General features: G+C 44.5%; 1 gene segment (V, D, J or C); it reads left to right on the top strand.

Annotated features, from left to right (window-relative positions):
* Window positions 1-50,980: 50,980 nt before the first annotated feature.
* LOC125908810 (T-cell receptor alpha chain C region-like) lies at window positions 50,981-70,088 on the top strand. The segment is given in 5 exon segments: window positions 50,981-52,744; window positions 65,879-66,133; window positions 67,931-67,975; window positions 68,758-68,865; window positions 69,550-70,088. Coding segments are annotated over 4 exon segments (420 nt in total).
* The last annotated feature ends 1,370 nt before the right edge of the window (window positions 70,089-71,458 follow it).

Genomic DNA, 71,458 nt, shown 5'->3' with positions numbered 1-71,458 from the left:
GGCAGGTGGGGGGTGGGGGGGGGGGGGGGGGGGGGGGGGGGGCTCCGTGCAGTTTGTGTAAAGCCATTTGCTGTGGTGTGACATGGGGAGTAGCGGCCAAAAGGTGGTATTCGGGCAGGGAACCAGGCTGACCATCCACCCCGGTGAGTATGAAAGATGAGGCTACATGGGGCCCTCTCCTTCCTAGGCCACAGCTCATGAGCTCTCCTGGACAGGGGAGCCCCACACACTTGGCTTAGCCCATCATTGGGAATCAGACCAGGAATGACCAAAAAGCCCTGAAATATCTACCTTTGAACATGTCCCCATAAAAACTCCCTGACTCTCCTTCCCTTTGGCAATTAGTTTCTAGTAAACCAGAATCTAATGAGTCGATGTGAGCAATTGCAATAAAAAGCAGAGAAACAGCCCCAAAGTGCAATAAAGTAGAAACTATGTGAGTGTACCAGCCAGGGGGTAGACAATGAAGGAAGAAGGAAAGGAAATGGATTATCCAAACTAAGGCGGTGGCTTGGACAGAAAAAGAAAAGCAATAAAAAAAATTTAAAAATAAGCGATGCATATATTTATCGGGCCTCGTTGCCCTGTGGAAGCCTGGCTTCCGCCTGCAGCAGCCAACTTCTGGGCTTATAGTCAGTGCAGGGTTGAAGGATCAAGACCATATTGAGCCCCAGGGCCCTTCTGCAAAAGAGCTGTTCCTGTTTTTGTAAAGCCTCCCCTGACTGTGAGAAGGTAGCAGCAGCTACAAACTCATATTTGGAAAAGGAACTCTCTTAACTGTGAATCTAAGTAAGTTTGAAGGGACTGGTAGAGCAAGGAGGTGCGGTGGGGAGTTCAAAATACTTCCTTGTTCTGATTTAAATTACTTGTCCCCAACCACTCCCCTCCCCCACCAAAACATTCCAGATTAGCTTCCACATCTCATGTTGTGTTGGGAAGATAGAGTCCCCATCAGAGAGATTAGAACTCCATTGTACAAAGACTAAATTACCTTCAGCCAAAAAACATTCCTATCATCCATCTTAAACGAAACTATCGGTACAGGGAGAAAAATTGAATACAGGATCCTGAGGGATTCCGCTAAAGCCAGGAAATGTTTGCCAAAAAAACAGAGAGGAAATTGGCATATTGAGACTATGCAAATTCAGTAGACCAAATATAAATCTTCCTGACGTAGATACTAAAACCCTGAAATTTATCTCCTGAAATAATGGGACCCTGAGATTTTATTAACAAATGCAGGAAATTCTACAGACAGATTTCTTTTCTTCTTTTACCTCTACTTTACCTCTCTTAAAGGAGCTGTTCTCAATCCCCAGTCCAGTAAGTGAGGTCTTGGTGGGTAGAACTGTCTGGTTAACTCAGAGCATTTAACCCCACTTTTCCCTCCATTACCACTATCACTGATTAAGCTGCCACTTTACTTGGTTCAGCTGAGGAGAAGGGAAAAAATTCATTTGTCCTCTGAGTCATGAGAATAGAGCAATACGTTCGCTCCCTCAAATACACACCCAGCTTTCCATAATGGTAGTAATGTGTGTGAGAGTACTTGGAAAAGTTTGAAATCCTATATACAAAAGTAAGGAACTGTCACTTCTTGAAAATCTATGTTTCTGGTAGGCTTCTGAGAGGAGTGATCCTTATGCCCTTACTGCTGGGAAAACTGACTTATTATAAAAATGGGGCAAAATGGAAATGGGGGAAGCCTGTTGAAGGGCCCCAGTCTCCTTCTGACATAAGCTAAATGTCCTGATTACTGAGTTTCATTTATTCAGATCTGCTTTCTGGGATTAGGAGAGGATACAGCGCTGGAAAAGGCATGTTGCCAAACCCAGCCTAGTCAAAGCTCTTGAGAAGACTGGTTCAGGGGCATGTAAATAATTAAGTGATACAGTGTGTGCAGCCTGGAAGGAGTTAATGCAGCCCCGGTAGCAGACAGCATGGGATGTTCTGGGATAGGCCTTGCCTAACGAACACGCAGTGTGGTTAGCCATGAAGTTGTCAGGCGCACAAGTGCCTTGCTCAGCAGGGACGAACCCAGCACATGTCTGCCACAACAGAAACAATGAATAATACATGATATTGTTAAATCCTACGCCTTCAGTAGTCTCTGGGGTCCTACCTAATTAAGGCTTCCAGGGGATTCATATGAACATCCTGGGAGGCTCGAGGACATCCCTTTTCAGAGGGTGGGCAGCCGAACCTGGAGACCAAACAGGAGGTTTTACCTTCTGTGTCTGGCTTTTTACATGCGGGGGCTGCAGAGTAGCAGAGCTGGATTCCAAAGACTCAGGATTACATTCTGTCTTCCTTCGATCAGCAGAGCACTAAGATTGCTGCCACAGCAACACTTTGGCGCCTTCTGAGGACTCAGCTGAGGGCAGCCATCTGTTTCGCTTATGTCTTGCTGTTAAGGCAGCGCAAGTAAAGTGTGGGGGACTCTGGAAAATGTGAGGCTGTGAAGTGGGGGAGAGACAGGAAGGATCATTGGAATTCCTGCCTCCTTTGTCCATAAAGCAGGTGGACACTTCTTAGCTAAATAGTAGAGTTTTCTCTCCTTGCTTCCATGTTGGTAAGCAAGCTAAAGCTTTGTCCCTTTGCTAATAAGTAGTTGCTGGAAGCGATGGCTGACTAGACAGACACAACAAATTCAGTCAAAAAGGCCAAAGAGCTTAAAAGTTGAATGCAGTTACGGAGCTAAAATATTTGTTGTCCATCTTCTTCGGGGACAGGGTTTGGTCACCACTGTGCCAAATAATGCCCCACCTCGGTTCCTTACTTACACTGTCTGTGGCATCCACCAGACACAGCCACGGGGAAGCTGTGTTTGGTCAAAGGAGGACATTTATAACAACTCCAGGTAAATATTCAAGAGCCTGGCTCTGACAGAGGGCTCACTTAACTCTCCTACTGGGGCTCACTGGGCTGCTGCATGAGGTCGGGACACTGCGGGTTAGACCGTAGGGTGACCAGCTTTCCCGTTTGACTCGGATTGAGGACCTTCCCGGGACAAAGGTCTTCTTTGCTAACCCCAGAATAGCCCCCAGGATAGTCAGACACCGTAACAAAGCTCAATGTAAACTTTCTGTGAGATACCACTAGCATTTCACCAGGTTCGAGACGGACAGAAAAGCCACACGTGTGAAGAAAGATTCAGATGTGCCTGTCGTTTTCATTTCTGAGGCTGGGGCAAGAAGGGAAGCTTGGGAGATAGAGTTTCATGAAGCCAGAGACTAAACCTCATCTAATTCTAGTCAGCCTCCAAAACGCTGAATGCTCTCCTCCTGTCTCCCTATAATCAATTCATTGTCATCAGAAATGTGTGACACCTCGAAGGGAGGAGAGGACATGTCTTGAAAACTGATCAGAGAAATTGTCCCGAAAATGATGCCGTAAAATGGAAATGAGACCTTTAGAAAGAGAGATGCTGAACATGAGAAATCAGTAAGCCTCCGGATGGCAACCAGAGGAAGGGGAGAGAGATGAGAGTCAGACCCTCAGGGGACCCGGCAGGTCAGTGTCCCAGAACCAAACATGGAAATGTTCCCCTGGCCCTCAGTGGGATCCAGGCCCCTGTAGGTGAGTCTCTTCTCCCCAGAGTGAAAGAGGAAGATGTCTGTGAGCCTCAGAGGTCTCCCTGGGGTTTTTGTAAAGGCCTCCACTGCAGTGCTGATACTGGTAGCTCTGGCTACGGAAAGCTGACATTTGGACAAGGGACCATCTTGACCGTCCATCCAAGTAAGTGTAACAGGACACAGCTGCACACTGGGAATTCTGGAATTTCACCCCAGGTATCAGGCTTGACAGCAATGTATGTTGCCTGGGAACCAGATCTTGCCTGAAGTCAACAGGACCCCCAAGGTCCTGTCCCTTCTTTAATCTCAATGTTAACAGGTTCTCTTTTGGACCCTAAGCCACCAGGTCTGTCTGATCCCTGCTGTTGAGTGAAGGTGACCTTGACCCCACAAAGATAGAAAAGAATCTTTCTTTGCTGCTTTCAGAACCTTCTTTAGAGATGCTGCCCAACTTTGGGGGTTGGGAAGGTCACCCTTTCCAGTCAACCCCCATCACTCCACCAAGTAACCCAGTCTAACATTTAGTACCATTTCCTATCAGGAACTTCTTCCTTGTATGAATCTTAAATTCTTCTTAGTGCAGCGGAAGCCATTCCCACCGGTATCTTCTGCAGTGGAGAGGGATAATTGAGAGCAGAGTTTGAATAGGTATGTGGCGTTCAGTTCAGAATGGCTTTTAAATGAAAGCAGAGAGGGGAAAAAATGAAAACTGAATGGGAATCTGAGGTCTTATTTCAAATCCCTCTATGTTCTCTGAATGTCTCCCACTGCTTCTGTAGATGCAAAACTACAAAGAGAGAGAGAGAGAGAGAGAGAGAACAGAATGGAAAGAATTACATAGCCACTGTGTCCATTCCTATCGCTGAAACCACCAGGCAAGGGATTACAATTAATTCCAAAGACTTTCAGATACAAGGCTTAATACCTTTTTCCTCACGGTGACTTGTATCCTTGCTGATAATTAGAGCAGATAGAAAGATTTGGCTTCCGTGTGTTTGTTGCTGCACCCCGCTGGGAAGAGAGGAAAAACTCTGCCTGGTTGTTTTGTTGTTGTTGTTGTTGGTTTGGTTTTTTTTTTTTTTTTTTTTTTAAGATTCATAAAGTTCCTTCTGTCAGTCGTTGTAAAACTCCCTGCTGCAGGGAGAAGCGTGACAGCTCCAAGAAGCCGATACTTAGAAGGGGGGTGCGACTAACCATGAAGCCAAGCAAGCTGGAAAGACCCACGCTCAGTGTCCCCCGTGCACTTTTTTGCATTTTAGACCTTTTGGCTTTCTTGCAGGGATTCTAATGGAGTCAAATAGAAATGGATCGAGGAGATTCTGGAGCCCCGTGGGCGCTCAGAAATAGGAAATGAACAACCAGGTAGAAATATATCTTTCGAGGTGGCTTGGTAAGAAGACTAGGATGAGGAGATGTGGGTAGGAGAGCAGGATGTCACTCCGATTGCTATTTCCAGGCACTCTGTTTTCTCAGGCTCTCCCTCCAGGGCAGAGTCACCTGTGCCAAAGGAACGAGAGTGGAGGCCATGTATTTCGGTGCAGGCACAGTCTATCAGGTGGAGTCCCTGCTCTGTGTGTGCTGGGGAGGTCGTCTGACATCCCAGTTATCTCTCCACTGAGTGGCAGCATCAGTTTACGTCAGGTGGGGATGGAGCTAGAATGTGTCAGGGCTGCTACAAGGCAGAATGTCGGGTTGTTGCGACCATCTTGAATGTGCCAGATGCCTCCAAGGGAAACCTGGTTCTAATGAGCAGGGGGCACTCGGACCAATTGCCCAGTTTTTGGTTGAGCTTCTCCAAGCCCAGTCGGATGGATGGGGGCCAAAGCTGAGAGGTTGACATTTCAGCCTGGGAGCCTTCTGACCAAACAATGCCAGCCGGGTCTGAAGAGCCAAAATTGCCTTCAGGGCTCTGCTTTGGTTGTCAGCCCCCTGGTCCTTGTCATTTCAGCAAAACGCATCCACTTAGAAAGGTCAGCTCTTCATTAGCCAGACAAATGAGAACAACATATTGACCAGAGATAAGGAGCCCAGATCTCAGCCTCTGAGAGCCTGGCATTTCCAGTCTTTTAATCACAGCGTGCTGGGGAACATATGCTGTCTCAGGGAAGGCCGATCAATGGTGCCTGAGGACCTGGTGTCACCAAGCTAGAGCTTGGAGATGGAAATGAGATGCAGATTGGGATGTTTTGTGGATGGGGGAATAACAAAGAAGTGAGGAGGAGAGGAGAGCTCACTGATACTTTGTCAAACCTGCAGCATGTCAAAAATTGGAATCCAAGGTGGAGAAGACATTTGCAGCAAGTTTCCTATCATTCCCTATAGAATATGGCCTGACTGTGGCCCCACACTCACAGAAACCATGGGTACCTGAGATGCCTTTTGAAGTGGCATAGAGAGGTCGAGGTCTAAGATCTGTAAGAGTCACCTGTCAGTTTTTGCAAAGGGTTGAGTGGCTGTGTGGCAACCTCCTCCAACAAGTTGACATTTGGGCAGGGGACAAGCATATCAGTCATTCCAAGTAAGTCTCCCCGTGACTTTGCCTGTGGGGTGTGGTGGGGCTGTCACATGCATGGGCCTCAAAGGGCTGTGCAAGTGGCATGGTGGTTGAGGATACCAAGCTGAGAAAATCAAGGATTATTAACTCTAGCCAGAAAAAAAAAAAAAGGTCAAAGAGTAGCAAATGTAGTTTTCAACCTTAAAAGTTAGCATACAGAGCTCAGGACTTGAAAATGGCAATTTGGAAAACAACCTGTGTCACCAACCTGTGTCCTCCCCACATGATGTCCCTGCATATGGGGGACAAGGTGGGGCAGGGGTGAAGATGAACAATGGACAGTGCAACGGACAGGGTGTTCAGGGAATGAGCAGGTTGGAAAGGAGCAAGGTGATCAGAGCCTCATACTGAGTTAATCTGGAGACGATGGATTGTTCCAGAAATCTCGCAAAGAAAATCCTTCCCAGACTCAAAAGATATAATAAAGAGACCTAATTAAAATGCACTTGAAAATCATATGATCATCAGGAGAGAAATTACGTCTTAAAAGAAAAAGAATTTTTTAAATGGCCAGGCATAAAACAAATGGGCCTATGCCTTTAATTAGGCAGGGAGCAGCCCAAGGTGCCCATTAGCCTTCCCTTTAATCCCCTCTCAGGAGGGCTCCGTCCCTCCAGCAGTGCATGGTCACAGCTGCTCTCAGCCCTGCAGCTCCTTTTCCGCTATCGCTCTGTTCCCTCGCCTGCCCAGGGAGAGACAAGGCCTGCCTGCCTGCATGCCTGCTCTCCAGCCAGCAGGCTGGGTGGGGTCCCAGGTGTAAGTGCTGGCTCTCTCCTCTGCCTGGTTTTTGTTGGGCTCCCTATCACAGTGGAACACCGGTAACCAGAACTTCTATTTTGGGCGAGGGACAAGTTTGACTGTCATCCCAAGTAAGTCAAAGAAAATTTTCCATCGCGCGCGCCGTTGTGTCAAGCAAGGCCTTTAAACTCCAGCAAGAATTGTCAAAAGTCTGCTACTCGGTTTCTCTGCTTCTGGGGATAACTTTTGCTGGAACATAGCTAAGAGCCCCTCCCCTCCACACCAAGAATGATTTATGCCTTGACTGGTCTTTATTGCCCTGCCTGAAAATCCCTGAGGGAAGGAGGAAGGCTGTCCCCTAGCTCACCCCTCACTTCTGCACTGACCAGAGACACCTGGCCCTTTGTGGCACAGGTCGTGGGAGCAGCAAATAGGGGCACAAGTATCAACTGAGAGGAAGTGGGCCAGAAGGCTAGAAAAGGGAAATGAGATAATTTGGGAGAAAACCAAAATATGAGGCCGCGTAGAAGGATGAACAGGATGGCAGGGGTGTCCAGGCTCGTCACTGTGTTGGACCCGAGGGATCACTGACGGCACGTGGAGAGAGAAAGAGGGTTTCTGTTCTCTCCAAAGGAAAATTTGGCAGAAGAATTCAAACAGACCTCACATGTCAAGCCTCTCCTAATTACAGTCTCGCATCTCAGTTTCTCTCAGTTTCTCTGGCAGGAAATAGGACGAAAGAGTCACTGGTGGCTTTGAGGTTGTAGAAGCATTGCGAGGAGGGGCTGCTGCACGAGAAATGGGTGGGGGGCTGCAGTGCAGTTTAAAGAGTTTGGAGCAATGGTTTTTGTAATGACTTAGAACACTGTGTGTCTAACTACGGAGGCAGCAAATTAACCTTCGGGACAGGAACTAGAGTCACTATTACACCCAGTAAGTACTTCATCCTTGGTCAGGGACTCAGTTATTCTTTAATTTCTAGGTCACCTGTGTAAGATGCTGGGGGGGTCCTACTAGACCATGCAGGCTCAGACATGGGAATTTCTATCTGTCCTTTCTCATAACTGGTAGAGATGGGTGTCAACCAAATATCTGAGCTTTCTGGGGCACTTGAATATTTAATTCAAAATGAGAAAATATGATTCACAATTCTCTATTTGCTGCTGCCATCATATGCTAATGTGACATGTGAAGAAAATTCAGACAGAATAACTTCATCTTCACTTTTATCTTGTATGATAATTTTCACTCCGAGTAGTGCACATGTTTGGAAGAAATGGTAGAAACACAGGCTATCAAAGAGACAAGCAACAAGGAGACCCAGAAAGGCAGGCAGACAGAATGCCAGGCAGTATAATTTTACAAAATTAGTCCAGCCACTGCAAAGTGGCTCTCTTTGCAGATGGCATAGGTACTTGGAAAGGTGCTAAGAGCTGATGTTCTAGGTGGGACAGGCTTACTCAGTGGCAAGACTAAGCACTCATTCCAAGGAGAAAGCTTATTATTTATTTTCTTAAGTTTCTTTCTTTATTTTTGAGAGGGAGCACAAGCAGGGGAGGGGCACGGAGAGAGAGGGAGAGAGAGAGAAACCCAAGCAGGTTCGGCATTGTCAGTGCAGAGCCCAACTCAGGGCTCGAACCTACGAATCGTGAGATCATGACCTGAGCCAGACGCTTAACTGACTGCGCCACTCAGGCGCCCCTCCAAGGGAAAAGTTTACACTTGGAAAACCCAAAGATTTTGTTTTGTTTTGTTTTGTTCCAGTAGTTTATTAGTATGGCAGCACATCTACATTTAGTAAATTATAGTTTAGGCAAGGCACATAATTAACTGTTAAAATCAACTATGTCTAGATCTATGACAGAGAGGAAGAGAGAAAAAGAGAGAGGGATACTGGATATATATACACACAGTAATGTGAAAAACATAGGGCGCATACATTTCTTGCACCTGAAATTAAAAGCTGTGGAAAATCTGAATATGTTCACTTTGTAACCAAAGACAACTTCACAAAATGGAAAGAAAAGCATACTGAAAAAGCGAGAACTGAAGGTATGGAACCTTTCCAAGTCTGCATTTTCCAACTGTCTTAACGACTCAGTTACCTAGAGGAATCTTTTTTTTTTTTTTCTTTTTTCTGCATTAGAAATTACAGGCACGAGTACTGAGGATTTGGATGGCTCAGACTCTTACAGTGAAAATTACGTGATAAAGCACCTCCCAGCCAGGCTGGATGGAGCATCTTTAGACATCCAAGGTTTTTCTTCTCCTCTGTCCAGATACGATAGGAAAGTGGTGGTCTCCTTTCTCTGTATCCAAGGACAGGGAGTTCAGAGAGTGTCCCAGAGTTATAAAGCGAGACCTGAGCAGTGGGATCTGGGGACCCAGCAATGGTCAGTCGGCTTAGTAGCCAGAAACTTTCGGGGAAATTGTCCAGGGTCAAAACATAACAAACCAGGGAAAATGCCAAACTTCCCCGCATCACTAAGAGCAGCTCGATGTAAGAATGCTATACCCAGCAGGGGACAGTCAGAGTGGCTGTAAATCAACGCAGAGCCCCAAATATTTGAAAACTGTATGTGGAGGCCAGCTATAATGAGTTTGTTTCCAAGCAGTGCTTCCAAAAATTGTTAGTGGTTGGTAGTTGCTATGGGTTTTGAAATTAGAGGACATCACAGCACAGTAGAATGTTTTGGAACAGGGGGAGCATGATTAGGATTAATGAGATGAAAGAAAATTCTGGCTAGAGGGCTAGAAAAGTCCTGAAAGAAAAGATACACTAGGCCTTTGGAGTGTTCCTTCAAGGGAAGAGTTGCAACATTTATCTAGGCCAAGAAGCAAAAAGCAAACACAGGCCAATTCCATACACAATCGACCTGGTCACATTTAAAAGTTTCTGCAATTATTCCAATGGCCTTGGCTTGGCTTCTTGGCCAAATCCCAGCAGTTCCTAAAAGCAAAGTGGAACAGTCCTCTGTTTCCAGAGCCAAGCCACTGGCCCCCACCCCACCCGGTGCACACCCCTGCCCACGTGGTTTTTGTAGAGGAGTCTGATGCTGTGGGAAACAACCCAATCTTTGGCTCCGGAACCATTTTGAGAGTCAAGCCTTGTGAGTATAAAACACATTCTGGGACTCCCTAGTCTCACCCCGAGTTTCATTCCGTGCTGAGGAAACTTTCTGGTTTAGACATATTTGATTCCAAAGAAAGAAAGTGAAATTTCAGGGGCACCATAAGAACTTCACCAGTGTCACTCACTTAAGAATCGCCAAGCGTTGCCTCTGAGAGAGCCAATCACACCAATTAACTAGAGTGACCCACAGCTTTAAAACAGAATTTAAAAAAAAATTTTTTTTTATGTCAGCATCTCTATGGACCACACTGCTTGCTGTTTGGTGTCTTGACTCCAAAATGGAAAACTTAGTGTGCAGTCTCAAGCTTAGCCACTTCTCCCAAGCCTGCGACTTAGGGAGGTGTGGGAGCTCAAAGGGCATCTCTGGGTGGTGTCAGGGGGAAGCTGGGCAGACCGGCTGGCGAGACGACACTTGCGACAGGCATCTGCCCTGTTTCTGTAAAGCTGCTGACAACAGTGAGAAGACTGGCAGCAGGGAAAGGCTGATTTTGGGGACCAGGACTCCTTTAACTGTCAGGCTAACTTACGTCTGAGGGCAAGTGAGGTCTTCATGTCTTTTCCTATTATGTGTTCTAGACTGACCATTGAGTTGTCCTGTTTTAGATTCCAGATAGACAAACCATGGCGTTGTTTTGTGCCCCTTTAAATATCCGTGACGGAGGGTCTCCGTCTTAGCCATCCTCTCCGACATGATGGGGGAGAAGTTTGTGGCCACAGCCACTCTGGTAAAACAGGTTAGTGGCTGTGTAGTGGCACTCCCAGTCCTCATCCTTGGGCCCCTTCCCTCGATCGTGTATTTTTTGAGCTTTTATGACAGCAACAAGGGAGGGGGAGAGATAACCAACAGCACCAGCCGGGCCGGTGTCTGGGGGCTTCTGAGCAGCTGTAGAGGTTCTGAGGGTTTCAGGGCGTGGGTCTCTGGCAGGGAGATTTATGTAAAGGGTTGACCCACGGTGTCAATGTAGGAGGAAGTACTAACAGACTCACCTTTGGGAAGGGGACCCAGCTCATCATCCAGCCCTGTAAGTGTTTCTGCTCAGGACATCAGGATCCAAATGCAGGCCCCCTGGGAACATTTCCCAACCCTGCTCATGAGCCTCTGCTACCCCTGCCACCAATGGCACCTTCCTACACACAGAGGGGATTTTGAGCTGTGTAGATGAGGGAGGTGATACAGTCTGTGATTCGGAGGACTCCTGTGTGCTTTTGCGATTGTATTTGATTACGAGGCCATTGTTGGGAATTCTAGGCTCCAACAGACAAAAGGTACCACTTAGGATTGGGGCACAAACATCTGTGGGCTGCTTTCTTAGCAGCACTGTGCAATGACTTTCACAGGAATTGTGGAAATGGCTGTGCATGTGGAGGTTTGATTGTTTCTCTTTTTCTGCCTTCATGCCCTCTTCTCTGCCTGACTTAGAGACCTTACGTTAGAACAGTGATTAATCATTTGATTTCTGAGCCCCATCACTCATCAAGTCTGGCAAGAGGGATCCATTAACATAAAACCCAGAAAGGAAAAGGACAAAGAGTTCACTTCCCAGAGTCTCCAGGGTTGAACTTGACAAGTCTTTGGCCTTAATCAACTAGCCAGCACCCTACGATCAGTTGAGGCTAAAGAGGGCCACAGGCTGATAGTGTTAGCCAAGCAGGTATCTGCCTGGACCCCCCCTGCCCTCACAGGGGCTAAGAGTGCAGTGTTTGGAAAATGGACATGGGTCCCTGAGGGCCCACCCGGCTGTACATCTGGGAGGAGGTCATGGAGAGAGCTCTGAGTAAGCCAGTGGAGGGTGGTGACCAGATGGAAACTTGAGCAAGTTTCTGTTATGGAGCATCTCACAGTGTGACCACTGGCAGTGCCAGGAAATTAGTCTTTGGGACTGGAACGAGACTTCAGGTCACCCCGGGTAGGTGATAGGAGCCATGAGGTAATTTAACTGTGTGTTGCTTTAAAACAGGGGGTACTACAGAGGGGACGTCCTGGCTGGATGTAGTCCTTCCTCCCTTCCAGTGGAGGTGATCTCACAGAAGATATCTGCATTCAGTCAGAATTTGTGTTATTTTTATTTCCATTACTGAATCTTTCCTTTCCACCTGGGCAAACAGACTTCTCCCTGCTCCACGCTTCTTCAGTCTTCATATCCTATGTGTTTCCATTGGAACAGTGGGTCTGGGAATTAATTTGTCACTCCAGGCAGCAGAACGAAAAGGGTTCTCAAATGGAGACTAGAGAGTGCCACTTATTCTGGTAACTTTTCAGCGGCGATACGTGCAAATGGGAGGAAGTGGGCTAGGTGAACTTCTAATGACTGTTTTAGAGAGACTGTAAGGAAACTTGCTTAACGTCCTACACACTCAGCTTCTGAGAGGAGTCATTTGGTCAGACACTCAGTGCACTAAAAGCAAAACCTCGACCCTCTGAACACATAGTCAATCACTAACCCTCTCCCCCAAAGCTCTGCTGTGTTTCATTATTTGCCAATTACAAGATGACTACATGATAATTAACATGAAATTATATAGATGAGTAGTTTGAGTATTTTGAACCCATAATTAAGATGCAAATTATAGAAGTTCTGGAGCATGCCACGAGCCAGTATCTCATACATAGTGGTCCCTGAAGACAAACAGTGTGTTCGGGCACGATTTGTTTGTGGCATGGGTTGATACACAGTTCAGGAACCTGTTTGCAAGCTGATTAGATGTCTCCAAGTGCCAATTTGGGGTCTAGATGAGCTGTGCTCAGTGAGCTGAGAAGTGCCCGCTTTTACAGCCTAGAAGCATGACAAGGTGGCTGGGTTCCTATAGTAAATGGAGAATAGGACTATTGCGTTGTGTGGTACTGGTGGATGCCTCTCCCCTTCATCCCGGCCACGCTGGGAGCCTGGCTGCAAGTCTTCCCCAGGAGGTTTTTGTTAAAGGGTGTGTCACTGTGGCAATAACAACAATGACCTACGCTTTGGAGCAGGGACCAGACTGACGGTAAAGCCATGTGAGTGAGGGAAGTGGGTCAATCTCAAAAGCTGATCAGGGCGAGTAGTGGTGTTCTTCTGTGCAGTTTTAGTGGGATTAAGACACTGCCCCTCCCAACCGAACCAATGCACCCAGTTTCTTTGTGCCTGAGCTGGTTGGAAGTCTGTCAGTTAATGAATTCAGGCAATCCTAAGGACAGATCATAGAGAAGTAGAAGTTTTCACTGGCTTCTTCATTGGCTCTGGATATAAAGAAATGCTAAGGATAACAGGCAAACCCACATTCTGTGATAAGATGAAGACCTAACAACTCAGAAATTGGGGTTCCCTCCATACGGACCCCTCTAATCCAAAAGGAGTGCAAGCAGCTCTCTTAATGTGGTTTTTGGCTTTTGTTGGTTTTGTTGTTGTTTTTACTAATATTCTTTATATGAACTACGGCGCTGAAAGTGGCATGGTGCTCCTGCCCCCGGTGTTAACCACCTGTGTTAGGTGGCTTGTCTCTGCCTGACCTTGTAAGTTGTCCTATGTGTCTCAGGCATGAGCAGGCCATCAAAACCCAGTGTTCTGGAAGCAAAATGGATGGTTTAAGAGCAAGCTCAGATCTCTCTGCACAGCTGGCTGTTACTTTTAGAGGTATGTCCTAACCCTGCCGAGGAGCTGGGAGCTGAGGCTGCGGGGCGGTGAGTCTTCTGCCAGAGCGGAAAGTGGCCTCACTCTTCCAGTCTCCCCCTCAGTCCTTCCTTCCTCCTGATTATTGTAAGGCCTCGTATGACTGTGTGAATTATGGAGGTAGCCAAAGCAGGCTCTACTTTGGAAAAGGCACTAAACTCTCTGTTAAACCAAGTAAGTTGGGGGGGTGGTCTCAGAAACTAAATCGGTGAGCAGGACTCAAGGATGACCCAGAGTGAAGGAGGCGAAATTCACCAGCCTCTTTCTCTGTGGTGTCTTTCCACCCTTCACCCATGACCCTCAAAACTGCCCCTGGTCTATGCCCCTGGCTGTCCTCAGTCCAGACGGGCACTTCCCTCTGCTGGACGGCAGAAAACTCTGGGCTTCATAACAGGAAACAAAGTTCTCCCCAGGATGGCATTTCTCAGGAGTGATCACCCGCCTCACTGTGGTGAGTGGGCAACCTTCTCAACAGTGGTGTCGTAGATGAGCCATGGTCTGTGTGGCTGCTGTGTGGTTGGTTTTCAGACACTAGAGTTAATGGAGCACCACATGAGGGGGCAGCAGAGTGGTTACTGCGAGGGGCTTTTTATTTAGGGAAAACGCACTGCGGAACTCAGACGGCGGGTATGTAGTCAACTTTGGCAAAGGCACCTCACTGCTGGTCACACCCGGTGAGTTCTTGTGGTTAACTAATTATTCTTTCTGGAAAGAAACCCAGTGGGGCCTGTTGAAACACAGCTGAATTTAATTGCTTCGTTTAGCGTGCAGGCATTAACTGTGTCAGATGTGTGAGCCAGATATGAATACATGTTTCCCCAGAGGCTGGATTTGGTTATCAGGTCTATGGGCAGTTTGATAAATTGTATTAATACCACAGGCGGTGTTTCTCAAAAATCCACATAGCATGTTGAGGCTTTGGGAAAGAGGCAGAGATAAGAGAAAGAAAGGCTCTGTGTTAGAGACAGAAACAAACCAGTGGAAAGGGAGGTGACCAAAGCAGGAGTGTGTAGCCAAGGAAGTGTGTCCTTAACAGACAAGTGACGGGGACCCAGTTGAGTTTATGCCCGTGTCACCGGGTAGAGGTGAAAAATCTGGCAAGTGGACTGGGGACTCGGATGAGGGTTGAGCAGCAGGAGTTAAAAGCTTCTCATGGCTTTCTGGACAGCCCCCTTTTCTCCGAGAGGACCCACTTCACCCATTCACCTGACTGAGCTGTCCCTGTGGGAGGAGCAGAGAATCCCAACACCCTGAAAAGCTCCCCACCTCCACCGGATTATCTGTGATAAAGCAGAATGTTTATCCAAACTGTGAAGCTGTCAGGGACAGGGTAATAGAGATGGATTATAGAAAGCAGTATCGAAGAGTTACGGGCCATCCCCGCACCTTGCAGAATTCAGTGTTTTTTGGTTGTGCTTTTGTTGTTGTTTTTTTGCTTTCCCATTAGAGTCACAGCAACTGGGTGCTTTCCATGCCGACATACTCTTTGTAGCAATGCCTGCCACTTTACATTTTGTGGTATTTCTCGTCGACAACCCTCTGTGCCTGAAGCAGGTGTGACAATAATGTAATGGGGCTGATTTGTCAACAAATGGAGTTGATACATTTAAATGAGTGGCCCAGCCAAACCACTCAGCTTCAAGTGGCACACAGGTTATTCCAACACTGCCCATGGCACCCCTTCGCTTTTGAATCCACCCTCAAAGGTCAAGGCACATCCTTTTTTTTTTTTAAGACACATTCTTTTTGTACCATCCATGATGCCTCTGTCTTTGAAGGTGGATTTCATTTTTGTTAATAATCACAAGCCTTTCAGAGCCATGATTTATAAAATAAAGGAGGGACTCAAACTCGTTACTGGTACTATTTTGGTTCCAAAATGAGGTATGAATATAAAATAGTATCATTGGTGTGTTTGTGTGGCTCATAAACTGATTCTCATTGAGAGTCCTAAAGGGACTACTTCAAAGGGGTCAAAAATCATTTAGATGTTCAAATCCTGAGATGTTTTGAGCCTCTTTTAGCTATTTTATCCTCTTTACTTAATAAACACACTTAAGATAAACATAGCATGAAATTGAGGAAGTTGTGCAAACTCAGACCTCATCAAACCAATGAAGACTTTAAGTATGAACTGAGATAATTATCCCAAATAAATTCCTTTTGGAAAAACATGAGGGCAGTAGCTTCCAATGGGAAGTGCATATGATGTCCTACTAATTGATAACAAACCTATTCCACGAAATGGTAACTTTATGTCGGTTTGTGTAGAGCCACATAACACTGTGACAACTCAGGAAACTACAAATACATCTTTGGAGAAGGCACCAGGCTGACGGTTTTACCAAGTGAGTATTACAGACAAGACAAGACTTTATTTTTAAAGCTGTTGGTGTTCAAGGATCAAGAGAAGGTAAAATAAGAGAGATATTCATTATAAACTACAGAAGCAAAAATTACTGCTCCCTAAAGTGGTAATTCTGGGTCTCTCTACTCCAGACAGGAGAGGTAAAGGAGACTTCTGAGGACCACCATGATGGATTTACCACCATTTTCATTTGAATTGTATTAATCCTTAGAAAAATATTAGCTAAAAAGCTTGAGAGACCCCTCTAAACACTGTAGGAATTCCTTGGTCCATATTCTCTTCTTTTAAAACTGTATTCTCATTCCATACTTTTCACTTGCTTTTCCCACCCTTCTTTTGGCCTCCCTCCTTTGTCCAACTCAACATTTCATCTGGGCATTCATATTTTGAGAAACCATTATGTCCACTTCTTAGCCTGTCACTTAAGACTCTAAAACCTGGCCATTTTGGTTCTCTAAATGTATTCCTACTTGTTCCCTTCCACAAATGCTCTGCTCGAGGCAAATGAGGCACCTACTTCCCCTGAATGCCTGCACTTGCCCAAACCAATACCTGGTGTTCATAAATCAGTCACCATGGACCCGCAACTGTAAACAGACTAGCACACATGAAACACATTGAGTTTCACAGGTGACACCGCACTGAATTTCATAGGGAGAGCTTGAGAAATCATATCCCTTTTTAAAAATTAAAGAGGCTTGGGTAAGAGAGATCCAGCAAGCAAATAGCAAAGTAGGAAGGAAAGAAATGCTTCTGTAGTGGATGTGGGAAGGAGGGATTTATCCACAGGAAGATTTTCTCCAGAGGAGAAAAAACACTGACTAAATCCAAGAAGGAAATGTATTGGCTGCCATATTACCTGTGTGTTCCTTGTTTCCCCCCTGGTATGGTATGTTCCTGATTGTTTCTTGTTAAGCCCCTGGTCCTCCAAGCAGCCAGAGGTGAGGAAAAGGGAGGACACCATGCTATACACTCAGCAGGGGTATCCATGGACTTTTCTTCTCAGATTTTCCTTCAAGTTACCCTCAAAGTTAAGAGAGATTCAAAAGATTCACCTAGACAGAATAGGAGAAGCTACCTATAAGAGAAACATTTCAGGTTAGCTCTCAACATGTGTTACCTGAGGAAAGGGACAGTAAGAATGGAAAAGTGTCCACTAGGACAAAGATCTATGTCTTGTCCTGGTGACCATCTGAGCAGGGAGTAGAAAGGGCTGGAGTTGGAGTTGGTGAATTCAGGGCTGGCCAGTGCCTGCAACTGTCTTTAGTTCTATGGAATGAGAAAAGGTGAGAATCCCCTCTGCTGTTCCACAAGCTGGACGTCGGTCAGAGGTGTCTGGCTCCAGCACCCTGAGGGATGGACCGACATGCTGACCCCCACCCCTGCCAGGGGAGCCCTGGCAGCCACCCTCAGTCTCTCCCACGGTGACGACAATATCTCTGACTGCTTTGGCGTGGTGCCATGGACACGAACTATTCCTCCTTTGTCCAAACGAGGAATATGATCTTCAGAACCCCTGGAGAATTATTATCTAAAACACCAGAGGATACACTAGGATTTTGGCAGTCAGCATTCTAGGCTTGTACAGGAAAACTCCCTCTTTAGAATATTTAGAAAGAATATCCTTCATTTATCCAACGTGGAAACAGTCCTGAAATCCAAGCTGGTGCTAAGATTCTGTGCCAGGTTATTACTGTGACAATTACTTAATATTCTCTGTGCTCATGGTATCGCTCCTTCCAGAAGATCTTTAGGGAAAACTTAGTTCAGTTTCTAGGAGGTTTTTGCTGAGCTGAAGATCACTGTGTGAATAATAATGCAGGCAGCAAGCTCACATTTGGAGGGGGAACAAGGTTAATGGTCAAATCCTGTGAGTATCTCTGCTGAATCCATAATGAGTGCTCTAATTTCTAAAGGAAGCCGTAGCACTGAGCTTCATTTGGGGGCTGTTTTCTCCACCCAATTTTATTTTTTATGTTAATTCTGATTATGAATCCTCATGATTATACTGTGCCATAGGTACATAATTATACATATGCCATAGGTACATGTGAAAATGGGCACATGTGTGATGGCCGGGCACAGGAACAGATGGATTGGAGAGTAACAGGCTCCTTGTGCTTTTTGTCTTAACCGTCGGGTGAGAAAGTCCTGACTGTTGGGTGCAGGGCTGGGTGAGCACTGGAGTCAGGAGAGTCCTTCTCCAGTGGCTTTGTCAGGATTGCCCAACTCCTTCCTGGTCAGGGAGTGGGTTGGTCTAGAGGGAGGGATGCACTGTTTAATCCGAGAAGAGCCTTTCCGTCCCAACCACGCTATGAATTGACCACAATAATACGTAGTCCCCTCCACTGCCTCTTTGGCTGGGGTCCCAGCTGGAGGAGCACGCTGCCTGGATTGGGGGATTGAAAGGGAGTTCCTGGTACACGTTGGCCTGGTCGGTTTCTGTAAGGCTTTCTATGACTGTGTAATATTGGCAACAACCGTAAGCTGATTTGGGGATTGGGGACAAGTCTGGCAGTAAATCCAAGTGAGTCTTCAAATTAACTCTCTCAAACCTGTCTGGGCAGTTTGCAATATCTCAGAAACCATCTCTCCCTTTTGAGCCCTAATGTTTAAAATGTGCAGTTGCGGGTGGTGTTTTTCTCCCTCCACCCAAGCTGAGCCCTTGCATCTCCTTCAGTCAAAATGACAAGATAGAGGGATCCAGGAATGCAGGGTAGGAAGGCAGTTGGAGTACCTGACTGTTTTCTTATAGAGCAAACAGGTGGGCCCATTCCAAAAAAGGGCTGTTAGGGAGCATTGAAAGTTGGAGAAGGTGGGAATATGCATCATGTTTCATGGCCTCCTCCATGCATACTGTGCCAACTTCGCATGGGCCATTGTAAATACTGTTCCCCTGAGGCAAAGATAAGTCAAGCACTGCCGGGAACTCCCAGGACTCAGGGCCATCCCTGTGACCTCCTTGGAGAGCACCTCCCCACCAAGGACAACCCAGGATGACTCAGATTTGCCATATAATTACTCCTTCTCTCAGCCTTCCTTGGCTTACAGCCTTACAGTGGATTTGTTAGAAGTAACGGGAAAGGAATTGGTTTCATCCTAATTCTGGCCTCCCCCAAGAAGTTCTTCTCTCCAAGAATCTCCAAGAGCATCTTAGAGACCACCTACCCTGTTTGGAATTGTGCTTTGTATAACCAGGCTGTGTTTGTTCCCAGTAGTGTTTGCTGTGGCTTTGGCTGGGGCTAGCTCCCAGGACAGTTCCAGGCTTGGCAACGCTCAGGGAGAAGAAGGGGAGTTCACAGTGGAGCCAAGGGGCTTCAGGAAAGACATCTTTGATATAGGGGTTAATGAATTTCTAAACAAGCTTCTGTGTGTTAACCTGATAAGACTCTCCAGGGAGAAGGTCACCTTACCTTTGCAGCTCTAAATGTAAGACATGCGTTGCAAGAAAAAAAAATGGGAAATGTCAATTGTGGTGCCAAAATGAAGAGACTGGGTATAAATACTGAATCAGTTTTAATGTTCAGTTTGTGAAATGTAAGCCTTTCAGCAGAACCAGCTCAGGGTACATTTATTAGGGTCAGTGAGCTAACTGTTTTGTCAATGTTACTGGCATACACACTTCAAAGGAGAACCCAAAATAGAAAAAATGGCTAAGAGCATAGTGGTTAAGAACATGAATTTTGGAATCAAACTGCCTGGGCAAACCTTAACTCTGCTATTTACTGGACATGTGACCTTCGGCAGGTTACCTAATCTCTTTATGCCTCCTTTTTCTCATCTGTAAAATGGGGATAATAATACTACCTACCTCACTGAATTATCAGATTAAAAGAGTTAACACCTATAAAGGGCTTTGCCTAGTGGCTGGCACATAGTAAGTCTTCAACAAATATCAGTTATTATTACTAGATCAGGTTGCTGGCAGGAAGGAAAAGGAAAAAATCCTATCCTAAAGTTTTTGTAAAGCGCAGCAGTGGAGTGTGGCTCTGGCAGCAGAGGAAAGTTCATCTTTGGGCAGGGGACAAGTTTACAAGTAAAACCAGGTGGGTCTGAATGTTCCTGACTGAGGCACAAGTGCCCACTACATTCCTTTTGAGGGTCATCTTATCCACCTTCTCAATTTCTAACCAAGGACTTTGATTGTTAGGTTTTATTTTCCTTTTATACAAGCTAGTAGGATGTGTGTAAAGCCCGGCTAATAGGGTCTTCTCTAACCCATTTGGTTTCAGCTAGAGGCAAAAAGGGCAGAAAGACTGGAGGTGATCTGGGTCTGGAAATTCTAGGCTAAGACTGAGAGAATATAAATTTGGCTGACCTTGGAGAAATAAAAACATCCAATGTGAGAGGCTCACAGAAAGTAAAAGTGATTTTCCTAATAGTACACTAGAGTAGAAACCGCCCCTATGGCTACTAGAATTCTCCAAGAACTGTCATTCAGGGAGAAAACTGTCTTTCAAGCATGGAAATAGCAAGCTTTTATTTGAAATGCAGAAAAAATGGGGAGGAAAGAAGAGAAACTGTTGGTGACTTGGATTTTTTTTTTTTTTTTTGTCAAGAAACATGGAAGACAGCATTTTACATAGGATGGGGTTTTGGTTTTTAAAGTTTATTTATCTTGAGAAAGAGAGAGGGAGAATGGGTGGGTGAGAGGCAGAGAGAGGGAGAGAGAGAATCCCAGGCAGGCTCTGTGCTGTCAGTGCAGAGCCCGACGCGGGACTCAATCCCACAACCCGTGGGATCTTGACCTGAGCCGAAACCAAGAGTCGGACGCTTAACCGACTGAGCCGCCCAGGAGCCCCTCCACAGGATGATTTTTAAGAGGCTATCACCAAATAGGAGTCGAAATGTGTGCAGCATACCCCTGGTGAGTGTTATAGAGGAAGAAGACGAAGGAAATTTAGCAGAGTATAGTCTTTTTGTACTGGGCAAAAACACTGTGCTGATTCTGGAACAAACAAGCTTGTCTTTGGGACTGGAACAAGACTCACCGTTATTCCCTGTAAGTCCTTTACCACTTGAGAGAAAGCCCTTAATCTATAATGACCAGCTCTCACATCCCAGACTCCTAATGAATTTCTAAATGAGCTTCCGTGTGTTAACTTGATAAGACTCTCCAGGGAGAAGGTCACCCTTACTTTCCTGGCTCTAAATGTAAGACATGTTTTGAAAGAAAAAAATTAGGAAATGTCAATTGCAGTGCCAAAATGAAGACGGTGGATATAAATATTGGACCAGTTTTAATGTTAAGTTTATAAAATGTAACCCTTTCAGAAGAACCGTTTCAGGGCACATTTATTAGTTTGTGTCTACACAGCACAATTGTCCAGTTAATTTGATTAATGTCAACAGCTGATCCAGATATTTAGGCACTTCCTTGTGAAAACTTCTTTGCGCTCAAAATTGCTTGAATTGACTGTCACATTACCTAAATAATTGCCAGATCTGTTTTACTTTGTGCTGTATAGACTCAGCCTAATAAAAACAAATGCTGTTTTGTTTTTCCCCCAGTCTGTCTCCTCTCCACACAGAAAGTTTTCCTTCTATTCACACAAAGGAAAGATACCCAGCAAGCCATTTGACTGATTGCTGCTGCTAGTTTGCATTTATATGACTCCTTTCCTTGGAAGAGATTAAGACACTTCATACGACTTATTAGCTAAACAGATTGACAGCCTAATTAGAAGGAGAGACGCAGATTCTGAGTATCTTTTTGTGGCTGCTGTTCCTGCCCTTTCGTGTAGAACATTTGGTCAGATTGCTCTGTGATACAGAAATGAGAAAAGGAGGCGATCTTCGTTTGTAGTGTGGGTCTTCTCTGCCGTACGTGAGAGGTGGTTACAGGAGGTAGAACAGTACTAAATAGGTCAGGGCAACTGACGGAGCCAGGAGCATTTCTTTCCCCTAGAACTCTTGTGTTCCCACAAAGCAGGGCACGACAGATTTCAACATCAGCTGTTGGTGTGTGTCTACTCCTTCTTACTTTGGTTTTCAGACCCTTCCACTCCAGGTCTGTCCCTTCCATCACTGGCTCCTTTCTCTCTCCTTTGATTCCTGGCAACCATGTCCACCCCAGCACCAACCCCACCACACACTGCTGCCTGCCTCTTTAGCCCATCCGTTGTATTTCGGAGAAGTTTCTTGGCTCCTTCGGTGATCCTCAATGGCTCAGGCACCTGAGGAAATCCTCCCTGAAGGCAGATCCCAGCAGAGTCCCCATGGAGGTGGAGGTGGCCACCATGGGCTACCGAACGCCTACATCAAGGCTGGCACAGGGGGCCCTGGATGAGGAACACCCCCTGGAGGAAGATCTGCGTGGAGTAAGGAACACCATGGTTTTCATGGTACATGAGTCTGAATCCTCTCCTATCTGGGAAACTGTAGCTTCCACCTTGGGACCCGAGACACATTGTCTCTGAAGAGACGTTTCACAGCAGGCTTTTTGTAGTAGCGTCAGCCACTGTGGACTGACAGGCTTTGGGGATATGCTGCATTTTGGGTCCGGCACTCAAGTGATGGTCATACCGCGTAAGTGTCTTTTTTCCTCTCTGTGCATGAGTATGTCTGTAAATCATATCGAGGGCTTCTGTTTTATCCCCCATTTCCCAGGGAGTACTGAGCGTATACAGTTTCCGGATCTAGCTACACTGCCAGTTTGACCATTAAGATGGTGAAATTCGTTTTAAAAATAACTTTGACTGATTTCATTTAATGCCACCGACAGCAAAGGGAAATTGGCATGTCATGGCAAGCTAATCGATGCTCATTCACCACTGGGGGGGGGGGGGGACAGGGTGAGGGGAGGTGGGGACTGTCATTTCTTCTTATCCCTCCCCCTCTCCCCCCGGCAGTGAGGCCTCAGAATTCAGCTGACCTTTTCCACGCCTTTCCCTTCTGGCACATTAAGTGGTCGTGTTTGCTAACTTTCTTGTGAAAAAACACACGAGACAGATCTATTCTCCCTCAGTTTTTACTAAGAAAGCTTTTCGTTAGTGATTTTGACAATAAACTTCGGCTAACATATTCCCCCCACCCCACCCCACCCCCGTTCCTGTTAGTAATATCTTGGCTTGAACAAGCCCATTTCCCCCACATTATTCAAAATGCGTTTCTCTGGCGTGAACCCACTGCTCTACTCCCAGCCCTTTTATCTTCTCAACATGCTCTAATAAGATAAACAGGGTCACACATCATCAGACATATTTCACAGACAGAAAAGCCAAAGCACAGACAAGTTAAATAATTTAAGTCAAACCAAAAAAAACCAGAACTGAGATTAGAGCTTGAGACGCCCTGTTTTCTTAGGGTGAATTATTTTGAGCTGTCATCTTTGTGAATTGAAAACAATAGGCACAGGCCATGGGAATGTGCAGGGGTTGAAATTTAACCAAAACAAAAATGGACTGTGTCACTGCACTGTGTTTTAAATGGATCTCCAAGTTTTTGTAGCTGGTAGTTATCAGTTGCATCCTGGGCTCGGGGGTTTTTGTAGGCCTCGGTATCACAGTGTTCACCAACAGTGGCAAATTCTTCTTTGGGGCTGGAACCAGATTACAAGTGTTTCCAAGTAAGTGCTGGAAACCAAGCAGCGATTTTGAAAAGGTGTTTTGTATTAAATGGCCAACTTGCTTTGGTACCTCCTCACGGTACCGCAGGCCGCCTAACAGTGTGCTCTGTAGGGTCCTCGGCGCCTCCACCTGCCTGGGTCCCTAGGGACTCCGGTCTCACAGGTAGAACTCTCTGTAAACCAAATCGGCTTAACCTATGTGTGAATGCCACGGTTCTGACTAGAATCTTATCAGCAGTGAAAATAAGACGCTAGAGAATCAGATGCATTACGACTCCAGACAAATGATCTGTTCCTCTCTTTTGCATTTTTATTTAAAATATTGGGGAAGGCGAAGCAAGTTCAACTTTGCCGATCTGAAAACTTTATGAATTATGCTTCTCTTATATGCAGAGAGACCTAGATTGACTTTGGATGTTTAGTCATTCAATTTTACCATCTGTGTGTGGAATCTGTAATGGGCAAGGGAATCAAATATAATTAAATGAGCAAATAATCTTCAGTAGTCAATATTCCTACATTGTTTTATGTGCTTTGCTCTGGACTTTTTATCTGGGATTTATCTCTAATAGGGTCCCCGGAAGGACAGTGAAGGTTTTTGTTAAGGTTTTTGTGTCTGTGTGGATAGCAACTATCGGTTGATCTGGGGCTCTGGGACCAAGCTAATTATAAAGCCAGGTAAGTCTCAGGTGCCTGTAAGGGAGAGGAGACATGAGTTGAATAATACAGGAAGCATAGCACGCAAATTATATTTTTAAGAACAATCTGGCTTGCTGGAGACAATGCACTCAACCCAAATGGGGTTTTCACTCCCAGTGAGAGGAAATGTCAGCCACCAGCTCTCTTGTTTGGTCTAGTTGCTTCCAGAATGAATAATACTTAACTAGCCCTGTACGAGAGCAGAGCTGACTTGTTGGGGAGTATCTAATTCCCCCTGATACAGTTAGACTTCTTTCCCAAGGATAGAACCGGCTTCATTCCACTGGAAAAGCAAATTCAAAGAAAAGAGAAAGGTCCACAGTCAAAGACCAATGGGTGAAAAGTAGTGTGTCTGCAGCTTTCCCCACATCATTGCCTCTGGCTCCTGTCTTGGGTGTCTGCAGCTTTCCCCACATCACTGCCTCTGGCTCCCGTCTTTGGATGCCTGCAAAACTTCCAGTCACTTGCTGGTGCATCACCTCGGGTTCTGGACCTTAGTGCAAGTCCCACAAGGATGGAACTTAACAGGCAGTATCGGGGCAGGTCAAGGAAATATGGAGGCTGAAGGGATACCTGGCAAGTTGGCCTTTGCAGTGGTGGGACAGAGACGTGCTTAGCCTAGAAAGACTAGGCCCATCCTCACCCCATCCCACCATGCCCCTTCCTGCGGGTTATTGTAAGGCTCTGAAGGGCTGTGTGAATTATGGGGGTGCTGGAAACAAGCTCATCTTTGGCACCGGAACTGCACTTTCTGTGAAGCCAAGTGCGTGAGTAGTGGGGTTCTGTGTCCATGACAAGTGGCCAGTAATGGCCACTCTGGTGAGAAGGAGGGCCGGGGCTGCCCTGGTACCCCCACGGTCATCCCTTTCCTACCATGCTACAGCCGAGAAGGGGAAAGAGTACGAAGGTTGAGATAAATCCTAGGAAGAAAAACTTCTGTGGCAATGTTGTTCCTATCTAAATGCTGCAGGCTTTCTGCTCCGTGAATTCAATTTCCAGGCCACACATCTGCTCTGGTCGTACCTTTACCTGGGGAGAGACAGCCTCTGCTAACCTGTTTGTACAATTGTGTGTCAGCTGGTCCAAGCACCTTCTCCTACCAGCCATCTCTTCTTTGTCTTGTTCTTCCAAACAAGACTGCAGAGCTACAGGGGGGAGATTGCTAAGAAGTCGGGCGGAACTGACCCAGAGCTGGAGGAGGACAGAGAGGAGGCTTAGAGTAGGTTAACTCAGTTTTAAAACTGTGACCCTTGTAGCACCTTCCTGTCTTTCCTACGTTTGTCTCCCCTTTCATTTTCCCCTACAATGAGTCCTTTTGGTTCATTCTGGACACCTACTGCTCCCAGGCTGAGGGGTCAAAAATTCAGGTTTGAATTCTTTCTCTCCAAATCTGAAGAATCAGCAAGTCACAGTCATGTCAGAGATGAGATCGAGTCTCCTCTCTCAGAGTGTACAATTCTGACACTCAGGCTCTACTTTTAACCAAGACCTGGTACCACTGTCTTAGAGGCTCACCCTATGTCTTTTCTTCAATACCTGATGTATATTACCACCCAACCAATGCACAGCTTTGTGATAAAGGGGCTCTTGTGAGTTCTTATGCCTGCCTTTAGGATACAACCATTCTTATAACAAAAATGTTCACTTCTTCCATTTGTTTCAGGACTTGACTTTCTAAATGTGCAGGAGATGGTGCATCCTAACTCCCTGCCCTTGTCTGTCTAAGATATCATGAGTTCACGGTGGAACTTCTTTGGGAAATGATAGGACTGTTTACATTTTATTACTCCTCCCTGGTGAAATATTTTCTTTGGCTACCACATAGACACTATTACACAGGAAGAAAGCTGTGAAATAACTTGACCAATGAATAGGGGACAGGACTGCAGAGTTTGGGGGGAGTCTGGATGTGAGTTTAGATGTCTCTGTTGCTGGGAAACATCCCTGTAGAATAGGACTGCATCATCCCTGCAGACCTGTGCGTCTAAGGCTGAGCTCACACATTTGAGAGCAAGAGTTGACAAATTATCTGATTCAGCTTTGGCAGAGTTAAACTTACAAATGCAAAAAGTTCTGAAAAGCTCATAAGTTTGGTCTTTTAAAATAAAAATGTTTTGCTTTATGTAGCACAACCAATTTTTTTCTCCCTACCCTAAAAGGCCAATTTCCAGAGACACAGGAAAAAAAAAAAATCACAGGGAGTCCAACTGCCCCCTCACCACCACACCATGTGTCTGGTGGGGTTTTACTAGGGGATTCAGTAAAGGGAGGAAATGCTGTGGGAATAACAATGACAGACTCTTCTTTGGAGCCGGAACCCAGCTGGTGGTAAAGCCCAGTAAGTGGCCATGTTCTATTTATATTTGACCAAACAAATAAATCCTGTGAAGTTAGTGAAGATTTAATTTAATATGTAGACAAATGTACCTTTTGAAAGATGACTTTTGCAAATGCATGAAACATTCATGATTGTTGAGAATAGAGCAATAACGACAAATAGATGCAAAATGAGACCTCCCCAAATTGCCTTTAATGTGGTAGCTTAGCTCTCCTTCTTCCGAAGAGAAATTGGGGCCCTGAGTTATTTACAGCCACAGTGGTTCTTAAACTACGTTCTGCAATGATTTGTGTGTTTGCTGTGATCTTGCCCACCAAACAAACTTGTCTTTCGTTCTATTAAAAATGAGAATCCATCTCATTTTAAATTCTACTAATATGTATAAGGTACCTTCTTTGTCTCTCATGCCTGCATATGTATTTATTTTAATAGATCCAGTACGAAACCCACACAGTTTCCTGTTTTGACAAATGTCCACATCTAGTCCCATACGTGTCAAATTTCACTAAAAACATAGCTCTACTATTCAAATGCAATGGGGGATTAAAACAATTCAGAGATAAATTGATGGTCCCAGATGGCTTTATAAACACCTGAAAGGAAATTCAGACTAAAATAAAATGGCAGGTGTGATGGCTAGATTTTTGTTTAACAATCAATTCCTCCGTAGGGAGTAAAAACTTTACACATACCCCACTGGGAAGGATGGAAATAAGGAATTCAGGAGGCTAGCATTCCTGGGGGTTGCACCCAAGGTGTTAGTTCCTCCACAGCACCATTTTGGAGACAACAGGGCCTGTCCAAATGTCAGTCGAAAAGTTCATATTAAGAGGCATGTATTGTCAAGTTGACTGACTGGGTTATAATTGAGACTATGAAATGACCAACCTAAGGAGCTTTAAAATAGGATAGCCTATTTGTGAATGGTTTAGCTGTGGGAAATGCCAAAAGACCAGGAAACAAGCTACATTGCTCCATAAGTTTGTTTAAATCTAGTAAACATGACCAACCCATGTTAATCTTTTTAAATGACTGCAATAAACAGCATTTGGGGGTCAGGTAGACAATGAGGAGGAGACAGTGGGGCTTGGTTCTTTATGAGTCAAACAAGGACCCCATCAGGGCTGGTGGTAATGGCACTAGGTGTCCATCTCTTAGTGCTGAGAGACTGTATCTGTGGACAGTGAAAGGAGAACACTTCCCAAGAGATTAGGATCCCTCTGGGCCAAAATGAATGATCCCCACTACTTCCGGCTGGCTCAGGGCTCTAGTGAGTGCAGCAAACCTGTGCTTGACCTAAGGTGACGTATCTTCAGGGTTTTGTGACATGGCCACTCTAACAGCCAAGGGTGAGGGGAGGGCTCTGTAATGCAGTTCTATCCTCAGGTGGAAAATCAGATGTGTGGCTGACATGGCCCCGACCTGCCCCCATCTTTCTTTGGGCTCTGAAAGGTGAATTTCTAGCCCCATGGCTGTTGCCCAGCCATTTTTTTGACTGCCATAATAGAATTGTGTTTGATATCGCAAAGGACTCTGCTGAATTGGTTGCTTTGGTAATTTGCCCTCAGTGTTAAATGAGGTCATCCAATTTCCTCTCTGCACATTTGCAATGAGCAGCATAAAATTCCGGCAAAATGACCAGGAGATACAGAGAAAGATGGCTGAAGAGATAATGAAGCCTGTTCATTACAGTAGGAGGAGATAGTGTGGGGATCTGTTAAGTCCCAGGAAGATGAAATATCCATTAAGGGGTGCTTTCCTGAAAAGTGTCACCAAGAGTTTTTGTTGTGGCCCCAATCACAGTGTGAACAAATTCTGAAAAAATCATCTTTGGAAAGGGGACTCAACTTTATGTTCTCCTCAGTAAGTGCTGCTCTTGTAATTTTCTGATATTAAATCTCACAGAGTTCAAAGTTGTTTGGTGTCAGGCACGAAAAGTTTCTCAGGCTCTAAGACATGTAGGGAGCGTCTAGGTCCTGGGCCCTTCTGCTCTCACAGAGACTCAGTCCTTGGTCCTTCCACAGCTCAGCCAAGTGCCAATTCTTTCTTCTCTAGGGCTGGGAAAGTTGCTGTCAGTGTTTTGCTGCTTACCTATCAATTATCTTTTTCATTGTTTATATATTATCAAGAATACAAAATTGTGAAACTTTGCCCAGAGTCTATCTTCAGGTCTCCCCCCAGGCTTGTCCCCAGTGGACTTTATTTGAACACACTGCTAAACCCAGTGTGATTTCTGGCTCCAACCTAAGTGGTTTTGGAAGTAACCACAGCCTACCTATGACCCTCTCCTTCCACTTGTTCATAAAAGACCGACTTTTTCCCATTTGGCCTCTGCTAAGATTCCTGGCTCTGATGCCCCATGCCTTCTCATTTCCCTTGTTCCAGGGATGGGTGGGAGATAACTTTGTAAAGACCTATTTAAATGCCAGAGGCAACAACAAAAAAAAAAATGCCAGAGGCAACAAAGATGGTATGTCAGCCAAGAGCAACATCTTGTGTCAAGCCTTCTCCCTGTGTGCCATTTTCCAAATCCTTTCCTTCATGTAGGAAAAGGAGGCACTCCTTTTGAGTTCTAGCACAGCAAAGAGTTCACTATGAGGCCAGAGATAGGAGTTTCCTTCAGAATATTTTTCACAGGCTAACAATAAAATGGAAGTTTGCAGGTGGTTCAGAAATGCATTCTTGGGCCACAGCTCCATGTACAGAAAGTCTTACAGACAGGAGACGGTCAAAGCTAGAGGCATCTTAATTACACCACATTTTGTAGAGGATCAGGGAGAAGGAGGCAAAGACAAGCAAGGGAAAACAAAAACTATTGTTAAGTGGGAAGATTTTTATCTGGGAAAAAGATTAACAAGAGGAAACATCCCGAAAAACTTGGGCCAGACATTCAGAGTTTTTGTTATAGAGGCAATCACTGTGGGGATTCAGGAAACAGGCTTATCTTTGGAAAGGGCACAAGACTTTCTGTGATTGCAAGTAAGTGTCCCTGGCTATCTCTAATTTTGATCTGCATGGCTTCTTCCCTTAATGATTTTTCAATGTTCCCAGGAATGCTTTGCCCCCAAACAAAGGTCTGTTAAGAGCTGAGAAGTTAGTTCTGAGCAGGAAGTTAAACAGGTTACAATGGCAGGATTCAAAAGCCCAGCAGACAATCATGGGCATATAGCGCAGCCCAGCCTCAGTGCCTCCGGCTTGCTCTGACCACACATCCTGGCCCAGTTCCCTCCTCTGATCCCAGGAGACCAAAACCTTAGGAAAGAAAAGTGGAGACTCCTTGGCCTGAGGCACATAGGAAGGCTTGTGTGAGATCCAAGAGCCATTTAAAATATTTAATGTTGTTATTAATTTTAAATTTGTCTAAGAAATACATGAAGATGTCTCATGGTAAAAACAATTCAAATTACAGATAAACCCAATATTCACCTTGACCCATTTCCTTCAGTATCAGTTTGCTGCCCAGAAACAACCACTGGGACTAGTGTGGTACGTCGTGATGAGTTTCTGTTTGGAGTCTGTTGACGCGAAATTTCCTTCAAGGAGGGAGGCTAGAGACACAAAGAACTCGGGCTGCAGTTTGCAGATTTCAATTAGATAAGGCACAGTTTCTTGAATGCAAAAGCTGTTGGCAAAGGAGAACCACCTTCCCAGGAGCTCTTAAAGACTGGATAGGTCTTTGGTCAGAGAACACCTTGGCAGAAGATGGGAGGATGAACTGGATGGCCTCTGAAAGCCAGCCATGTCTCTAGGACTCCAAGGGATGGTCCACCCCATGGTCAGCCTCTGTCACAGCTCTTCTGCCTGTCTTCTGGTTACTGTGACAGTCTGAGCTTCTGTCAGCACTGCTCCTTGTGCTGTGAGTGGTTTCATTTTCTCAGCATCTGCAGGGATTTTGCAAAGAAAGGAAACTCTGGGTAGACTCTAGGGTTGGGAGTTACCAACTCACATTCGGGAAAAGCACCAAGCTCATGGTCACACCAAGTAAGTTCTTCTTTCTGGCTAATTATTCTTCCCAAGAAGCCTGTCTTCCATCACACAGAAGCTGTCAAAACACAGGTGGTATTTTTTTTGCTTGGTTTGTGTTGGTGGTTCGTGATACCAGCTGGAAAACAAGGTTATTAATGCGTATATTCCCTACAGCATTGTGCTTTAGCTTTTACTATCCGTGGAGTCTCTCCCTGAGAAAATATGTGAACCTCCATGAGAAGGAAGGTCCACGGAAAGTAGGGAGAAAAAAGGCAGGAATTGGATGAAAATAGACAAAAGGCCTGCAGGAATAACAAACAAGACGGGATCCCAGGAGACTAGCAGTAGCCACTTTGAGTGAATTTCCCAAGAGGTGCTCCCGCCAAGGCCCATTCTTTCAAGGAAGATTATGGCAAATACAATCGGGCTGGGAAGTTGCGAGTTATTAGTATTCATCCCACGTTCTAACCTAATTACAAGAAGATTGTTTTGGCCATGGGCAGTCATTTTAGATTTTGTTTTCCTGCTTGCCTCCTCCACCTCCACCTGTCTTCCTAGAGGCCCCAGTCAAGGTTATTGCAATAGCACTGAACACTGTGTAACACCAACGCGGGCAAATTAACCTTTGGGGACGGGACCACGCTCACTGTGAAGCCAAGTAAGTTGTATTCTTCTTTGGCTGGGCCTTAAGGGGCAATCAATCAAATCATTAGTTTGAAAAATACTTTAATCCTGTGCATCTGCTTGGGCTCTTTATTAATGTTCTTTCCCCAGGCCAAAGAGAGTTGGTTTCCTTCTCTGCTTTAAAATGAGATGCACGCGCACACACACACACACACACACACACATATGCACACACAATCTGTTATTACAGCTCATAGTGAGGGGTTCTCAGGAGCATATACAACATTTTCAAAGAAATAGAGATATAAACAACCACTGAGCCAATGAGAATGTCAGGAAGGACTTCCAGAGGGACCCAATGCCATACCACCCCTAACTAGGCTTCCCTGTGTGCTCCCTGGCCCTCCAGGGATGGTCTAGGGCAGGAAATTCCTCAGTGCCTCTCTGTAATCAATTCTGAAATTTAGCAATGTTTGCTGTCAGAAAGTATTTTTTTGACCACCCCACCCACCACCACACCACCTGCCACTGCAGTTTAAATCTCTAAAAAGAACCATTAGAACTTTGGGCATCTCATCTGGGAACAAAATTTCTGTTGTAGAAAGTGAGACTCAGCGCTGAGTCTACTTCTGCAGCATCCCTCAGATGCCATTGTTCCCTTGGGACATTTTAAACACAAGTGTTTATGGATTAGGTGACATAGAATGAACTTTAGAGATAAAAAACCTAAATTCAAGTCCTGGCTCCAAGACTTTGCTCAGCTGTGTGACCTTGGGCAAACTACCTAACTTCTCTGAGCCTCAATTTCCCCATCCATAAAATAAGGATAAAAACAAATACCCACTCTGTTGAGTTACTATAAGGATCAGATAAAATGACACAGCTAAAGTATTTAGCATAGTGCCCAAAACATAAAAGGAGCTCATTAAACCCTAGCTATTAATAATAATGATAAACATCATCCCCAACACACAGTGGAACTTTTGTTTTGCCCCTCGGGCTCTTCTGTCAAGACTCTGTCATGCATCAGGAGAAGAGCCGGCATTGGTGGGGGGAGGGTGGAGAATGTCAGCCTGCTCTATGAAATTCTTCACCTGGGATTTGAAAGTATCTAAGCGGAAATAGAAAGAATCCTTGCTCATTTAAATACAAAATCATCCAAGTGTCAGAGGCAGGGGAGAGGTATCTGCAGAGAGCTGCATGGTTGGAGCTCCTGAGGCCACTCAGAGGGATGCACTCACAGTAGCTGAAACCTTACACAGCCTCCCACCACGCTGACCCCAGTGTGACTACCTCCAGAATGCCCCAAGACACAGGCTTCCCCTATGGAGGGACAGGGACAGAGAGAGGCTGGAAGCTTCACAGAAAAGAGCAACTTGTCCCCCAAATTGTCCTTCTGCTCCTCTGGGTGGTGAAGCTCATGGTGAAATATGGCGCCTGAAAATAGCCCCTGAGTGAAACTCTCAGACCCAGAGATTGAGGATCAGTAAAGTCTCTGTAGAGGCAAACAGGGGCAGTGCCTATGGAAGAAAAGAGGTTAAAGGGCAAGTGGAATTGCCTCCCATATGTCAGTCTGGGAACGGAGGCTCTGGACAAGAGCTGGAGGGGCTGTGTTCTCCAGCCCCATCAGGACGCAGCCCATAGGACGCAGCTAAGACTGCAAGAAGAAGGGAGCGAGCTTAGTGGTAAAACCTTCCTAATAGGTTTTTGAACAGTGAAAATGAGCTGTCAGGAGTAGTTGCCAGAGCACTTTCTCTAGAGAGTTTCTGAAAGGAGACAGACACCCTCCTATCAGGGGTGATTGAAGCACAACTCTGCCTTGAGGCAGGAGGAGAAATGAGAGAACCTCTTTAAGCCTCTTCCAGACCCTGGAGTCTCTCTCTGTGAAAAAAAAACTCTGGCTCATTAACGCAGAGCTGCACCCTTCAGGACGCCAGGGTTGTTGGGTTAGGTTTTGTCCCAAACCCCCTTTGTTCCCGGGACTGGACAGGACAAACAGGTTGGCTTTTTCATCCTAAAGCTAGAAACACAGGTTCTGGGTCCTGGGTCGCTTGGGCTGTTGAGATGAAGTCAGGGGAGCTCTAGGGGGTTTTTGCAGAGCCCAGAGGCACTGTGGGAATAACTATGGCCAGGGTTTGATCTTCGGTCAGGGAACCAGCTTGTCTGTGCTGCCCTGTAAGTACCACTAGATGGGAGGGAGATGAGATGGAATGAGCCCGAGCGTCTCGAGGCCTGGGTCCATCTTGACCTCAGGTGCAGGGATGGAGAGGGAGGTAGAAAGGGATAATGAGGGGTAAGGATCGCTTATTCAGGGAGGAAAATCATAGGTGTGTGTGAATGACACCCAAGCAAGTGCACTGGAGGTTTCCCTCCTCAGGAGGGCTCGGTGTGGGGGAACGCTGAGTTGGCAGGTTTTTGATGCTGAGCTAATCACTGTGTACAAGGACAAGGCTTCTTTATCTTTGGGAAGGGGACAAGGCTGCTTGTCAAGCCAAGTAAGTGGCATGTAATTTGAATTGTGCACTGAATACTATTATCTCCAAAGGGAAGACCTGATCTCTTTTCTATGGGGGGCCTCCTTGAGTCAGAAGAATATTAAAGGGGTTGAGCAGACCAAGGGTCAGTCATCTTCCTCAGCCTCTCATCCTTGAAGGAGATCTGGGAGGGGTAGAGGGGAAGAAACCCAGCAGGACCCCACCAGGAATCCAGGCCTGGGGTCTGCCTGCTCTCTCAAACTTCCAATAAGTAACCTCATCTGACGGCAAATCTTCCTCAAAGATTTCAGTAGAGTTATCCCTATTTTGTAAACTTACAAACCGAGGCTAGTAGACGCCAGTGACAGATATAGTTCCAAGAGGCTCCAAGCTCAGACATCCTACAACTGCTTTTCTAGGAGACTCATGAATTCAAATCACCAGATAATTTAAAGGTGAGAGTAGCAGTGGTGATCAGTTGTCACCTGCACTCCAGTGGTACCGAGGACTGGGGTCACTAAAGAGTCTAGAGTGAGGGCCGAGGCTTTGTTAACCCCAGAGGCGCCGCTCTCTGGCCCTGCTGCCTGGGAAGTACAGCTCTTGGCACACATCATCCTTGGCATCTTGAAAGAAGAGAAATTAGAAGAGAAGGGAGGGAAAAGCTTATATCTCATATCATGCAGTTACCTCATTTTGTAGCAAGATTGTTTCCCCATAAGCAGTTTGTCTTCATTTACCAGCTGTCTTCTCGGGGGAAGCCATTTTGTAGAAGTGTTTGTCACCAGTGTGACAACTGATGGCTGGTGGAAATTGAATTTTGGAGCAGGGACCCAGGTTGTGGTCACTGCGGGTACGCCTGATTCCCCAGAGTCTCACCTGCCCTTAATTTTTTAACCCCTGTGTGCCAAGTATTTCTAGCTGAGACCACAAGAAACATATTTGAAAGGAAGCCATTTCCCTGAGCAGCAATACCCAGAGCCATTAAGCAAACACGAGAAATCCGTTTGGATAGAAACATTTTCGGATAAATAGGAATTCTCATTATTCTCTATCAGTCTCCTGTGTAAGTACTTTATTCCCCTTATAAGAAAAAAAGTTACAATAAGTATAGCCACAATTCATGCTATGGTGTGAGAAGAGATCTGCTGTGGGTTTGGAGGGAGAGGATTAGAAATGTGTTCAGGAAGATTGGGTGTGTTTTTGACAGGATATGTAACACAGTGTGAATTATAACCAGGGAGGAAAGCTTATCTTCGGACAAGGCACTGAGTTATCTGTGAAGCCCAGTAAGTATAAAAGTGTACCCCTGGATTAAGGAATGTCTGTGGATTAGGAGCTGATTTAGCCCCAATTATACACTATACGAAGAATGTTTAGAAAGGGTGAATGAGCATCAAATAGAAGGAGGACAAAAGTACCCCTGGCTAGGACCTGATGTCTTGGTGTGAAATGGGCATGTAGGGGAGCCCTGGGTATTTCTCCCAGAACATATGTGGTGAGAGTAAAGGGGTGTGACTGATTCTTGGGGTACTGGCTAGGCCCTGTAGCCCTGGATTTGTACAGTCACCAGTGACAAGATTTCTAATTCTTTAACAAGCCTCTAAGGCACCATTCTTTTCAGCTAAGTAAGATTATGTCCATTTATGGAAGGAAACTTGCAAGTAATTATCATTGACCAAAATAACTGTGACTAGCCTCTCCCAGAGTCTGAAAATCACCTTTTTTTTTTAATGTTTATTTATTTATTTTGAGAGAGTGAGAGCAAGAACAAGGCAGGGGCAGAGAGAGAGAGAGGAAGAGAGAGAACCCCAAGCAGGCTCCATGCTGTCAGTGCAGAAACCGACTCAGGGTTCCACAAACCATGAGATCATGACCTGAGCTGAAATCAAGAGTCAGAAGCTTAACTGACTGAGCCACCCAGGCGCCCCTGAAAATCACTTAAAAAAAAAAGTTTACTCATAAGTACAAGGGGATGCTTCTTGTTTCTGAAACTTTAGGCCAAAAATTTGTATGACATAGCCTCATGGAGCAGAAAGAACCCTTAAAATCATCCCTTTTGATTGTCTCCATTTATGATGGAACTAAGGCCTGGGGAAGAGACTGATCATAATCTCATAGCTTCATTTACCAGCTAATTTACCAGGTAATTTATGATGGTCTTACAGCCTATCTGTGCCTGAGCTGGAACTAAAACTTAAATCTCCAGTTTTCTGAGCTTGTCTCAACCATTAATTTACCTGGCCTGATGTTTGAGGAGTCCACAGGACTCATCTGACAAATATTTTTGTTCATCTACTCTCTGCCAGGCTTGATGCTCAGACCAGGGACCCATTAGGGAACAAACTCAATGTGATATTGCCCTCAGGGAAGTTACCTTCTGGAGGTGGATCTCATTTGTTCCCTCGAATGTGACAATCTGTATTCTGATCCCTCCTGGGCACGACCCTTTCGTGCCATCCTCACTACTTTAGAAAATATTAAAATTTATTTTTGTCCCATTTTTGAAGACTTTTGGCAGCTAGATCAATATAGGTCCCACTTTAGCCAGGAGAAAAGAAATGATCCAAAAGTAAAGTGGAAAACTAGAAATTTCCCCTGATAATTTAATCATTGTAAAATTATTTTAGCAATATCAAACTAGCAGCCAAACTAACCAAATAATTGCAGCTCCGTACCTCATTTAGATCCTGTAGACTGAGTCTAAGGAGGACCCAAGGATTTGAGCAGTTCCCTAGTTGCACAACCCAGTGATGCCCAGAGTGGAGGAGAAATTGTCTCTGTCCTGGGCTTTGTGAGTCTTCTTAGATGAAAAGATGTGAACCCTGGTTTAACATCTGAAATCAGAGAGCACTCACTCTACATATATGTTGAAAGCTTATGTTTGACACTTAGAACTCTGTAGTAGAGAGTGGAAAGCAAAGATTCCCTAAAAGAAAGGGAGATTATAAAGACGGGTTTATTTATGATTTGTAGACAGACAATAGTCTGGCAATGATGTGAGGCCTAACCCATAAAGTAATTGCCAACTCTTTGCACTGCCAGCCTAGCCTTTTGATCTGGTTTTTGTTGTTGGGCATATCACAGTGTTTCTTCAGGTTCAGGCTGGCAACTGACCTTTGGATCTGGGACCCAGTTGACTGTTGTACCTGGTAGGCCTCCACAATCAAATTCTATTTGCACTGATCTATTAATCTATTAATGTCTACTGTACATACATGTAAGTTAATGGGCCTGGGGTTGAGGCTGGTGGAGAGACACCAACAGCACATGCCCAAAAGGGTAATGTAAGAAGAGAAGTATTTATCAAAGACCAAAGAGAAAGAGAAGGCTTTTTGCTAAGTTTGGAAGGGGAGTTGATGAAAAATGAGTGGAGAAGAAGCTATCCTAACCTAGAAGAATGCTGAATAATAGGAACAGATTCCATAAAGGGAGTCTCTGTGTCTCATAACATTTCCATTTGAGCCAGACCGAATGGTACAAGATGGTTTTACCAGGAACTAACTATCTTAAACCAAGTCTAGTTAGCCAGCCATATTTCTAGCCTATTCTAACTTATTTCTACTGCTAAACACAAACGTGCCTATTTAAGATATTTAAATGAAGCTCTCTTTCTATAGCTCTCTGGTGCCCTTCCAGCAAAGCGTTCCCGTAACACACTGCTTATCATTTCTACAAGTGAGAACAAGTAAACCCCTTGTCCTCCAAAACTGCCTAAGTATTATAATTACTTGGCTTAGACTGAAGTCACCTCTATTTTATTTCTCATAACTGTGTTCATTTGTTGAGATTTGTTTAAATCCAAACTGTGTGGGCGTCTAACTGTTGGCACTGAGCTTCCCTTTCTGTTCTTATTGTCAGCAAAATATTTTGCTCATAAATAATGTTTCATCTAGACTTGCAAATGACAGCCAGCACTGAGGCCTCTTTTCTTCTTCTTTGCTAAAGAGAACATGCAGGCAGAAAGCATACACACACACACACACACACACACACACACACACAAAAGCCAAAATGTACGGTTTCATTGTGGGGGCTGGAAGGAGAGTGTCGATGTGGATGTTAAAGTACATTTGGTTATGTAATGTAGGTACTCTGACAGATAGGACACAGGGATCTTGGTGGATGATACATACAGACTACAGCAAACCAGCTGGTGTGGTTTAAGATATCATTAAAAGTAGCCCAGCTCAAGTTGTCAAGCACACAGATCCAGGTACAGACCCAGGGAGAGAAGCTTCCAGATAGCCCTGGAACTAAAAGCAGAGAGTAAGGATTTTTCTCACAGTCCAGTCCACCTGAGGAGAATTTTCACTTATAATTAGGAAAAGAAAAAGGTAAAAAGCATTTACTGGCAGTGTCCTTGTTGCAAATATTGTGTGTATGGAGCACAGAAGACATAAGAATGAACCCAAGCAGAAAACTAAAGAAAAGAAATCGATAAAACCACTGGAGAAAATCAGTTACCCTTATCTTGCCTGTCTCTGATAATGAATGTGTCTTCTGGGCTCATTCCTCACTTTGGTTCTTGAATTTTCTAGGAAAATAGCAAGAAGCTGGTGGGGTTGAGTGAGGCTTGACCTACCTTGGTTGGTCTCCTCTGTTTAACCACCTCCCTTTTAGGAAGTCCCAGACTTTTTGTAATGATAGTAAACGCGGTGTACAACTCTAACATATTTTACTTTGGATCTGGAACCAAGCTCAGCATAAAGCCAAGTAAGTTATAATTGTCTATAAGTGAAAGTCACCAACATATTATCCTAAATTCCTCTTACCAGTTTGTATTTGTTTTGAGTTCTTTTATTTTGTGTTTTGGGTTCGCCCCCCCATAACAATTTATCATTCCTTGTTCTTATGTCTCTTAAACAGATATAAAACGTAGTAAGCAAGTCCTATGATTCAGTAAACATTCTGAAACTGCCGACCCTACTCTTGGGATGGCATCCTATATATGAAAAATTCCCAAAGTTTAACTGCTGGCAATTTTTTACTAGTTGACAAAGGAGCCTTAGGATATAATTTAAAGTACCTATGAACGTTCCAGGTTTTAGAGAGAAGATGTGACAAAGTAAAATTATATGCATCTTCTAAGATGAAAAGAATTTAATCTTGATCTTCCTAACGAACTCTTACTGAATGCTTGCTGTGTGCTGTACAAAGTACTGTATTAAGTGTGTCTCCTACTTGAACTCATATTGCCTTCTGAACAATCCCCCAGGATGGATATTAGCATCCCCTGCTTTCTACACAAATGAGGAAACTCTGTGAAAGTAAAAGCCAAAGCAAGAGGTTAGAATAGTTACCAAGGGCTTCTTGCACAGGGGCGTAAAGCTAGGCCCAGAGGCAGCCTGCCTGCCGCAGCCCACAGTCTTGATGAGGTTAGTGTAGGTAGACCTAGCACTGTGGCACTAGTGGCTACAACTACGTTTTTGGAGCAGGAACCACAGTAACTGTAAGAGCAAGTAAGTAAGAAGGAAAGGGTCAGAATCATTTTTAAATAAAATGGTGGCTACGGTTATGGGCAGTTTCACCTGGGAAACTCAATGGTCAGTAGCTATGTTCCCAAAAAGCTTTCCCAGTTTGCATTAGGATCCTAAGATTTCTACTTCACTCGTCTCCCTCACCTCCTCTTCGACCCCAGAAATGTGTCTCCCCATCAGGTACACCTTCACCATGATAAATTTGTTGAGGGCAAGGGCTTCATGGTCAGCTAAAAATCAAGCTAACTATCTGAAATGGTCTCAGGTCCCTGAAGAAAGAGTGAGAGAGGATGTCACTGTACTCTATTAAGATGAGATATAACTCTTTTCAAATATTTGAAGAACTGCCATGTAGATGAGGAAGGGGTTAGTACAGAAGGCAAAAACAAAACCGGTGGTTGCAAGGAGATGTATCTCAGCCTCTGGTGGAATCTTTTTGAACTAGGAGAACTGCCCTGCTGTGGAAAGGCTGCTTGGGAAGTGCAGAGCTCTTCTTCCTTGGAGATCCTCACTCTGGGTCCTTAAGGCTAGTAAGCACTGGATGTTAGAAAAGGGATGTCTATACCATTTTAGCTATGGGCTGAATCACCTCTGTGCTCCCTTTCAACTCGTAAGTGCTAACATCCCAGGATTCAAGCCTAGAGGATGAAAAGGTGAGAGCCCAGGCCTGTTCCCTCTATTTTTATTATTTTGATAGCTGAAGAAATCGGTCACCAAATTATTCATGAGCTAAAGGCTATTTGGGATTTTTTAAGCCTAGAAGATGGTGGGGCATGATTTCCCAGTGCAGTAAATGGGAAAATAAAAGGGGGTATCCGGAAGGGAAAAAGAAAGAGGAGAAAAGAGAAATGCCTGGCAGGAGGACCAGAGGTTGAATGAGGGAAATGAGGTGATTTTGCAGAGGGCAGATCTAGTCTATCAAAGTTTTCACGAGTTCAGCTTTGGAAAGGGATCCAAACATAATGTCAATCCAAGTAAGTGAGCAGTCTTTTATACTGGGAAATAGGGCCAGGGAAGCAAAGTTCCTTCCAATTTCAACCCTCTCAAAAGGACGTGTAATTGCTTTCTGACAGGAGGGGCCTCTGCAGATGGGAAGGCTATTGTTACCGTAGACGGTTTGTCCCCTGAGAGAGCCTCTGAGGACTGACTGTCCAGCTAAGACTGCTGGCTGCACAAGAAAAACACTTAAAGCCATTTAAAGAGGATGGAGGTGGATTTTCAACCCTATCCCCAGGGCAGGAGAGACAGTGGTTGGGGAACATCAGCACCAGGTTCATGTAAAGGGGGCCAGCACTGTGTCGATAGAGGCTCAACCTTAGGGAAGCTGTACTTTGGAAAAGGAACTCAGCTAACTGTACGGCCTGGTGAGTGGGTTGTTTTTGACTCTAGGGAAACATCACTATGAAGAAACTGAAAGGGAAATGAATGAATTCCCTTAAACTAAGGGAACATGTGTACTGCCCCTCCTGGAGGACCCTTCTTGCTAGGTAGACTGGGATGGGAAGGCAAAAGGAAGGTCAAGATGACTTAGGGTCCCTTTTAGGAACTTGAGAATCTAAAAGGAGACTGTGTTCATCCCCACCAAAGGCAAAAGAGAAGGGCAATCCCACTAGAGTGTGTGAGGCTTCTTGCAACATACACTCTGGTCTTATACCCAATGCTTGGGGAAAGATTTGGCCCTCAGCCCAGAATGGGCATGCCAAGTTGGAGGATAGATTTACAAGGTTTATTTTTGTTGAGTCCTGTAGTTCTTGGTCATCTCGCTGTTAGAAGCGCCATCAACTGTTATACTCCTTTCTTATCAAGAATGACTTCTCCATTGTATTCTGTAAACTTTCCCCAAGAAGGCTCCTTACCCCCTTCCTTAATACTAGCCTCACCAGTGGAGGCTCTAGAATAGCTATAGGATGTCTGAGTTTGAAACTTAGACCAAGGAAAGTAAAGCTGATCCATAGTGCAGAGCAACTCAGAGAGCCTAGGTGGACCCACTAATGTATCCTTCCTCCCTTTGGCATCTTCCTTCAGCACTAAATTGAGTATAGAGACCCTAATATTGCATGCCTGTGCGTGACTGTGTTCATCAGCATTTCCACCCTGGAAGCATGAACGGCCTGGAAGGTTTCCAGGGCTTAGGGGGCTTCCTGTTCTCAGGTTTCTCTGTGGGTTAAAAATGGTCAAACAGACCCCTGAATGAAGCTATGGTTGAGAGCTATTAACTTCACTCATAGATCTAGGTCCAAGCAGCCAAAGCAGAGAAATAAGTAAACATATAATTGGGTTAGACCCAAATATGTGCCCACTTCCAGGCATTCCAGCTCTATAATGTGGGTACAGCAATAGCAAACAGGATTATCCTAAATACCACATCCCCTCCACTTTGTCAAGGCTGTAGGAAATGTCCTTGGTCCAGTATCTACAGAGTCCCTTGGTCCCTTTGGGTTTTGATGGCCTCAAATCACCATGTGACCAACACTGCAGGAAACAAGCTAATTTTTAGAGGAGAAACTAGGGTGTTAGTCAAACCAAGTGACTACTGGCACTTGAGCCACAATTCTGTTTCTAGCAGTGAAGCCAGAACCCAGCCATTAATGTGCTATGTCAGCCCAAAGTAATCTGTCCCAAATTTGCCTTAAAAATGTTTAATCTTGCTCTTATGCACAAACACATATGTATATACAAATTCATTATGGATAAAAGATATTGCTACCTTGATATTTTGTCTATTTTCTTAAGAGAAGGAAAACGATTAAGGTATATTTTTCTTATTTCTTCACATCTTTTATCTGATTGTCTCAAGAAGCGGAGGACGGTGGAAAGGTGTGCTTCTCTTTATTCAGAGTGGTTAAGTGATTTGAACATGGACACAATAGCAGGGCAAGGACTCACGTTTTCTAAGGCTCAGTATATTGCTGTCTGTACAGGCTACAACCTCAATAACTAGCATTCTGATTTATCTCCCCTGGCCCTCATTTTTCCCAATTAATGCAACTGAAATATTGGTAACTCTTATCTCCCAGCTCACAGAAAGCATATGAGCATTAAAAAAACATTGCTCTGAAAAAGAGTTGAGCTGGAGGTTTGCTTGGGGTTTTTGCAGGAGAGGAGAGGTGATGGGGGAGAAGTATTGTTTTTGTTGCTGATGATATTGTCTTTTTCAATGCAGAAGAGAATAAGAAAGGGAGGAATATTTGAAAGGCAAGGTGATGTGATCAACACATGAATGTGTACAAAATAAATCATTAAGACATTCAACTAGGAGCCAAAAGATAATGTGGACCCAGCTCAACCACTCACCAACTCTGTGCCATGGGAACACCATTCAAGTTCTCTAAGCCTCAGTTCATCTGTCACAGGGAGATAATGATTCCAGCTCTGCCTCGCTCAAAGGATTTTGTGAGATTCAAATTAGATAGTACGTGTGTGAAATCTCTTTGAAAAGTGTGGGCAGTCAGATGACTCGTAATTTTTAAAAAGTCAGATTTTATGAAAAACTCTATTGGAGGGTAACCCTGAGGTTTAACAAAGTTCAGCTATGGCAGAGAAAGGGTTAAACTGTGATATTGGATGAACCCTTCCCATTATGAGAAAATAGAACATGGTAATTATTGAGCAAGATTGTCCCCTGGAGATTATCAAAAACCTGAGATCACTGACGAGACAAATGTGTGAGTTGGGGAGCTTGTAGTAAATGGTTTCAGAGGTTTCCTAACATCCCAAAGAGTATATGCGTTTAAGACCTTTCTTGAGTTTTACCTAAATACAGGCTTAGTGTTGAGTTGGGTTTCAACCAAGTGAGAGAACCTGGGAAGATTCCCACACTTAAAAGTGAAGCACCCTTTGGTTTTTGTGAGGACATAGATCACTGTGGTATTTCAAATACCCAGAAGCTGGTGTTCGGGAAGGGGACCGTGGTAAAGGTGGATCTTAGTAAGTATCACCACATGTATTCACACATGTAACAAGCTTTTTTGGAAGTCTCAGTGGACTTCCAGGTATCTTCAGTTTATGCGGATTTATTGGGGAGTAGAGCATTCTCTGTGCCTGCCCCATCCTAACTGTAAGATTTCATTCTGCTAGGTAATAGTTTGCATTCCTTGCCAACTTAATAGGAAAGCAGAATGGAGAGACTGCCTCTCTCTCTCTCTCTCTCTCTGTCTGTCTCTTTAATTTTTTTTATGTTAATTGATTTTTGAGGTGGAGGGGAGAGAGGGAGACACAGAATTTGAAGCAGGCTCCAGGCTCTGAGCTGTCAGCATAGAGCCCAATGCAGGGCTTAAACCCACAAACTGTGAGATCATGACCTGAGCCAAAGTTGGACACTTAATCGACTGAACCATCCAGGCACCCCATCTCTCTCTCTCTCTCTCTCTCTCTCTCTCTCTCTCTCTCTCTAATTGAAATGAAGGAAACCTCTTCATGTTAGTAGCCAGTTCATCAGAAAAACCTATTCTGAAATACCAACACCTTCTCTTGTGGCTGGTGTCTTCTCACGACCTTGATGCCCTCAATGGCCAGTACCAGCTTCCAACTACCCAAATAACATCCCAAAATCACTTTGGAAAAACCCCTGTCTCACTTTAACTTTTCTAACCAGGAATTTACATGGTAGAACTAGACCTAGTACTTCAGCAGAGAGAAGGCATGATCTAAGCCTCCATCTCCACGGTTGATGCTATGTGATTTGGATCCAGGCTTTGATCTCTCAAGCCCTCAATTTGCTTATCTGTAAATGGAGGTGATGATTAATTCCTCCATGCCTGGATCTCACATCCTCAGAGAGACTTTTCCTGCCCAGTCAATCCAACAAGCCATCAAACCCAGCTGCTGCCTGGTTGTTTTCTATCCCATTGCCCAGCCTGATTTTATTCATGCATTTCCATCACTTGACATTATATTATCTGTGCATTTTTACGTGTGTCACTCCCTAGACTGACAACCTACAGGTGGTAGATGGGAATGGTGTCAAAGAGGCCATCCACTATATCACTTATGCCTAGTTCAGTGCCTTACACACAGAGGTGTTCAGTGACTAGTTATCGAGTGAGTGTAGGACCTATCCTCCTCCTTACAAAGTAACAGAGCTTTATTACTGCATACCCAAACACTAAAGCCCACTGAGTTCCTTGCAGAGGGTAAGGACAGAATACGAGATTTCCATTGTTTATAGTGATAAACAAGGTAGAGTGAATGGGTACTCGAGGTATTTGTAGGGCCTCATTTCACTGTGCCTACCAGGGGGCAAGTACGTTGACTTTTGGGAAGGGAACCATGCTATCAGTGAGCTCCAGTAAGTATCTGGTTATTACTGATTATAAACTTGTGCTTATCGTGTAGTCTTCTATTGCACAGGGGACTAAATGTCTCCTTATTCTTTAACTCAATGAGTATTGGGGTTTAGTGATAAAAGCCATTAAAACAAAATAAAAAAAAAGGGATGCTATCCCCACCCCTAATACTCCAATGATATCCCACGTTCCACTCCATGCTCATAAAACTTTTAGATACATTAAAAAGATAAAAGAAAGATTACCTACAGGGATAGAGCCAATTTGCTAACCACTGGTAAAATGAGATTGTGAGCAGGTGTTGGTTCTGAAGTAAAAATGGGGATCAGAGCTGATAAATATGGCTGTTAAAAAACAGATTACTTGGTGAAAAATTGCAAATCATTTTGAAGGAAATGAGTGTCAGCACTGTCTAGAGAATATCACTTGAACTCTTCTCAGGCTTTCCCCTACATCACTACTATTGTGTCCTGAAAAAAGGCTTTCACAGACTTAATTCCATAGTCTTTATTCCAGTGATTTAAAAAAAGGAGGGGGGGGTGCGGAATCCCAGACAGAGCTCTCATGAGGGAGGGGAGAGGCATGTTAACCACATTAATCTATTATCAAGGTAGCTCATGTATTGTCAGGCAGCACGGTGCAGTGGTTTATAACACATTCATCTTTGGCAGTGGGACACGATTATTAGTAAAACCCAGTAAGTAGACAATATGTCACTAAGGTAGGAGACTTAATGTGGTTACTGAGGCCCATTGAACTTACTGCAGTATTTGTAGGGCCCAAGTGTCAAGAAATTAATGGTTTATGCAGACTTAAGTGCATTCTGATGTAGCAAGAAATGTTAAAATAATGGCATAGAGGATACAAAGATCTAGCTGTGGAGAAAAATAGGCATGGAGATGAACCAAAAATAACATACTGAAACAGCCCCGCCAAGGAGTTGATTCAAAGAAAAAGGCAGAAACTTTGGCTGAGCCAGTTCTTCTAACCTTGGCTTGATTAGTGCATCTGGGCCACAGTTTCTTCGTCAGTACAATGAAAATATTTAACATCAGCTCATAAGTAATTTTTTTTAATTTTTTTTAACGTTTATTTATTTTTGAGATGGAGAGAGACAGAGCATGAACAGGGGAGGGGCAGAGAGAGAGGGAGACACAGAATCCGAAACAGGCTCCAGGCTCTGAGCTGTCAGCACAGAGCCTGACGCAGGGCTCGAACTCACGGAGTGTGAGATCATGACCTGAGCTGAAGTCAGACGCTCAACCGACCAAGCCACCCAGGCGCCCCCAGCTCATAAGTAATTTTAAAACCAAAATAAGATAATGTATTTTAAAGTATTCTATAAATTATTAAATGCTATACACATGTAAATTAACATCTGTTTTCAGAACAAAAAGAAAATGCTAGGTCAGCTAGTATAATTCTTTCAAGGAATTACATATGTAGGATGTATATATAGGTTCTTAGTACACTAGCCATTTTCATGTGGATCTATAGCCATAGTCATTAGATCCTTCTTCTGAGGTACAGTGACATGTATGTAACCCAAATGTAAATGGCAGGAGAAAGAAAGCCATTTTTGTAAAGGCCTGAATTACAGTGACTACTGGGGGTAACCAAAAGATTACCTTTGGAACTGGAACAAAGCTCCAAGTCACCCCAGGTAAGTCTAAATTCCCAAGCATTTCTTCTTCCTTATGTCATCTCCTCTCCAATTATAACATTTGGAGTACATGATAGGATATAATAGGCCTTTCTGACTATTTTCAGAATATTTAAATAAAGAGGTGGGAGAAGGATAGCCTCAGCTGTCCTTTAACATTCTAATAGTATTCTTCTGTCCAAGTCGTGCTCTTTCTTAATAGAAGAGAAAGGCAAGATATTACTCGTGAGGCCCACGGAAAATAGTAGATATGCAACAGATAAGAACTAAAGAGAAGACAAGTGGTGTTTTTTACCAGACCTGAAGCAGACAGGGTGTCCTTTAATCAGAAGGACACCTGGCTTTGTGGGCAGAACAGGACTTGAGTAAGTAACAAGGCTGCACTGAGTCTGCAAAAAAAAGTTGACTAGGGGAATGGGAAGCTGTCACTCATAATGATCTAGATGCCACTCCATAAAGTTTCAGATTGATTGAAGTTAAAATTAGGAGAGACACTATGGCAGGAATCTAAAAACTGATAACTGTAATGGAAACAATAAAAGGACTAGATTTATCTGTTGGATAAATAGAGTTGAAAATCATGAGTTTGATGGTGATAAACCAGAGATGTGGGTATATAGAGACTTCATTTTAAGTGTTGCACAATAAATGCCCAAATTTGTGTCAAATGGCCTGTGTGTTGTGTAGAATACAAAAAGAAAGCAAAGATGGAACCCCCGTTATAGATGAAAGGGTTCTACCTCTTGGTTGGGGGTATGAGAAGAGTGTAGACTTGTGGGTGTTTTTAGCTGACTAAGAAACAACTGTGGGAAGGGCCTAGGTTATACATGGGTCTTTGGGAGTGGGACTCGACTGCTGGTCAGGCCTGGTGAGTAGAATATCAGATGAATAATGGAAAGATAGAGGACAAAATGTCTTCATGTCTCAAGAAATGATTGTGTAATGGAGGATGAGCTGGAGTTTTAGGGGATCACTGTTAACTAGAGTTCTGACATCTGGCTCTAGCAGGAGAATTAACCCCAAGTAGCCATAATCTTCCTCTAAAAGGGACAAGGAGGAAGATTCTTCTCTTGAAGCTCCTCTACGATTTACCTGTCCTATGCCAAAATGTCTTGTGCGCCCAAGCCATTTGTGTCTTTCATAGTGGTAATGGTTCTACCTGCTCAGCCTCAGATCACCTGGTCTTTATTTGTAAAATAAGAATAATAATATCTAGGCAGTTGTGGCCTGAATGAGATAATGTACTATATGGTTATTAACCTGCTTGGCATGTAATAGGTTCTCCATAAATGGTTTTCTTTTGCCTTCCCTAAGTAGATTAGAGGTTGCAAAGCCCAACACTGGAAGGCCATTTTTGTGTGGGTGTTTGCTATGGTGTGAATGTCAGGATACAACAAACTCATCTTTGGTAAAGGGACCATGCTTCTAGTCTCTCCAGGTAAATGTTGACCCCACCGTGCCCTTATTTTCTCTGTGTCTACCTTAAGGCTTCTACGTGTACTTACGTGTGTTTTACCCTTATGGATGCATCTTCCTTGTTTTATCAGGCAACCTATGAATTTAAGATTGAGCCTTTATGGGGAACATTTAAAAATGAAAATAGGCAATGGAAGAGTTGGAAATAACAGTAGAACCAATTCACTGGGTCAGAATGGTGCAGAGACTAACACTCTAGACAATTAGGACAAACCAGGTATCTTTGGAAATAGGCTGGCTTCCTGTTTGAAGCCTGGCTGTACTTTCTCCCCAGGCATCCCTCCCATTCCTCTTACCCTCCATATCCCAAATTTAGCTATGGGATCTTGGATAATCTGTGACAAATACAGCTATGGAAACCTTTCATTACTGAGAAGATCTTCCCATTAAAACTGAAAGATCCTTGAAAGCAGAGACTCTTGTTATATCCCATGAAGCATCTAATATGGTCCTTTTACAATGTAAGTGCTTCATAAGTGCTTGTTTAATGGAAATCAAGGACCTAAAGAAATCAAGTTTCCAGGCCAAGGGGAAGAAGAGATAAAGTAAATGACAACATCCAGAATGTGGTGAAGAGGAGAAGACTCTAGATTAGAAATCAAACAGATCCATGTTTGGTCTCTACTACCAACTAGCAGTGGAACTTTGGACAGCTCTCTGGCTCTGGGCCTCAGTTTTCTCTTCTGTAAATGGGGAAGCAGATCTGCATGGCCTCTCTGCCCACCCTAGCACCAGGAGCTATGAATTTATTCCATGGCAGGGGGGATGCTTTTTTCTCCTACAAATAAGTCAAGTAGCTATCTGAAATCTTGAGTGTTTTCTAACTCATTAGGGTAAATCAGGAAAAGAGGTGAAGTGACAGAATTTATTGTGAGGCATCAGACACTGTGGGACTCACTGGGAGGAACAACAAACTCACCTTTGGGACAGGCACATGGCTGAAGGTGGAGCTGAGTAAGTAGTAACTACAAAATGTATTCTGGTGTCAGTGAACAGGTGAAAAGGAGATGTCATTTGCATCATTTGTATCTTATTTATAATTAACTATAATCTAGTACTAATGTATTAAGAACTGTGGCACCCAGACAAATTAGTGAAAGTATTCAAAGACTATACAAGCATATTTTCTCTGGGATAGGATTTAGTGAACCATTAAGACTTTTCCCAAGATATGACGCTGGCAGAAGTTCTAATATCAGAGTTTTTAGCACTGCAAGTGAGCTAAATGGAGCCCGATCGAGAGGAAAAGCTAGAAGAGCAGAAAATTGCATGGCCATGATCTAATGGATGCTTTCTACTTCCAATGCCATTGATTCAGAGATGAACTGGGGGAAGGATGTTCAAGGTCATTTTATCCATGCCCCAAATAAGCTATACCAAATTCACTCCAGAGATTGTGTCCCTTTACAATAAACATTGTTCAAGAAGAGTCAGTGAAGTGCAGAGAAATGAGCCCAGGGCTTCTGGTTTCAGTCTAGCATTCTCAACTTGGTCCCAGCTGGTGGTGTAACATTGAAAAAGTCATTGCCCCTCTGTGTGCCTTAGACTCCTCCTGTGTGAGATGAGTGGGGGAAAAACACTCAAAATCTGTGGTTCTGGGACCTCACTCATATACCACTCTAGAGTTTATATGACTCAAGGGCACAGACTTATGGCTATTTCATAAATTCTACAACCCTGAGAAAATAATATTGTTAATCAATAATGTAACATCATAGAAACAGTAACTCCCTTATCATAGAAACTTGTGCCTATGATGTGTGGATGCGATGTTAGGTACATGATACATGGTATTGTTTATCCTCAAACAACTCTAGGGGGCAGGAGGCAGTATCCCTATTTTACAGAAGAGGAAACTGAGGCTCAAAGAAGTAATTGCCTGAGATCCCAGTGTTAGTGAATAGAAAAGTCTAGATTCAAACCAAGGTCTGCCTGATCTCAAAGCCTTGCTCTTTCTACAACATTCTGTCACAGACCCTGTGCCAGGGCTTACTTAGAAATGAGAGACAATGCCAATCACCGTGAGTAAGGAAAAACATGGAATTTATCTTTTTATTCTTAAATATTGCCATGACTTAGAGATGGAGATTTGGGAGATCTTGACCTGAATTCCCCAAGAGTCCAAAGGATCCTCGTCCCCTTTTCATGAAAAGACAAAAAGTACCAGGGATACTGGGGGCATTTACCCCATGGACACAGAGGAGCTGCCAGTAACCACTGTCCTGATGCTCCCTTTCCCTGGCTGTATCTTATATTTTCCCCAGGTAGACCAGTCACCAGTGTAACTGATCAGCAAGTGCCCAACACGAGTGTGAGTTATAGAAAATGTAACAGTAAGGGCACTTTGGACATCACTGAATCACAGAATATCAGCTCTGAATGGGAGCTTAGACATCATCTAATTGTGTCCTCTTTACTTTTACAACAAGGACATTAAGCGCCAGGGAGGTTGGTTGAATTGTCCAACCTCATAAAGTCAGTGAGAAGTAGGTCTGGGACTAAAGCCTGGGGATTCTGGTGCCTGGATTTCACAGAATAGTGACTAGTGTTTGATGAACCTGGTAGGAAGTGTGAGATATGTTCAACACAGGAAAAAAACAAATGGGTTTTACTACAGGAGTATTAAAAAAGTGTTCCTTTTTATTAGCACCTTCCAGTGGGCACCCTGGGCCTGCTCCCCAGCTATGGTATAAAAATGGAAGGGGAAGGAAATGGCCCATTTTGTCATAGCACAAATCACTGTGGGAAATACTATAGGCTCCAAAGTTGTCTTTGGGCCAGGAACAAGACTATTTGTCAAAACAAGTAAGTTCTATGAAATGATCTGATTGGGATTACAGCTGAGGGACATACATTTTCATTGATTTATTTGAGGGGATGGGCATGGTTTTGTCTGCTACTTAAATAAGAAGATAGGTTGGCAATGATAGTGTCACATTATTATCCATGAGCATCATGAATTCAAGAAACACGTCCTGAACACCTAGCAAGTGTGGATGGATAAAACTACCCTAGGTTCTGGATAGAACTGAAATTCTGTAATTATACGAATGACCTTTTCAACCTGAATTTTCATAACATTTTTTTTATATAATCTACTGTATATAAAGCGGGATCTCCTATTGGGTTCTTCCTTATTTCTTGTCATCTTCCAATGGTCTTAGGAAAATGAAGGGTAAATAGTAAAATTATATGCCTTCTCCCACTTCGGTACATGCACACAGATGCAGGAATATGCTTAGTAACTAACCTTTGTGTGACATAGGAATCCCAGGCTCAGGCTCAGTGACAGGGTGCCATTTTGTATAGAGTTATGTCAGAGTGTGAACACAGCCATTCAGAAACTCATATTTGGAACTGGCACCCAACTTCTGATCAGCCCAAGTAAGTCAGAACTCCTGAAATGTGTAAACCCATCTCCAAAACTGGGTTTACATTTTTATATGTAGCATTTAGCATGGTCTGTAATAGAACATCATTATGACTAGTACTACTGCTATTTTGTTATTATTGATCATAACAATGCTGCTAACTCAGAATATATATTTTCTACCATATTATTTTTTTTTTTACCTTTTAAAGAGAGTCAGTGTCAAGGTATCAGGAGGTAAATGTTTGAGTTTCCTTTGGAATCAAATAACTTAGTTGTTCATTCAGATGCTCCCCTTCTCTGCTAAGGGTCAATATGAACCTCAAAATGTTTTGGATTTTATACTGCCTCCTTATTGTCTGTCTTAGAAAAGTTTCCTTGATTTTTCCCTGCCTAGGTACTTAGATTTTGCAACTTACATTTATCCAGAGTATACTTTGCTTTTAACCTCTCCCATAATTGGCCTCCTTGTCCCAATAATTATGCACAGCAAAAATCAGTTCAACTGTTTATGATCACTGGGTCTCATCAATAAGCTAGGGACCACAGCTGCTTTTAAAAAAAGAAAAAAAGAAAAAAAGAAGCATAAGATACGGCCCCTGCCCTCAAGAAGTTCCAGTCTTATCAGAGAAACAACACTTATATATTAAAAGTCTAACGATAATTTACATGTGAATGTGCCAAGATGGGTACTGTATGTGGTCATGCACAAGACCTGGGACCTGGCAGGGAGTCCTGTTGGCTGGAGACAGGACAGTGGTGACAAGGGTCAGTCCGCATTCCCAGGCAGAGACCAAGCATGATTCCACCTATGTGCTTCTGGAAAAGGACTTATGTCTGTTATCTGCTGAGATGTTTGACTTTCTTGAGGACAAAAAGCCCCCTGGGCAGAATCCTTGAGTGAGGTGAGGATAGAAACTGCAATGAGTCAGGCTGAGTCACCAGGACTCTTACTCAGCCCCAGAGAGGAAGAGGTGACTGAGTCATGCCAAGGCATGTTTTTAGCACGGGGCCCCAGCAGGGCATGCTGGAAATGCTCTCGCTCCTACTCTTTCTGGCAAAGTGAAAAATACATTTTTGCGTATGTTACCCAAGAAAATGGTACCTTCTTTTCAGGTGTGTCAGCTGAGGTAAGAAAATGCCTCCCCGGTGCCTTGTAATTTCCATCTTTAGAAATACTCACACCTACCCTGACCTAGATTGGAGGCAGGTTTTTCCGCAACCTTTTGTGAAGGCTCTGTTCCACCCCCCCCATCCCCAGAGGAAAAATAGCCAGAGGCTGTGTTTGTTGATAGCTATGATGAGGAATAGGGAGGCCAGTGGGAGGTGGCACAGCTAAACCCATTAGGGTGGTTGTAGCATGCATTACAGGGAAAACAGAAGGATCAGGCTTTCCAGGTCCCCAGCTTTTTTTTTTTTTAATGTTTATTTTTGAGAGAGAGACAGAGACAGAGACAGAGACAGAGTATGAGTGGGGGAGGGGCAGAGAGAGAGAGGGAGACACAGAATCTGAAGCAGGCTCCAGGCTCTGAGCTGTCAGTGCAGAGCCCGATGTAGGGCTTGAACTCACGAAGCGTGAGATCATGACCTGAGCCAAAGTTGGACGTTCAACCGACTGAGCCACCCAGGTGTCCCTCTAGGTCCCCAGCTTTTAGAGCTCCAGTGAAGGGTGTGTGTCCTCCATGAGAGGGTGCACAAAACCAGGACCTTTTTGTAATGCTCTTACCCAGAGTGTGGCTATGGGAACAACAGACTCACTTTTGGGAAGGGGACCCAGGTGATGGTCACACCAGGTAAGTGAGCTGGGATCCTCCTGTACAAATGACCTCCCTCCCATCACCCCCAAACACTGTTCCAACCCCCAGTGCTGGACAACTTCTTCTGTCCATGGGGGTAGGGGACATGTCATTCATCGATGCCACACCTAAGGTTCTTAGACAGTGACTGTCCCAAACCTTTGCCTGTCCTTTGTTTCTTTTACCCTCTGCTTCTCTCAGCATCTCCACTGACCATGCTCCCATCCTCCGTGAAAATCTGCCCTGCTCTTCCCTGAGATTGGGTTTCAAATTGCACAAAGACCTACAGAGGTGAGAGCTGGAAGGGGCCTTGGGGACATTTTGTTCTTGTTGTAGGGGGAGCCAGAGGCCCAGGGTCCAAGCACCTGTCCAGGGCCATGCTGGGCAGGCAGTGAAAGGTAGGGACAAGGCCCCAGTCCCTCACTCAGCAAGCCCTGAGCTCAGCAAAGACACACAGCTCAAGCCTAGTGCAAGGTAAGCCCTCTGAGGACCAGCAGCATGCACTGGCCAGGAAACCAAGAGCTGAGTTCCCACCTCAGTTCAGGACCTCAGCTCAGGCCATAACTTCTGAGAGGTTAGCTTTCCCATCTCAGAAGAAGGGAGCATGGTCTCTGGTTCTCTCATCCTTCAGAGATTTTATGGAAATTCTTGTGACTTTTTTTCTCTGTGCTATGGTTCATAAAAGCCAGGCCCTGTCTGAATCAAGGTCATTAGGAATAAAGGAATAAGGGGGTCTCTGGCTGGCTCAGTCAGGAGAGATGTGACTCTTGATCTCAGGGTCATGAGTTCAAGCCCCATATTGGGAGCTAAAAAAAAAAGGAACCAAAGACCTTTGGATGCTTTGGCCTATTTCCAGGTGGTAAAGAGGGAAGGAGAAAAGTACCAATCACAGGAAGGGCCAAAATCTGCTTGGAGTCTGGCCTACAACCAGGGAAATGCAGGGACTAGACCCATGGGCCTCAATGCAGGAAGAAGCCGAGGAATGGGAAACCCTAAAGAGCTAAAGAAGGGGAAAGACAGAACAGAAGCCTTTCAGGAAAAGGAGATAGAACAGCTTCAGCACAATGTACTACCAAATGTGTCCTGGGCCCTCCAGCCTTGGAGACTTCCAGAAGCCCCTTGTATCTGACAGAAGAGCAGCAGGATCAGACCCTTAGTGTTGGCCAAGCAGGCAGGGTGGTGGTGCTGGTATTGGGGAGTCACTCCCCACTTCTCTGCTGCCAGGAACATGATATTCTCCTGGGTAAAGGAAGTGAGGCACTCTCCAGCCCCCACCACTGGCTCCCATCATCACCCCTTGAGGCTAAGGCTCAGGAGATTTCTTGCAACTCTCAAAGGGTCCCCAGTGTTTTTTCCCTGGATTATTGCCCCAGCATCACTCGGGCCATCGGTAGGGGGAGGTCACATAAGACAGGATTTAGCAAAGGCTTTCCTCGCTGTGGGTATCAGGAAGCAACTACAGACCTATATTTGGAAGAGGGACCAGCCTTGTTGTTCATCCTTGTGAGTATTACAGAAATTACCATTTCAATAAGGCAGATTTTGTAGACAGCAATATATTATGGAAGGATATCATAATAATGAGAGTCCGTGATGTGGTCTGCTCCATCCTTTGTTGTCTGGGAGTAACTTAGGGTGTTGGGTCTAATGAAATGGTCAAGGGTCTGCTGAACAAGGGTATTTCACGGTGCTTTCAGAGGACAAATTCTCAAGTTTTGAGAAAAGATACTTCACTCTTGGTTCAGTTTCTGAAGCAGGACTTTCTTCATGGCAGCCAACAGGTCTACCCCCTCCCTCAACCCTGTGGCTGAGACTCTCTCTCATACCTCCCCGTGGATCCATGAAATACCTGTCCTATGTGAAAGTGTCCCAGCCAGAGTAAGGCACCCAAGGGTGCTGGAGGGAGGGGCATGTGAGGCAGGGATGGGTCTCCTCTAGTGGCGAGAAGCCTCATTTCTTTCCCTTAGTGTAAAGCTTGCTGGGAATCATCACATTATTAGCTACTATTTACTGAATGCCTGACATGTACCAGTGATATTTTCTATCTTGCCATAAGTTCTCTTGCAAGGTTCACATCCATGCTAATGTCAGGTAGCTGGTATCATGCCCATTTTACAGATAAGGAAACAGAGGCTTCCCATAAGTAACGTGCCCACGATCACATAGCTAGGAATGACAGACTTAGAGTTTAACTCAAATATATTTGACTTCTATCTGACTATTGTTTTCTTGTTATCCCTGCTACCACATCTCTCCTGCACTCTGAGAAAGAAGACCCCAGATCTCAGAGTGGCTCAGAGGCCACTTATTTGGTCTTTGCTTCGCCCATCCTGAGCCCTCTTGCCATGGTGACCATGGCAGCCTTGGCAAGGACTTGGCATTTCTGGAGAAATCAGTAAAGTCATTGGATTGGGTTGGCAGGATGCAGGTAAGGCAGGCAGGGAAATAGAACCATGGGCATGAGGTGACATGAAAAGAGAAATCTATCATAAAACCATGGAACAGGCTATTTAAAAGCCCTGTTCCCAAGAGTGAACACTGTGAACGCATGAGGGGACCAGGCAGCCGCCCTGGGTGGCAGAGGGCAGGTATTTGTACTGAATCATATCAGGGTGCGGGGACAAGTGGCAGAGCGCTCAATTTTGGGAGTGGAACAAGACTCCAAGTGCATCTAAGTAAGTGCCTGACCTTAGATTCTAGTCAAAGACACAGAAAGTCCCTACTCTGCTTTCTTAGATGATGAATCTGCACTTCCTGAGCCAATTTCTCATGTTTCTTCATGAGACTTGAATGTTTTGAAATTTTAATTTCCAGCCACTGGCTCAATAGTGGTTTATTTTCTAATGCTAGAAATTGCCCACGGGGATTGGCCTTTTCATCATTCCTGAGACAGACTCTTTTGCTGTTTCTAGATCCTTTTCAGACAAAAGATCTTTATCAGAAAAGAAATTATGACTGATTATGCCAGAAAATATATTTTTGTTATCATCTAGTTTTCATGAAAGGTGGGAAATTAAACTCCCCAAAGATGCTGGCCATTGGACACACTCACAAAACTCCATATCTAATCAAGAGCTGTAGTAAGAGCTTAAAGCCTAAATAATGCAATAAAAACCATAAAAACTTCAGAAAATAGAACCACACAGAATTCAAAAGAGAAATGAAATAATGCTAATAAAAGAAGATAGAGAGCAGGACTGCATTAAAAATGAATTCAAATATTTAGAGGTCTTTTCTATTCAACAAATATTTACAAAGCACCTACTATATTCTGAGCACTATGCTAGATGTGAGGGCGAGGGGAAGGAAGGAAGGAAGTGCAGAGCCTGATGCGGGGCTCGAACCCACAAAGCCATGATGTGAGCCAAAACCGAGTGGGATGCTTAACTGACTGAGCCACCCAGGCATCCCAGAACATGTTGCTTTAGACAATAGTAAGTATTCCCCAATGGAGAGAGTTGTCAGACTTCAAAATGGGAGATTACATCCATCCAAATCCACATGGGTGAAATAAAGCCCATCTCTCTGGGGAAAACTTCCTCTGCTTTGACCTGTTCATTAGTGCACTTCAGCAAAGCCTCTGCCCTGCCATGGGTCTGTTCAGGCTGTATTTAAAAAGCCCAAAACCTATCATATTCCTCAAGAACCAGAGTTTAGAGGCATGTAAGAACTATAATGCCTGTGATAGGGAAGCAGCATAAATGGGTTTTACTGGCAAAAAGGAAAAAGTTCTGTTGATAAATATGTCTCCACTTGAGAGACCACCCAGGAAACTTTCCTCCATTAGGACCAGAATCTTCTTTGAAGTACACAGCTTCAAGGTGTATAGGAAGGTGTGTGGAAGGAAGACCAATAAATTCATATTTGGGAAAGGTTTTAAAGTTGTCATTGTTTCTAGAAGGTAAACTTTGCAAAGTGTTAAAGCAATGTGATTCCTGCATCTTGATTGCATCCGTAACTGCCCTCGAGCTGTTTCTGATGGTGGCAGGAGAATTCACTATACAGCTGACTACATGTTCAGCAATTCCCCAAATAGAATGAAGCTGTTTCATGATAATTAGAAAGAAAGAATCAGAATCAATGAGACCCCTAATTGTGGCCATAGGCAGAACAGACTCAGAACACAGAAAACTTAAGGATTAAAATTAGGCTAAAATTTAGAATGGAATTTTAAATTCTTAGAGCTAGAAAAGGAACTTCTAAGGAATATACATATATATCTAAACCTGTATATGTTCCACAGATGTTAATGGATGTTTTAAGAAAAAAAGATTACTGGATCAAATGGTTGGGAGGTTCTGGATTCTTTACTGCAGGACTTCTCGGAGCCTTTAAAACTAGCTAATATGCCCTGTTAGTATACAGTATACAGCACTTTCCAAACTTATTTGAGCTTAGAATCTTTTTTTGCAGAAAAATTTAGAAAGAGTAGAGTTCTGTGAAATTCTCACCAAGAAGGATTTATCTAAACCACTCTCAAACTTTGAAAGATTTTTTCCCCCTTTGGATGTCAACCCTAACCTTAGAAACATCTGGAGAAAGAGATTCTCAAGCCCCGTACATAACTCCCTCCTGATTCACACAACCTTCAGAGTTAAGCAATCTTCCCTGTGCGTTTCATGTGAATATTCCTATGGCAATTTTAGCCTCTCTTTTTCTCTGCCCTCAAGAAATAATAAAACTACTTTCTAAAAGAAGGGCCTTGCGCAGGCCTCCATTTCATGATTCAGCCCTACCCTAGGTTTTCCATCCATTGCCAGTGCTCTGAATTCTCTTTCAAGGTTCATTTCCTAATTAATTACTGGCTCATCTTCAGACTCTTCCAATTTTCCTCCTTCACTTTCAGTGTGGGACCCAGAAAGGGTGTTCACCCTCCGGGAAGGCCAGAACAGCTCAAGGCTAACTATGAGGGTAACTATGAAGGTAACTATGAGGGTAAGATCTGTGGGGTTATTACACTGAAAGCTGAGAAATTAGGACTCAGTGACCCAGACTGTTTGCTAGTGTCAGAGAAAGGGTGATCTGGAGGAGTCTGTAGAACAGAGGAGATGTTGCTGCCCCAGGAAGGCTGGGCCTGCCTAGGTTAGAGTTCTTATAAAGCACCCTGCTATTGTGTGTTGTCTGGTAGCTACAATAAGCTGATCTTTGGAGCTGGGACCAGGCTAGCTGTGCAGCCGCGTGAGTATGACCATGCACGTGTCAAGGACCAAAGTAACTGACAACCTGTCTATGAGAAAACAGGCAATGATTTATGGCAAACGGGGAAATATTAAATACTAGTTTCCCATTTCTACAAGCTTTCTTGGTGACTTAAAATGGTCCCATTTCTCATATTAAAGACAGAAATGCCAAGAGGCAGTTGAGTAAATGAAAATCTGAGCAGAATAATTTACAGAAACATAAAAAGATTTCCAGATACTCTGTGCTCTCAAGCGAAGCTGATAATATCAGCACCAGATAATCTGATCATTCAGGAAATTAGCTCCGTGCCCTTGGGGGAAGGAATGACTTAATGGCGAACACAATGCTTGCAGGTAGCTAAATTCCTCCTTTTGGCTAATGACTTACCTTCTCACAGAATCTTCCTCTCTGGAGTTTGGTAGAGTTTTGAACCTCTCCCAGGGTAAAAGTAACCCCGACTCCTATCTGCATGGCAATTATATGATGTGACAGAGCAAGGCATGGAGGCAGGATGGTATGGGGTTCGTAGCAAATTTGAGAAGCTGGCAGATCTGGGGAAAATTCTGGCTCTACCCTCTCTAACTAATAAAGCCTCCTTCCTCAACAGCAAAATGACAATAAGGACATCATAATAATATAAGACAATGTCCAGCCTAAAGCAAATAATTAATAAATGGTAGCTTTTAATAATAATTATTATTATCTAGAAAAGATATCACCATCATCATCAAGGCCTTGCTATAAAAGGCTTACATTATTATAAAGAGAAGGGGGAACAGCTTCCCTGGGATATAGGAAATCTAAGAAACAAAGACTCAGGGAGCCTTTGAGGATGGTACTTTCACAGCCTGGTGGGTTCAGGCAGATTTATGTCAGGAAGGATATTAGAAAGGCCTTAGCTGCAGTGAGGATACAGCATGGATACCAGGCTAATCTTTGGAGCAGGAACCAGACTGAGTGTCCATCCAAGTAAGTAAAGTGGGGCAAGGATCGACATTGACAATTGATTCTTCTTTGCCCAAGATGCTAAGTTAAGCCCAGGTATTTTCTTCTGAAGGATCCCAAATGGTTCTTTCCACCCTTCCCCAGAAAATTCCCCCAACCAGCACTCTGTGCTTGGGAAACATCTTTAGACTGAGACTTTAAGAATCATGAGGCAAATGATAAACAAGTAGTCCTGGACCTTCCACGAGAAGATCCAAGATACTACTGCCCTGAACAGGGGTTTTGCTCTACTGAATTCTTGGTTTATTGAAATCACAACCTCCAACCCAGGGCACTACAGCAGGATAGGGCAGGAGGAAAAGGGATGAACACACCAAAGTCTCAACCCAAAAGAGCAGAAGATCTAACTCTAAAAAGTGTGATTCTCTTGTCTTCTGTGGGAGATCAGTGCTTCTCCTATTGAAGGAGGAGGTAGATTTAGTGAGTTTCTGTAATGGTGTCACCTGCAGTGTGAATACTGGAGGAAGTGTGGGCAAATTCACATTTGGAAAAGGAACCCAAGTGTCTGTAATATCTGGTGAGTCGTCATCCCAGGTGACACCCATGGGCCAGTGAGTGTCACTATTCCTTTCCTCAGGGGTATCAGTCTTACCATGGTAAGACTAACTGTGGGTGTTAAAATGAATTGTCTTCAGAGGCCTGGAGCTGTCTTGGGAGCTGGGACCAGGACACCTGTGTGCCCACATCACTATCAGTTTTCAAAATCTGTGTTTCTCTAGGTCAAACACATTAAAATTTGACTTTAATGGTTCAATGGATATTTTCTAATGCCTTCTGTGTGGACATCACTCTATAAAGTGTTAGATTGAGTGCAAAGAAGTCTAACATAGATGCCTAACCTATTCCCAAATAGGATGAAAACTAGCCAAAGGCACATAACTATTATAAATTTAGCAACCTGAAAACTATTTTAGTATTAACCAATTGATGACGTCAATAGGCACAACAGAGATTCAAAGGAATAAGGTTACGACTGGGAGCCAGCCCAGATGGATAAGGTTTTATGCAGTAGAAAGGATTCATTGAGCCTGAAGGACAGGTAAGATCCGTATGGGCAAAGAAAGGAGAGAAGGGGGAATTTCAGGCATAAGGAACAACAAGAAAGAAGGCATGATGTTGGGCATGAACAAGGCACGTGCATTTTGGCCTAAGTAAACACATCTGATAATAAATTCGGATGCAGAGAAAGGCAAATAAGATGTCTTCTTAGACAACAGAGAAAAGGGATTCTAGAGCCTTTGAGAGAAATACAGATAATTAGGGCCAAAGGCCCCCACTAGGAAATCAGGGATCCAACTTAGAAATACAGACTGGATGTGAATGTGAGAGGAGCTGGCTCCTTCCATGGACAGCTCAAGGCCTAGGGACCTCCCTTCTTCCTTCTTCAGTGGGCTCTAAGAGGTGGGTTACCCCATCCCTCAGAGGAGGGAAAACCCAAGGGTTTCTGTAATGGAGATATTAGGGGTGGCATGAAGGTGTTGCCTCCCAGCTGAAATTTGGCAAAGGAACAAGAATTTTCATAACTCTGGGTAAGTCTGCCCAGGCTCACTGCTTCCATGCTCACCAGAGGCTCAGTGGGACCTGGAGTCAGGGTTGCTAACTCACACTTCCGAGTTCCTGATACCTAACTACGAAGCACAGATTTAGTGGTAAGGAAGCTTTCGATCATTATGTGCCCCTCTGCCTCCAAAGCACTGAGCATCAGGGCATGGGTTTCTGTGGTCAGTTTTGAATTAAAATGAAAGTTTAGGATCCAGAATAGTTGAACTTCCACATTGAAAAATTGATGGTCTTGCTAAGGCCAACTGCTGAGATGTCATCGGTGGTAGGATATGTTTTGCTAAGGTGCAACAGAATGCCTCTCCTCCCAGGGCTCTGGCAGATGGACCCCTAAAGACCTCCAGATTAAAAGTGACTCATTTCTTGTCTTCAGACAAAAAGAGCTGGACAGGAGAAACAACAGCAAAAATGCAGATAGAGAAGCCCAAAGTGTATCAATTGATGACAACTAGACTTGAGAGAGGCCAAAATCACCTCAATTCTTCTGACTTCATTGACTGCTATTTCATTTTGATCTCTCACTAGCAAAGTTGAGCAAAAATTGGCCTGCCCCTGATGGAGTCATCTCCCACAACAGACTTAGAGATTGTTTTTAAGACCCACACTCAGCCCTTAGTGCCCTTCCTCAAAATCTCATGTTCTGTGGCATAGCTCTCTCCAGACCAACGCTGTCCAATATAAATTTCTGTGACAATGGAAATGTTCTATCAACCTGTACTGTCTAATATGGTAGCCACCAGCCACATGTAGCTACTAAGCTCTTAAAATGAAGTTTTAATTTTTATTTGTTTTAATTTATTTATTTTTTAATTTATGTCCAAGTTAGTTAGCATATAGTGCTATAATGATTTCAGGAGTAGATTCCAGTGATTCATCCCCCATGTATGACACCCAGTGCTCATCCCAACAGTGTCCTCCCTGATGCCCCTTACCCATTTATCCCATCTCCCCACCCACAACCCTCCAGCAACCCTGTTTGTTCTCTGTATTTAAGAGTCTTTTATATTTTGTCCCCCTCCCTGTTTTTATATTATTTTGCTTCCTTTCCCTTATGTTCATCTGTTTAGTATCTTAAATTCCTCATATGAGTGAAGTCATATGATATTTGTCTTTCTCTGACTAATTTTGCTTAACATGATACCCTCCAGTTCCATCCACATAGTTGCAAATGGCAAGATTTCATTCTTTTTGATTGCCAAGTAATACTCCATTGTTAATGTGTGTGTGTGTATGTGTATGTGTGTATACATATATATATGTATATATATATGCGTATATATACGTATATGTATGTGTATATATATATATATGTGTGTGTGTGTGTGTGTATATATATATATACACACACACACATATATATGTATATATATATATGTATACACACACACATATATATGTGTATATATATGTATACACACACACATATATATGTATATATATGTATACACACACATATATATATGTGTGTATATATATATATATATATATATACACACATACACACACATACACACACACCCCACATCTTCTTTATCCATTCATCCATTGATGGACATTTGGGCTCTTTCCATACTTTGGCTATTGTCGATAGCGCTGCTATAAACATTGGGGTGCATGTGCCCCTTTGAAACAGCATATCTGTATCCCTTGGATAAATACCTAGTAGTGCAATTGCTAGGTCGTAGGGTAGGTCCATTTTTAATTTTTTGAGGAACCTCCATACTGTTTTCCAGAGTGGCTGCACCAGTCTGCATTCCCACCAGCAGTGCAAAAGAGATCCTCCTACTCCACATCCTTGCCAACAACTGTTATTGCCTGAGTTGGTAATGTTAGCCATTCTGACAGTGTAAGGCGGTATCTCCTTGTGGTTTTGATTTGTATTTCCCTGATGATGAGTGATGTTGAGCATTTTTTCATGTGTCAATTGGCCATCTGGATGTATGAAGTGTCTATTCCTGTCTTTTGCCCATTTCTTCACTGGATTGTTTTTTGGGTGTTGAGTTTGATAAGTTCTTTAGAGATTTTGGATACTAACCCTTTATCTGATATGTAGTTTGCAAATATCTTCTCCCATTCCATCGGTTGCCTTTTAGTTTTGCTGATTGTTTCCTTCACTGTGCAGAAAATTTTTATTTTGATGAGGTCCCAATAGTTCATTTTTGCTTATGTTTCCCTTGCCTCTGGAGACATGTTGAGTAAGAAGTTGCTCCGGCCAAGGTCAAAGAGGTTTTTGCCTGCTTTCTCCTCAAGAATTTTGATGGCTTCCCATCTTACACTGAGGTCTTTCATCCATTTTGAGTTTATTTTTGTGTATGGTGTAAGAAAGTGGTCCAGGTTCATTCTTCTGCATGTTGCTGTCCAGTTTTCCCAGCACCATTTGCTAAAGAGACTGTCTTTGTTCCATTGGATATTCTTTCCTGCTTTGTCAAAGATTAATTGGCCGTACATTTGTGAGTCCATTTCTGGGTTCTCAATTCTGTTCCATTGATCTGAGTGTCTGATACTGTCTTGATGATTACAGCTTTGTAATACATCTTGAAGTGTGCCTCCTGCTTTGGTTTTCTTTTTCAAGATTGCTTTGGCTATTCGGGGTCTCTTCTGGTTCCATACAAATTTTAGGATTATTTGTTCCAGCTCTGTAAAGAATGCAGGCATTATTTTGATAGGGATTACAGAGAATATGTAGATTGCTTAGGGTAGTATTGACATTTTAACAATATTTGTTCTTCCAACCCATGAGCATGGAATATTTTTCCACTTTTTTATGTCTTCTTCAATTTCTTTCATAAACTTTCTATAGTTTTCAGTTGATAAATTTTTTACTTCTTTGGTTAGGTTTATTCCTCGGTATTTTATGGTTTTTGGTGCAATGGTAAATGGGATCGATTCCTTGATTTCTCTTTCTGTTGCTTCATTATTGGTGTATAGGAATGCAACTGATTTCTGTGCATTGATTTCATATCCTGCAACTTTGCTGAATTCATGGATCAGTTCTAAGCAGTTTTTTGGTGGGATCTTTTGGGTTTTCCATATAGAGTACATGTTGTCTGCAAAGAGTGAAAGTTTGACTTCCTTCTTGCCAATTTAGATGTCTTTTATTCCTTTGTGTTATCTGATTGCTGAGGCTAGGACTTCCAACACTATGTTAAATAACAGTGGCGAGAGTGGACATCCGTTGTGTTCCTGAGCTTAGGGGGAAAGCTCTCAGTTTTTCCCCATTGTGGATGATATTAGCGTTGGGTCTTTCATATATGGCTTTTATGATCTTGAAGTATGATCCTTCTATCCCTAGTTTCTTGAGGGTTTTTATCAAGAAAGGATGCTGTATTTTGTCAAATGCTTTCTCTGCATCTATTGAGAGGATCATGTCCTTTTTTTTATTGATGCGATGTATCACATTGATTGTTTTACAGATATTGAACCAGCCCTGCATCCCAAGTATAAATCCCACTTGGTCATGGTGAATAATTCTTTTAATGTATTGTTGGATCTGGTTGGCTAGTATCTTGTTGAGGATTTTTGTGTCCATGTTCATTACGGAAATTGGTCTGTAGTTCTGCTTTTTAGTGGGGTCTTTGTCTGGTTTTGGAATGAATTTTAATTTTTAATTGAATGTTCATTTTATTTAATTTTGGTTAGCTTTAATTTAAATAGCCACATGTAGCTAAAGACTATCATATTGGACAGTGTGGTCTAGACCTTCTCTAGTCTGACGCTGACTGGCTCTAGGACTTGAGTGAGTGTTTAACCAGGACTCAAAGTTGGACATCTGGCCCCCACTGCAATCCCTTTTCCCCTCTAAGCTCAAACTGCATCTAGTGGCACCTTATCTTCTGCCTTCTCCTCAAAGCCACATTCTCTCAGCACCTCCACACCCTTCCACATCCCCCTCCCCAGTCCCACCCATGACTCCCACTGATGATTAAAAAATCCATTGGGGTGTGTTGTGGTGCATAATGGCTTCTGGTCTCTCCTCTCCCTGCAAGATTTATGCCTTAGGGCCTTAACCCACAGTGATGGCAGACTCCCTGGATATGTGGACACTGGAGGGGAAAAGGCAGAATCCCTCAGGGCCAGAGCTTTGGACATCCCTCACACGTGACCAGGGACCCACCCTTGTTCTGCTGTTTCAGGGACGGCCCCACACCCTTGGGATGCCTTGACTAAGCAACCCAAAGCCATGCCAAGGGCTGATTCCCCTGGTTTCAGGTCCAGCCGGAAGTCTGCATTGCCAAGGCCACCCTGGCTGGCCTCACACATGGGGTGCACTCCTGGTCTGAGAAACCTTGCATGCATGATGAGGAGCTGTGGGAGCAGAGAACCACAGGGGCAGGAAGCTCTAGTCCCAGTGCTGCTCTAAACTCTCTGGGTGGCCCCAGCGTGTTAACCCTCCCAGCAAACCTCTGCTTCCTCCTCTAAAGGCAGGAGGTCTGAAAGAATAAACAATGAGAGTTACATTAAAAACACAAAATCCTCCAGAAATACTGAAGAATGATTCTCAGCACTAAGGAAAAGCCTCCAACAGCCCCTGCTTCATGGGGGGGTGAAGAGTAGAAACTGTGTATAACTCGGTAGCACGTTATGATGGCAACGTCCTAGTGGTATCAATAGCTGCAATCACTAACATTTATTCAGTGCCTTACGGTTTATTAAATATAATTCTATAAGGAGAAACTCCCCCTTTGTTTCTCAGAATAGCCTGGTTAGGAAGGTGGAAGAGGCAATATCTCCATTTTACAGATGAACTTCCTGACATTTAAGGAGCCGATGTGACTTGCACAGGGCCTTGTATCTAGTGAATGGTAAAACCAGGTCTGGGATGCAGGTTTATTGTCCAAAACTTTTATCAGTGAGAAGTCTTCTGGTGATGTGACCCTCCTTCCAACTTAATGCCAGCCAATAATAAACCTCAGATTCTTGTCAATACCCAGTCTCAGTTGGGGGAGACCACCCCAGATTCTAAGGCATACGGTTTGCTTTGCTAGGCCTTTTTTCTAGGCTTGTTTTGTCCTGCCAGAGCTATATTGTTGCTTGGTAGGCCCCTTGTGCTTTTGAAGAAGTTCCTATTAACTAAAAGAATGAGCAATACCATTAAGTAGCCAGCCCTATGTTTCTCATTTCCTTGAATGGCCGGCAAGGCCAGGCAGCAAGCCTTCACTGAGAGTCTGGCCGCTTGGTCAGGACTCATGGTTTATACCTGTCCCTGACTCCCAGGCTCTTTGGAGCAACTGATTTCTGGAATGTTCTTTCCCATCAAAGCCTGAGAATGTGACTTGTCAGTCCCACAGAGCCCTGCTCTTGCCCATCACTGGCATCTGGACTCAGGCCTGGGTTCAGGCAGGAGGCAAACGGACATCTCCTAACCTGGGTTCTTTTGGCCCACAGCTATTCAGAACCCTGACCCTGCCGTGTACCAGCTGAAAAGCCCTGAATCCAGTAACATCTCTGTCTGCCTGTTCACTGATTTTGATTCGGAAGTCAATGTGAAACCATCCACAGAGTCCAACATGATTAGATTGAAAAGTACTTCACTGGACATGAAGACTATGGATTCCAAGAGCAACGGGGCCCTGGCCTGGAGCAACAGCTTTGATTTGGGATGCAATAGTACCTTCAACTACACCTTCCACTCCAGCTCAGGTGAGTCAGCCTTGGTGCCTGTGCAAGCTGAGTCTCTTCACTTTGAGAGGCCTGGTTATTCCCGGAGTTCAAGTGGAGGGCATCTAAAAGCTGCTCTGACTGGTGGTCTCAGCCTCATCGATGGTCAGCAAAGCCCTACCCTCTTGTCACTGAGCACCAGCGAGGTCCATCCTGGCAGGCCGCAGGCTGTTGCAGGCAAAGAGCAGATGGGGAGAAGGTGGCAGGAAGGGCACTGGCTTCTCACCTGCCCTGAGTTCCTGCCTCCTTGCCTCTGCTCGGGCTGTTTGCCCCTGTTGCTGCTCTTCAGGCTCCAGTCCAATGCCTTTCTCCAAGATACCACCCCTTGTTTCTGTCTCTCTGCCAAAGGTCAAACCTCACCCAGTCATTTATTCATTCAACATTGATTGTGCCTGTACAATATGCCAGGTGCTGGAATGGAGGAGTAAATAAGTCAGATGAGGGGTGTGCCATGAGGAAGCTCCATTTTAGTTGGAAGAGACCATCCATCAGCAAGCAGAAATCTAGACAGCTTCAGATTGTAATATGTGCTTTAACTTGGGAGTTGAGGAAACAGCCAACTTTGGAACAAAAAGTCAGGAAAGGGCTCTCTAGAGAAATGCCCTGTGATGGGGCGCCTGGGTGGCTCAGTTGGTTAAGCGACCGACTTCGGCTCAGGTCACGATCTCACGGTCCGTGCGTTCGAGCCCCGTGTTGGGCTCTGTGCTGACAGCTCAGAGCCTGGAGTGTGTTTCGGATTCTGTGTCTCCCTCTCTCTGACCCTCCCCCGTTCATGCTCTGTCTCTCTCTGTCTCAAAAATAAATAAACGTTAAAAAAAAAAAATTAAAAAAAAAAAAAAGAGAGAAATGCCCTGTGAGATGATATTTAAAGGATAAGAAAAGACCAGCCATTCCAAGGGCAAAGGAAGGATCCTATGCAGGCCTGAGGCAGGTGCACGGTGAGAAAAGGGGGAGAGCAGCAGGAAATGAGATGGAGGAAGTAGGGAAGGGTCACAACACAGGGCCTCCTAGGTCATGAGAGGACAGCCACCACTCTAAGTACAATGAGAAGCTATCGATTGGTTTTAAGCAGGAGAATGACATCCAATTTACTTTTTTTAAAAGAACACTCTGACTGCTGAGTGGAAAATGGATTGTAGGAACCAAGAGTGGAAGCAGAAAGGAGGCTATTGCAGCAGAGAGATGATGGAGGCCCAGACAGGGAGGCAGCAGGGGAAATGAGTGGCCAACACTATCTCAGATTTAAAGTTAGACCCAAGGAGGGGTGAGAAAGAAAGAGGAGATCAAGGAAGGCAGTTAGATTGTATGCCCAAGCAGTTGAGTCAGTGACAGAGCCATTTACTGAGATGGTGACAACAAAGGAACAAATTTAGAGTGCAGGGATCCAAACTTTGTGGGACACATGAAAACATCCACACTCCTTATAGCACTTGTCACTGTGTATGTCTTACTGCCTCTTTTCAGACACCAGACTGGAACTTACCCAAGGGCAGGGTCTGTGTCTGATGGCTCCTGTGGCCTTGTGTGTCATGTAATGTGTACTTTGCACGACCAGTGTTTGTTACGTGAATGGAGTGGTACCCGGAAGCTACAGTGTTGATCCCACCAATGCCAGGGGCTCTCCTAGCAGGTGCCCATATGCAACAAGTTCCCTCCAGACATTTCCATGAGAGAATGTGGAAAGCCTATAGACAGACATTCATCTGCCCAGATCCATGGTCTGGGGTGGGAAAGTCAGCACACTCAACTCTAAGAAAATTTCTTTGTTTCTCCTTTTAGAATTTCCCTGTGATGCCAATGTGGTAGAGAAAGGCTTTGAAACAGGTAAGAGAGGGGTCTATCATGGCTTGAAATGCATCCATAATCACCCTGACTAGATAGGAGAGTTGGGAAGGAATATGTGGATCTAGAATGAAGGTAGGAGGAACAGGAACATTCTGGAATGCCCAGGCTCCTCTCACCATCTCTAATGTTCTTTTCCCCTCTAAGTACTTTCAGTATTACTAGACCCATGACTCACTCCTAGGCCTCTGTATTCCTTTCCCTTGCTCCACTGTCAGGAGAACCAAAGAGTTTCTCGGTGGCCCACCTATGATATTTCCCACTGGCTTACACAAAGGCCTGAACTAACCAGGTCACCCTAAGGACATTTTCTCTCTGTCTGCCTCCTTTCGAGAAAAGCAGCAGAACTCACACAGCAGTAGTCTTATCTCTCAGGATCCTCACCTCTCCTCACCACCTACCCTGGACCCATCCATTTCCATCTGAGCCGTTTTCATTGAATGGTCCCTCTTGGGGTCCAGACACCAGCTTCTCACTCAGGGGCCCAGATCCAAGGGATTACAGTGAGTTCTGAGCACCACCCCATCCCCACTCCTGAAGGATGCAGAAATAAAATAAACACTGAGCGCAGTTGGTGTTTTCCTTTTGAAAGGGAACCCTCTTAACCCTGGAGGAATATACAAATATGCTTAGGAGGGGATGTGTACCCAAGTTCAAAGGGAGAGGTGGGCTAGGAGCTGAGGCTTTGGGGGAAATCGTGGGTAGGTCATAGGGGCTGTGTAGACACATCGGATGTACATGCTAATAATCTCTTGGTTTTGCAGATATGAACCTAAATTTCTACAACCTGCTAGTGATCGTGCTCCGCATCACCTTCCTGAAGGTGGTTGGCTTTAACCTGCTCATGACGCTGCGGCTGTGGTCCAGCTGAGGTGAGCAGGGATCTCCTGTGGGAATGCGGGCCGTGAGGGTCTTAGGGTGGGTCCCCAAGGTCAGAAAGCAAACCTCCCCCCAGGGTCTTGCTTTTAGGTCCTAAGGCTGGGCACACCGAACTCTTCTACTTTTTCCTGTTAGGGGTCCCTGTTGTTAATCACAATGGCCTGGATCACTGGTATAACACAGTACACTCCTCAGGTGACAACAGTTACCTCAGTTGAGCCTTGTCTCTCCCATGAATCACGAAGAATGGCTGTTATTGTCCTCACTTTGGAAGGAAGAAGTTGAGGCCAAGCAACATCAAGGGCCACCCACTAATTAGAGTCAAAGAATAAGAGAATCTCAGAACCCAGGCTCATTCGTACCCATGCCTTCCACTGTCCCCATTTCACTGCAAAACCTAGAGGAGTCCACAATTCCTTTCCTCATCTCCTCCACCCCCAATATGGTGGGAAGATATTATATTCCTAATACACCCTAATCCTGGCTAGCGTCTCCATACCCTTCTCTCCCAGTATCCCTGGTCATCCTACTGACAAGTGCATCCTGTTCCACCACCAGCAAAAAGAACTCCAGAGTCCATTAGAACTCTGCACATAGAAGCATCTCCATCACATCCCTAACTGTCTTGAGTCTGTCTCCTCGGTACCTAGCCTGACTTCTGCTCTTCCCTATCCCAGGTCACCAAGAATGTGAGAGCCCAGCGCTCCCCTGCTCCTCCCACACCTTCTCCCCCTCTTCAAGAAGAGAGGCACACTCTCTGCCCCCATGGAGAAGAAGGTTCCCTCCACCTCTCTGGTCCCACTGGCAACGTCACTGACCGGACCCTAGCAGATATTTGTGATCAAGATGCTGAAGAGCTGCCAAACACCGCTGCCACCAGTCTGTCCCCTCATCGCTGCTTGTCACTGCCTGACACTCCCGGCAAAGGAGCTGCTGCTGTGGCCTCACCTGGCTGGGGAGAAACTCCCCGACCTTCCCCTGAGACTGCCCATATGTCCCCTGGATGAGGGATCCCCAGTGGGTCCTCTCAGGCTCTAGCTCCTGGAGAATGTTGTGAGGAGTTTATATATTTTAAATTATGTTCATAAAGGAATAACACATCACACTTGTCCCCAAGATGTGAGGAAAATTATTATCTAGGCCCTGCTGTGCTGTGTATCTGAGCCACATTGTATATTCTGCTACCCATGACTTCATTAAAGGCATTGAAAGAGCAGAGACTGTGTTTCTGTTTGACTGGGTTTGGTCAGGGTCGCTTTCGGCTTGCTCTTGATCACTGGCTCGGCAGAAAGAAACCAAGGCGTTCGTCCTAATGTCATTCAGAAAGCCTAACTCAACAAGTTGCTTAAGTCAACCTCTTCCTGGAACAACCTCTTAAAAATTCCACTTAGAAGGCTGTGCTGGGGGCCAGGCAAACCCACTTAAAAGTTTAGGTCCCTGTTCTTCCGTTTTCAGGCCACACCACTAGGCCACCCATAGCAGGAGGCCCGCATCCATGACTGGTAATGACTGGCAGTTGAAATTTGGCAGACGGGGACCACACAGCAAGTATCCCCAAAATGCCACCCACTGTCTCCTGCCTTCCGGGAACATTTCCTTTGCCTTTCCTTTCAGACTCGATTCCCACTGAAACGGTGCATTGCCCCCACAAATTCATGGCTTGGGACCACCCACCATTTGAATGCCTGGGTCTCAACCCAATGCCTCAACTTTGGGGTGCCCAGTCTAAGAGGAAAGGGGTGAAGATTAGCCAGACTTTCTATTCCCCCCCCAACCCCGGATGTTAGAAATGGGTCCTCTACCCTCAAGCCCAGGGACTCTGCCAAGGAGAGTGGATGTCTCAAGCTCTCACCTATAGGACAGAAGGTAGGGCTCCCTGGGGCCCCTGGGATTCTTCTGAGCCTTCTGCTACCTGAGTGCCTTTCCTGGGGTCATGGACACTTATGGGAACATCCCTCAGAGATTCAGCCATCCTCCTCACAATTACTGATGTCAAGCCCAGTGCTTACCAATTCCCAGGGGTAAGAAAGGGACCTATCCCCAGACACCTCTATGGTTCACCCATGTGTCTCTGGCCACACCAACCATTAATATACAAATCCTTCCAAGCTACAATTCAGGCCTGCTTCTTATCACAGGGATAGAGCCACCACTTCAAGAAGTGATTTAGGCATGTCCCTCTCCTCCATGAGCCCCAGGATCACCACCTATAAAATGTCATTTAGGACTAGAAGGCTGCCTGGAAGGAAGATCCATGGAAGCTCCATGCATCTCTGATTCTGTGGCCTCCATTCAGAACTAAGAACCATTGCCCATCTCCTGGCTAGCTTTACTGAGGGTAGTCACAGAATCCTCAGTTCTCTCGGAACCCCCTCATCTGCAGCCTGAATACAAGTCCCTTTAAAGATCATTGGAGGGAACATCGGCCGAGGAAATCTCATCCTGGCGGATCACTGTCACACATAGGACAGAGGCCACTTTGCCAAAAGTGAGATTCTGCCACCTGTGGGGAACTGAAAACTGCCTCCCCATGAATCTGACACGATGCCAGAGATCCCACCATTGGGAATTTCTTTTAATTAAAGG

The sequence above is a fragment of the Panthera uncia genome (genome assembly GCF_023721935.1).
Source record: "Panthera uncia isolate 11264 chromosome B3 unlocalized genomic scaffold, Puncia_PCG_1.0 HiC_scaffold_1, whole genome shotgun sequence".
Classification (NCBI taxonomy): domain Eukaryota; kingdom Metazoa; phylum Chordata; class Mammalia; order Carnivora; family Felidae; genus Panthera; species Panthera uncia.
This window is presented reverse-complemented; position numbering and strand designations above follow the sequence as displayed.